The sequence below is a fragment of the Nuphar pumila genome, chromosome 13 (assembly GCF_984573655.1).
Source record: "Nuphar pumila chromosome 13, dmNupPumi1.hap1.1, whole genome shotgun sequence".
Lineage (NCBI taxonomy): Eukaryota > Viridiplantae > Streptophyta > Magnoliopsida > Nymphaeales > Nymphaeaceae > Nuphar > Nuphar pumila.
The window spans coordinates 66,659,191-66,731,279 of record NC_143261.1 but is presented as its reverse complement, the minus strand read 5'-3'; the positions used below and the strand labels follow the sequence as shown (position 1 = coordinate 66,731,279).

The 72,089-nt window shown below is 38.0% G+C and overlaps 1 protein-coding gene across 1 annotated transcript; it reads left to right on the top strand.

Annotated features, from left to right (window-relative positions):
- Positions 1-11,696: 11,696 nt before the first annotated feature.
- On the top strand, positions 11,697-56,759 carry LOC149818568 (uncharacterized). The gene is made up of 15 exons (XM_089984021.1): positions 11,697-11,877; positions 12,017-12,114; positions 12,214-12,314; positions 12,466-12,544; positions 12,731-12,791; positions 13,006-13,052; positions 13,765-13,857; positions 13,953-14,043; positions 31,227-31,263; positions 54,847-54,963; positions 55,058-55,205; positions 55,289-55,381; positions 55,467-55,535; positions 56,321-56,363; positions 56,477-56,759. The coding sequence occupies exons 1-15, from the start codon at positions 11,820-11,822 to the stop codon at positions 56,575-56,577; spliced, it is 1,236 nt and encodes a 411-aa protein (XP_089840147.1). The 5' UTR covers positions 11,697-11,819; the 3' UTR covers positions 56,578-56,759.
- The last annotated feature ends 15,330 nt before the right edge of the window (positions 56,760-72,089 follow it).

Sequence of the window (72,089 nt, the reverse complement as noted above, 5' to 3'; positions counted from 1 at the left end):
CGAGTATGGTTTTTCTTATAATGGACCGATTAGACCCAGGTTTGGACCTGATACCATACCCGAAAACTGGGTCCAAGTCTGGTACCACCTAGGTCCGAACCAAACCTGACCCATTGACGGCCCTACATGTAGTTAATGTTGTCAATGGGTTGGGTATCAGACCCCATCCAAACTTGCCCAAAATAGCACGTAGTGGTTGTTAGGTTTTGGGTTTGGGTTATGTCAGTTTATAGAAGATGGTTATATGCGGGCAGTTGGTGCACTCCTCAAGTGGGATAGCTTAAAATTAATGTTTACAGCATCTCTCTCTCTCTCTCTCTCTCTCTCTCTCTATATATATATATATATATATATGTATATATATATATATATATATATATATATATATATATATATATATATATATATATATATATATATATATATATATATATATATATATATATATATACACTGGAGAGTGGGATTCTACTATACGGGATCAGTTGGGCCACTAGATTGCTTTGGGTAGCTTGGATGGACAATTGAAGATCATTCCCTACATTGCTGAATCATCATGAAGGGATATTTGTTGGAGCAACATATAGAATGCTTGAAGGTAGGGGAGTTCCAAGGAGGATGCATAGAGAAGTGGCTGACACGCTATTCAATTTTCAAGGATTTTATTGTCATCTAGTGGGCAAGGACTGTAACTTGGCAGTGCACTGGGTCGGGTTTGGTTCAGACCCAGGTGGAACCAGACCTGGCCCTGATTTTTGGGTATGGTTTCAGGTTTAGACCCACCATAAGAGAAACCATACCTGGACCCGATAAGACTACATGAACCAAGACCCGGGCTATACCCGGTCAAATAATATTTTTTTATCATTTTTACATTGAAAATTTGCAGGTCTTAATCGGAACTCAGGCAACTCTTGGATCATCCGATTCGGATACACAGGTAGATTTTTATAAGGTTTAAAAAAGTAATGGTCTAAAAATTTTCTAAATATTCAAGGCTGAAAATTTTTATTTTTTTTATTGAAAAAACATGATTTAAGTGTTGTTTTCTAATAAATTAACCATGCTTTAACACTGTATGGTCAAATTTAAGTAATAAATGAAGAAACCCCTTTGTAAGCCCGATTAGCAAGGCAGTTAGAAAAGTGGTTAGCAGCTACGGCTCTCTCTCTCTCTCTCCCTATATATATATATATATATATATATATATATATGAGAAGGGGATTGTTCGCCCACCTGTACTCTCCTTCAAATTATGTACTTAGATATGTTTTTTGGCAAATCTGACAATATGGACATTAATTATCTCTATAGTAGAAAACATGGGTCTGGTATAAAATTTCACAAACTATACGTACCCAGCTCTATGTATTAATTTGACCTTCAGGTGTGGACCCTGGTCTTAATCGAGTCTTCTTATTTATCACCATCCTCGGACCCTATAGGGTTTGGTATGGGTTGGGTTGAGGTAAACCGGACCCGTTACTGATGTAACTGGTAGGGCTCTGCCTAATCCTAGCTTGCCTATCCCAAAAAAACAAAACAATGAAAGCTCAAAAAAAAACCCACATAACTCAAAGAAAATTTAGAATATATATTTTTTAGTTCAAATAGGCACAAAATACTCAGGTTAGATTGAATTGATATCCCACAGAATTATAGCTCAAACTCAATACATATATTACTTGCATCAAGTTCTGGTCAACAACCGATGGGGTCTCGGCTCGTCAGATAGGAGCAGTTTGTGCATGTCACCATGTGATGTAACATTGCAAGTTCAAAAACCATTGGAAGGTTTTCTCCTTGTAAAAGGAGAGCCTTAATTCCCTCAATTTTGTTACAAAAAAAATAGTTTCTATCAAATGGAATAATATTTGAGCTGGCATTTTTATACCCATATCTTAATATTTGATTCTGGGTCCAGTTAAATACAAACCCGACCCATTGACAGCCCTACGAGTTGTTGTTATAGCAAGCCAACGGCGATGATGGCACCTTACTTTTTTATGTATTGGCCAAAATTGGTTTTACCAAATTCAAAAGAAAATGAAATTTCTAGTTTGAAAATATTTAAACTTGTGGTACTGTATATTCCCTTCATCTGCTAATGAAAACAAGTCAAATAAATTGTTCACATGCATAAAAAAAAATCACCCACAAAATTGCAATATCTGGTTTAGCAGTCCCCTTTTATATAGATATTAGGAGAGAACCATCAGCCATTTTTAGGTATGACCTGCTTACAACTGCTTGGATTTAGGAAGTGCAACCCTACTGAATGAAGTCTCATTGACTAGTGGGTAGAGAGAGAGAGATTAAATATTTTAAATGTAGACTTGACTTTGCTTGTAAAGATTGCCTGTATCAGTTGGGTAGCTTGGTGCACATGGAATGCATTGGGGTCTTAAAATGGCACATTTTTCAAGTTTAATGGAAAACAAAAGCTTAAGAGTGATAGTGCCTTGATTATAAAAAAGGGGGGTTATTTTATACCATTTTGTTAATGTAAAGTCACACTTTACTTGAGAAGTGATTCTTTGGGGTCTTTAGGTGGTTTTTTTTGCCAAACCAACAAGCAAAGATTAGGTCTTGGAGAAGTCACCACTTGTTACTATGGTTGTGAACAGAATCCCATGTAGACAGTGGATATCCAAGCTAGGACTGTTTCATGGGTTGGACTAGGTTATCCATATCCAATCTGGCCTTGAACGACACTTATCTGGATCTGGATCTGCATTCAACTGGAATAGGTTTAGTAGGATAACATTGATTTGATTAGGTATCAATATGCCAGGTTTGTCCATATCCCGTCTTTATTCCCAATTCTACATATATTGATGAGGTTGGACCCGGGCCAGATCCATATTTTGGTATGGGACCCCCAAACCAGTTCCTGGTGCAAGCTGTTTCTATCCTCCTGGATCAGGCTCGATCCAGGACCCAATTGAGTTTGTAATAGCTAGGCCAGCTGGTCAAATTGAAATATACAGGTATGGTCATGAATGTCAATTTTGGGCAAATCCAACATTTTTTGTTTTTTTTTTTTGAAAGGCAAGCTGGGGTTAGGCAGACCCCTACCACATATCTCTTAAGCCCCATGTGGCAGAGGGATTCGAACTTGGGCCTTCAGCTTGGCACAGGACCCCACTTACCACATGGGATACCGCCTCGGTGGGCAAATCCATCCAACATGAACTTATCTGACACTAATCACACTAAACTGAACCAAGAGCATATTAGGTCATTGTCAGAGGTGCCTTGGATGCCGTTCATCCATGAACTGTAACCCAAATGCTATTATTTTCCTTGCTTTTCAGTAGTTCATTTTTTGTGCTTTAGATGTCATTCATCTACAAGATGAATGTGTGAAAATCTTTGAGACCTAAGAGATAAACTATCCAAATATGGTGTTGGGTTGCCATTCATCACATGGATGAACGCCCTCCAATGAACGTCTGATGGCATCTCTTAAAAAAAATCACTGAATAGACCATGAAAATTTTCAGTTTTTTAATAATCGCTTTGTTGTTCACTGCCTGACAATTTTGTGATTCTTTGAGAAAATCGCTTGAAAAATCATCAAATTTTAAAAGTAAATCACTATATATATTGCATTCAAGCTCAACTACAGTATAATAATCTCCTTAATTTTTCTTTTAGCAATATTTATTATGTATATGCAAAATCACTAAACTCGCAAGTGGATTTTGTTAAAGATGCCGTTAAGTGGTCGAGTACTTTGCAAGGTATTGAAGAGAAATAACTCGTTTATTGAGGCATTTGTGTGCAATGGAAATAGCCTCACTTCGTGGAAACAGGAACTGAATCTAAATCCATACCCAATAAGTTCTTGTATGACAATGAAGTTTATCTTATTGAGATAGCGACGATGTGGATGATGACCTTGATACGGAGCTGCCAACTATGCCGAATGTGCTAACTATGTGTACATTGCTGAACAGTAGCGTAGCTAGGATTCATGTGAGGGGAGGAGGCAACAGGGGTGTAGGAAAAAAAATGGTTTGGTAGTCGGTGGTTCGGGGGCAGCGCCCCCGAAAATTTTTTTTTTGAGATAAAATAAAAAATGGCTATAATTATTAATAAAAATCTATTTCATATGGACAAATCAAACTATTTGCTGCAGTCAGGGGTGGGCTGGGTTAGGACTGGGCTAAAAAAATGGATAAAAATCTATTTCATATGGAATCAGGACTGGGCTTTTAAATTTTTTTTTGTTTAACCGTTACGGGAGCAGCCCAGTCCTGCACCCCCCCCCCCCCCCCCCCAGCTCTGCCTATGTTGCTGGATAAGATTTGATTTGACATTACCTTGACCCATTGACAGTCCTACATTCTAATCATCTAGTTAAGAAGAAAAGACCATGGTGGCTCTTCATTACCCTACAGATGGTGTAGCTTTAGAACTTGAGATCTAGGGATCTCTTAACCGATTCCTTATGTGCTCCAGCCAATCACATGACAGCATTTTGAGTGGAACCTGCATTCTATTGTTGTGGGCAGCCGTGGAGCCACATTGAGGATGGGGTGAGCACCTGCTCACCCTCTCTAAATGGGGTTCAGGTCATGGGTGGCCAGTACCCACCTTGACCCAATGAAAGAAGGATAAGAGTGGTACTGAACTGAACTTTTATGTGCTCTCTCTCTCTCAACTCACAAATCCCCTCAATGGAAGGGTTTGCTAGGGCTGGTAAACGAGCCAAGCTTGGACTGTTCAAGCTTGGCTCGTTAAGGTTACACTTTTGCTCTTTGCGAGCAAATCACAAGCTGGCTCGTCTTCTAAAACAATTATTTTTTAAGTGTTTTTTAAAGCTTGATAATATATAAAATGTGTATAATACATATAATATATGTTTAATTCATGTACAAAACATATATAATATGTATTTTATGTATATAATATATATATATATATAATATGTATAAATATATAATATAAAAGTATATATAAATATATAATATATAAAATAAACTATACGAGTCAAGCCAACCGAGCTTTTCCATGTTCATGCTCGACTCATTTACATAAATGAGCTAGTGTTTGGCTTCCTGAGCTCAATTTCTGAGTCGAGCCTAGCCAGATGGTAAGCTGTTCATCTCGTTTCCCAGCCCTCGAGTTTGTGCCCACCCTAGTTCAGATTCTTAGCTCCGCTCCTGGGGCTGTCCACTGATTGTCTGGAGCCCTGTGAAGCACTTCAACTATAAAAAATAGTAGCGATTACGAGATATTGTATTGTTAAGTGCTAACTAATCACCTACCTTCCATTTGTTGCAACGTGAACATTCTTCAACAGGATTTCTTAAAATCCCAATCTACTTGGTTTCTTATATTTCACTAGGTGACCTATCACTTGTTAGAGTCCAATCTAAGCTTGTACAACAATCTTCCCACTAAGAAATAATTTGCATCCATCCAATGCTAATAAATAAGTACAACAATCTTCCCACTAAGAAATAAATTGCATCCATCCAATGCTAATAAATAAGATCTACGTTCTATCAAAAGAAAATCAAGCTTATTTAATGGCATTACTTTCCCTGTAGTTGCATGGAACAGAAAGGCGATGCATTAAATAGCTCACCAATCCACACACACATGCGGCACGCACACATATATACATATTGATTTGTATTTGGTACTAATGAGGGTATATCATAGGTTCAAGCTGTACCAATTCAATTTAATCCCATAGATATGTTTCTACATGTTTTTTTTTTTTTCAAAGATTGGGGTTTTATGTTAAAATATGTTTTTTGAGTCATGAAATTTTGGTACATTGTAGGATATCATTTTTTGAAGCACTTAAAAAACTGATTACATGTAGTAATCATGCCATTCAAGACTTATTTCCTGCTAAACAAACCTTGTAGATCACATCTATAGAGTTTGATCTATAAAAGACATTTAAAAAGTATGAGAAAAAGGTGGTTTCTATTCAATAGTTTTGACTATATATATATATATATATATATATATATATATATATATATATATATATATATATATAGGAAAACTGAAATATGTTTATCAAGCAAATATGTTTGCCGGTATGAATCGAGATTTTCATACATTTTTTTTGCAAATCTAACCTTGCAAACACATTTGGCGTGGTCCATTTGCTAGGAATCAACTGTTGGATCATCATAATCGAATCAATAAATGATTTTTTTTATGCTTGAATATTTATGAAAATTCTAAGTCATTGATTTTGAACCCTTAAAAGATCCTTCTTATACATCCTAATTGGATGACCCAAAAGTCTGTTTCTATAAAACCAAGTGTCTAGATCACATCCATATGGTGAAATTTTAGAAAAAAAAAATGTAAAAACCTATAAAAATCTTGCTTGATACCAGAAAACATATTTGGTTGGTAAACATATTTTAGTTACCCTATATATATATATATAGATATATATATATATATATATATATATAGAGAGAGAGAGAGAGAGAGAGAGATGTAGCTGCGTACCACTTTATGTGCCTGACGCAAATGAACGTGCACTGAGAGTAAGGGTTGGCCCTGTCAATGGCCCAGTTCTTAACGAGCTCAAGTTTGAAGAGAAGCTCATGACCCAGCCCATTGGCCCAACGGGCCAATGTGAAGCAGGACGGGTCAAGCCTGGCTCGAGCCTGACCCAATCTTAAAATACATAAATGCTTGACTGAAATTATGGTTTAATGAGAGAATAGCAAGTTTCATGCAACTAATTCCTAATTAGGTAAATAGTAATAGTTCCCATGCAACTAATTAGGTAAATAATAATAGTTATCCAAGTGATTATGTAGTAGTTAATTTTAAAAAAAAAGTATATTATTAAAAAATTAAACAATAACTCAAGCTCATTGGGCCGCCCGAGCCTGACCCACATATATAACGGACCGGGTTTTGTTCGGGTACCTAACAGGCTCGGGCCTAAAATTATGGCCCAAACCCAGCCCATGGCGGGCCAGGTGGGCTTGGCCTATCGAGCTGCTGAGCAGGTTGCCCACCCCCAACTGAGAGTCCATCGAGCTGCTGGGCATGATGAATGCTTAGAGTGTGCTCTGTGTATAAAGAGTACTGGCTCTTCAAAAATCGGTGTGTGGCGCTCACCAAAGTGTTGGTATCCAATGAATAATATTTGGTTGCGCGCTCTTGCATTTAATTTCTAGTAAATATGACCATATATATGGTATATTTACTTTAAAACATACTTTAAACTAATAAATGCAAATGTAAGATATACTTTAGATAATGATAAAAATGAATTTCTCAGATCATATTACTCGATGTTTCACAACTTTCAAACCTCAAACATACCATGCATATCAGGTTCCTGTCATATATCTTAGTGTCATGGAAACTCTCCCCATGTTTCGTCGATTAACTTACAGCATGTGAAGTAAAACAAAATTAACAACCACCGCATATGAGAGAGTCATGACATAAGCCATCACCAGGTTGATCCATTCTTGGGAAAAACCAAAAAAATGCATTGTAAGAAGCACCAATGATCTATGCGATCATAAGCTTTGAAAATATCTGTTTTTAATATCAATGCACATGTTTGGTTGTGGGAGATAGTCCATCATTTCATGGGTCAGAAGGATGTTATCTTGGATAGTTCGTACCTTTAAATAACTTCTTTAATTATGTGATATCCACTATTATCTTCGGCAAGATTATATAAACGAAGTTACACAGGCTAATGGGCAGATTTTGACCGACGTCAGTAGCACCTTGCATGGGTCCAAGGAAATACAAAAACTGAAGTTTAAGGAAAATGGATTTTAAAGGAGCTGCGGATTCCTTCTATTGTTTGGAAGCATAAGTAACAATTACAAGGATTCACTCCCAATTCTTCACCATGTTTGGATGTAGGTGAATGTAGTTTTAAGTAGAGGTGGGCAACGAGTTGGACAACCTAAACCAACCCATCATGAGCCAAGCTTAGGCCTATAAATTAGGTTCAAATTTGACTCAAACTTAGCTTAAACAGATTGGCGTGTGGCTCAACTTGACTCAAACTTAGCTTAAACAAATATATATATAAAGTCCGCTTGACCCGATTAGGCTCACAAACATAATGGGTGGATTGTGGGCTGAGGTTTTCCCAATGGGTCGGCCTGAACCAAGCTGTTGGCACAACCCATCAATTTATGGGTCAGGCTTTGACCGGGCCGATTGGGTCAATGGCCCGGTTCATTAGTGGGTCAGGTCGGGCCATTGCTCACCCCTAGTTGTTAGCCTCTTAACTGCACTATTATTGCAGTTAATAGTGAGGTAAAATAGGTGAATATAAGATTTATTGAGCTAAATGTGTTTGAACGCAAAATTTAATAACCCACTGGAATCCTTGTGATTCAAGGAGATTTAAATATAGGGATAGCAGTGGACCGGGGGAAAGCGGGCCCCGGCCTGCCTCGCACCGTTTGGACCGAGGATGAAGGGTATGAAACAGGGATGGAGGCGGGGACGAAGGTTAAAATCCATCCCCGTCCGGGGGTGGAGGCAGGGATGGACGTGCACTTTTCCCCGCCCCGCCTCATCCCCGTTTGAACCGGGGATGGAGGACATGAAACGGGGATGAAGGCGGGGGTGGAGGATAAAATCCATCCCCGCCGCGGAGGCGGGGCAGGGGTGGAGGATAAAATTTTGAGGCGGGGCGGGGATGGAGAGCTTGTCTCCCACGCCCCGTCCTGCCCCGCCCCACTGCCATCCCTACTTAAATACCTCCTCCTTATTACAAGAGTTGAAATTTAAAAATTTTGGTATTTGAAGTTGGCACATTTACTCTTCTCTCCACTTCCCTCTCCTAAACACACTCCAATAAGTTTAGACCCTGCCATGTCATTTAACCATCTAGGACACCCTCCCAACTCCTATGACACCTTTCTCCCAAATAGAGCCTTAGTGCAATTGACTTGCTTGAGCATCCGATGTTGTTTGAAAAAGTTTTTCACAAGTACCCTCAACTACTTACTAATGATAGTATTTCATTGGCTTCGACCTTGTGGCAAGGGCACACATCAAGTATAGAACTCACAATGTCCTTCAATTTGAATACCTTATGCCAACCCACTTAACCAGATGCTCAAAGCCTTTGTGGTTGTGTAACTTTTATGGACGTGTTTGATTGTGTAGATGGTGGTGTCCACCGTCCGCATAATGCATGGGGCGCACGCACGCCTATGCACCCATGCAAAAGTGAGATGTGTGGATGGACAGAGCACTCACATCTCACTTTTGAAAAAGTGTCCCTCTGTGATGCTTTTTGTGCACGGAGGAGTTCCACCCTCCCCTTAAAACCGAGGAGAACATGACATTCTGGACACTTTTGAAAAAAAAGAAAAGAAAAAAAAGTGGTGTCCACCGTTTTAGTTCATGGTTGTTCAAAGACATAACAGGGCAGGACATGGTGTCCTTGTTCAAGCCTGTTCATGAATCAAACGCCGGAGTTCCTGTTCATAATTTCTAGTTTGGATCCTGATTGCAACAACGGGTGCTCTAGCTGTTTGTTTGGAATAGCTAGTGCACGTCACCTTGTATTGGGACGTTGCAGGATCAAAATCCAATGGTATAGTTGTATAACGGGTTCTGCCCAAACCCCAGCTTGACTTAAAAAAAAAGGGGGGGGGGGTGTTGCTTGATATTCCGATGTGAATAGGGATGGCAGTGGACCAGGGGAAAGCGGGGCCCCGCCCCGTTTGAACCGGGGAGGAAGGGTATGAAACGGGGATGGAGGCAGGGACAAAGGTTAAAATCCATCCCCGTTCGGGGATGGAGGCGGGGATGAACGTACCCTTTTCCCCATCCCGCCCCGTCCCTACCACTTTTCCCTGCCTCATCCCTGCCCTGCCTCATCCCCGTTTGAACCGGGAATGGAGGACATGAAACGGGGATGAAGGCGGGGGTGGAGGTTAAAATCCATCCCCGTCAGGGATGGAGGTTCTAATCTTGAGGTGGGGCGGGGGTGGAGACCTTGTCCCCCGCCCCGCTGCCATCCCTACCTGTGAAAGCCACGTGCTCTGTCCCACGCAATCGAGTGCAAAAATCTAACGTAACGCATTACTGAAAAAGAACAAATGCCAAAATTTGACTTAGAAATCATAGCCCCCACAAGGCAATAATATACGGATAAGATCAATGAGAAATAAATGGCTAGGATGTTTACCTTATCAATGCCAAATGAGAAATATGTTTATTTTATCAATTTTTTTAAAGTAGTTTGCAAAAGATGTTGAAGGGTTAATTTAAGCACCAAGAATATGAAGGAATATTTTATGGCATATTTAAGAAACCTTGTATGTGGGTCCCATCTCGTGTTATGCATAAATATAAAGAGAAGAACATGTGACGTGTTGGCAGCTTGGTTTTCTAATTTGGTGCCCCTAGTTAGTTAAATTTGGTACATATGATACCAAATTGTTATCTAATCAATTAGGGCTCGTCATCCGAGTTTGGCATGTGAGTTTGATTTTTTGGGGATTGTCAACTTAGTTGGTATTGCTTTTCCTAACTTTATTGAGAAACAAACAAGAAGCAATGTTGAGCAAATTGAGATTTATGTCCTTGTTCACGTGCACTTGCTAACATGACAAACACAATGCTGACACTCTTACACAAGCATGCACTTTTGAGATATTACTAATTCATGCCTAGTTAAATAGGCTTGTATAAATATCTCAAAAGTTAGGCAGGTGTTACTAAATAGGCCAAAAATTTGGCATTTTTGTTAATTTTTCTTAAGAAAATTGATTTTTAATATACAAATTATGTTTTTTTGGTTGGGCAAAAGTCAAAAAACCTTGGCCACAAACCGCACATTGATAGGTCGTCGATGAGTAAAACTCTTGAGGTCCTCTCTGCAAACTGGAAAAGTACATCCAGTTTAAACTTTGTTGCAAGGGGTGCTCTCTGCCGACCCGTACACATTTAAAGCTTTAAAAAAATAACACCTAGCTAATCAGCTATTTATAAATAAAGGCCTAGCATTTTAATTATTACATTTAACAGCTTGTTTTTAAAAATAGTAATTCTAAGATACACCTGGTCTTAAATTTAGTGAGTCGACCTTTTTTTTAAGTTTTTAAAATCACTTGCAATATATATAGTTAATGCGTAGGTGCTTGAACATTAGGTACTTGAACATGCTGGCTGTTCATTGCACACTTGATGAATGGCCATCGTCAAAACCGAGTATTTCTGCCAAACGAGCAATAAAAGTAACAAAAATCGTCACTAAAGGTCAATAACAATGACTTTTGCTGTAGTTATTGCTTTTTTGGCAAAAAAAAAACTCATTTTTGATGTTATTTTTTTTATACTATCAAACGCGCCTGCCAGCATGTTAAGTAGTTTAGTGCTTCAGTAAGTCGAGGTCAACTCAGTGAATTTAGGAGTACAGGTGTTTTTGAAATATAGTTTTTAAAACAAGTTAAATATAATAATTGAAACGTTAAGCTCCTATTTGTAAATAGTTGATTAGTTGGACGCTTTTTAAATTTGTTTTTAAAGTAATCACTACAATTTGCGAGAGAGAGATATTGATCATTGGGCACAGTTCCCACGAGTACCAAGGTTAAAACAGACATTCCCCCCTACACATGTATCCCCTCATGGAAATATTTTTTCTTGATTTATTTCTCTCTCCCTTAAATCCCAAATATTCAAATCTTTCTGTTTTCCACAACGCTTGGATAGCATATAAATGAGCCCCCCTTTTCCCACCGAATTCTGCAAAACCATGAGCTGCTTAAGCTTAGCTCTTGAAACCACAAAATCTATATTCTTTCCTTTCCTCTACGTTTCATGAGATGGGTAACTCGGAAGAGGGGGTGGTAGCCGTGATTCTGGTCGGTGGGCCAACGAAGGGTGAGTTTGATTCTTCCTAATCTACTCCAAACTGCAAATCTCGATTGAATTCATCCATTTTTTGGTTCTAAATTTTGTTGGTATTCGTTAATTCGTGGAAATATTGAATCTTTCTGGTTGGTATCTTGGTGAATTTCAGGAACACGTTTCAGACCCTTGTCGTTCAACTTACCAAAGCCTCTATTTCCTCTTGCTGGGCAGCCCATGGTCTATCATCCCATTTCTGCTTGCAGAAAGGTGCATTCTCTCTTCTATTGGTACACTTGTATCTTTATGAATTAATGAGCGATTGTTTATAGTTTCTAAGAAAGATTGGGATTTTGATTGAATTGGCAGATCCCCAACTTGGCACAGATCTATCTTATAGGGTTTTACGAGGAGCGTGAGTTCGCACTCTTCGTCTCCTCGGTCTCTAATGAATTGAAAGTTCCGGTTAGGTAATGTATGGTATTGGATTTGTTCTTGGTGTTGCTTGTTAGTTGCAGAGTTCTGTTGAAGTTGAGCCTAATTGTTGCTCCCTAGATGGGTTTAGTTTTTTCATTGGATATTGGAAAGTGGGATTTTAGTTCGTGGGGACTTTCAATGTAGGTACTTGAGAGAAGATAAACCACATGGATCTGCAGGCGGCCTTTACAACTTTAGAGATTTGATCATTGAAGATAATCCGGTTATCGTCTTTCTTATATATTACTTCCCTGTTTCTTTTTGTTTAAGCATTGGGTTTGATTTTCTGTGGAGATATGCTTTTTGAACTGAGATTGTTAGTTTAGGATTTCCGACCTTCCTCCATGAGCTTGAACAATTGGATTTTATTTTCGTACTGACCTGACTTTTGTTTTGATTTTCTCAACAGTCACACATAGTTTTGTTGAACTGTGACGTGTGCTGTAGTTTCCCATTGTCAGACATGTTGGGTAAGTTTTTATAGCTCAGATAACCATTTTATTTCTCAGAGAGGTCTTTCTTTTGTTGAGAGTTTAAGAATTCTTCTCCTTGATCCATTTATTTTAGGATCAAATGGTTTTCCTGAGTTAAGCTGATCAACCGTTTCTTCTGCCCATATTAAATATAAAGTCTACTCTACTGTATCTTTCCAAGCTTATGCAATTGATTATTGATGGATTGCAGAGGCTCATAAAAGATATGGTGGTATGGGGACAATCTTGGTGATCAAGGTAAGTTAGCTCTTAACACAATAATTTCTTTCTATTTTTGTGTGAATTCCAGATTTTTATTCCTAGACACTAGGGGAATTTCATTGACTGGTATGTTGTAAGTTTCTAACTTTGGTGGCAGATGTGTTTGTGTGCTCGTGTGTGTGTGTGTGTGTGTGTGTGTGTGTGTGTGTGTGTGTGTGTGTGTGTGTGTGTGTGTGTGTGTGTGCATGTGCATGTCTTTCTTAGGGACTTGAAGGCATCTGCCTAGCCATATCTTGAAGGTGGAGAATGAATGGTTGATGAATGTCAAGAACTATGGAGGATTCCATAAATTGAAAGATTAAAGAGCATGTCTTTACTTGGAAAGATGATAGACTTTCGTTGACATTGGCAGAACAAAGAAATGGGAACTAGTGTTACTCTTATCTGGAGCAGATCGGTTAGAGTGTTTTTTTTGTAGTCCATAGCTTGGACTCAATTGAATGGCTTAAGAACCAAGTTGGGTTGTCGGATATGTGGCAGGAAAACATGCATTTTGATTCTTGCGATGTCTTTCTTTGCAATTTTCTTTTTCTTTTTGCGATATTGTGTTACTAATTTCTGCATACAAATAATAAGTTGTGCAGTGCCATGAATACTACTGTCATCTCTGGAGATGTTTTAACTATCTTTTCATTTTTTTGAATTATGTCAGTAAAATTTTCAATATTGTTATGTGTCACTTATGCAGGTATTTAGTGAGTCAGCCAACCAGTTTGGTGAGTTAGTGGCAGATCCAGAGACTAACGAACTATTGCACTACACAGAGAAACCTGAGACCTTTGTATGTACAAACTAGAGACCAAATTATTCAACTTTGTTGAAAAATCTATTCAAGTAATGTGAATTTCTTACAGTAATTTGTTTTTCCTTCTGTAGGTGAGTGATCTGATTAACTGTGGCGTTTATATTTTTACACCTGAAATCTTTACAGCCATCCAAGATGTTTCTACCCTAAGAAGAGACAGAGGTTAGTAAAGTTGCCTTCTTTGAGTTTGGTTTTTTATACGAGTTTCTGCACATGCACAGAGAAACACACATGCTACATACGTAAAATTATTCCACAGGAAACTTTCAGCAAAGGTTTACCTTGGTTGTTGACAATTGTCTTTCTTGCAAAATAGTTGAAAAAGACAGAAAATTTAAATAAAAAAAACAGAGCAGCAAAAAAAATCTAATTCTTATTTGGAATTTTGGGAATATTTAAAGAGAATCTCACGAAATTAGTCATGAGTATCTGGAATAACATGTCATTTCAAATCTCACAATCTGTTCAAATATCAAGAAAAGCTTGCTTCAAGTTTCTTGACAATAAAACTAGACAAGATTCAAAATCTTTGGGAATATTTGTTAGGGTGCTATTTCTCATGATATTTTTGAATTTTTCACAATATACATGCACTGCGTTTCAATAAGAAATGATATTGTTGTATCCTGATCTACTGTAGGCTACTTAATTCAGAAAAAAAAAAACAGGTTTTCTTGGCCAGGGCATCCTAAGCATCGATGCCAACTCTTTGCATATTTTGAAGGAAAAAATGCTTCTTGAATAATCTATACAGTGGAGTGATCCACAATGATAGACAGTAATAAACACTTTCCTGAACAAAAGGCACTTTGTAGGAACATAAGTGATGGGTCATCATTTTCCGTGTCCATGTTGACAATGCTTAAGTATTTTCTTAAAAGAAAGAGATGCATATACCAAGAAGCTATGTAACACAAACACGCCAAATTGGCCGCCGTACCCGTGTCGACACTTGACAACATGAGTATGGGTACCGGACGCAGTGCGGGTATGCCTTGGGTTGGCTCTTGCATTGCTCCAGGTCGGGTCCAACCCAGACCCAACATTTTTTTCTGTCGAAACCCTCCCCCTTCCCACCCTCAGCAGGAGAGAGAGAGAGAGAGAGAGAGAGAGAGAGAGAGAGAGAGAGAGAGAGAGAGAGAGAGAGAGAGAGAGAGAGAGAGAGGCTACGGCATTCTCCTTTTATAATACATGCTTGGCTTCATTGACCAAGTTTGGACAAGTCTAAACCTGGTCAACAAAGCTATAAAAAAGGTCATTTTTCAAAAATTATATTTACAGATTTCTCTCTCTCTCTCTCTCTCTCTTTATATATATATGTATATATATATATATATAGTTGTGTTCCCGTACCCTCACTTTTTGAAATTGTTGTGTCGTACCCTCTTTATTTGTACCCGTACCCATGTGACATATCCATGAAGTGGTTTGGCACCACTACTTGGTTGTTGCCTCCTTACCATGACACGTGTTAATGTTCACAACTTACGACTCTATTTGTATAGAATTTAGACTTATTTGTCTTTGTATTATTTCATCTCTTCCATTTTATTTTTATTTGTTAAGTTTTGTATAAATTTTTATCCTGAGAAAATAGTGAGAAATTGGCTTTTGCTTGTTACGAAATATCACGGAACCCAAGATACGAGAAACTAAAAATAACATAGATGAAATCCAAATGCATTATTAAAAGTGCATTTGGCTAAATACAATAGGCCATACAAATACAAGAGAAGAAACAAGATATGAAATAAAATATTTTATTGATGTGAAATAAACACAAAAATATACAAGAAAAACCTCACTACAAACACACTCATACACATACCCATCACTCTCTTTTACAAAGCACACACTCACCAATATAATACAAGAAGAAGAGGGAGAAAAAAGGGGGGGACTAGCCCAACGGCTAGTTGGGAGAAGTCCAATGGCTAGTTAGTTAGACCTCTTCCAACTAGTCGTTGGGACTAATCCAACAACTAGATTGGTCAACATATTTTGACAAACAACAATAAAAAAATAACAAAAAAACAGTCATTTAAAAAATGACTAAGGAATAAATAAAGTAAAATTCCTATTCTACCCCTAATGGAATATATTAAGCATACTCATTCTATATAATACCGAGGCTAATGATCAAACATTTGATAGGTATATCAAAGATATACCTAGAATACAAATGGAAATTCAAAAGATATACAAAGGGGAAAAGGATATACCAAGTACACCTAGGTATACTCTATGTCACATGGGTGCGGGTGCAGTGCAATTTTAATTTTTTTGGACACGGGGACTTGGCTATATATATATATTTTTAAAAAGTGCAAAGACACAACTTGTGACTGTGCAGTCCACTGTGCAGCGCGCCCCCCCCCAAGAATTTTTTCAAAAATTCTGTAGCCCAGAAAATAAAAAAAAATCCAAAAAATGGACCAATGACCCTGGGTGCATTGACCGCACCCAGGGTCGGGTTGATCGAGTCCGAGCCGCACCCGTGTCCGCACTCGTGTCGGTGCGTGTCGACGCGGGTGCATCAACCTTGGAGCCGAGTCCGTATGACATAGGGTATACTTTGGTATGAAAATATATACCCAACAATATATATATCTTAACACCCTCCTTCAAACTTACGTAACCGAAAGTTTGTAAATACAAAAAAACAAAGCAAAGGATTTAAGTCTTCGAATCTCTTTATTGGTAATCTTCACCAAATGCCTTCATCAGCTATCTTTATCTTCATGATATGATGCATCAAAAAATTAATAAGTTCTTCAAGACTCCAACAATTACTTTCTCAACCCATATCATCTTTAAGAACCTGCAGAGATAACAAAACAAAGGTTTCAACTATACAAAAGAAAATATCCTAACTAAATAGTTTTAAGATAATACAAAAAAGGTTTTTAACACAGTAGAAGTTAAAAGAATAGTTATAGACTATATGTATATTGTTTCAAAACAAATATATTTTTAACAACAATTAAAAAAAGAAACACAAATTTAAAAAATATATATATATATATGGAGAGACAATGGTCAAGCACACCAACAAAACATAAAAGTAGCATATATAGAAAATAAACTAAACAATTTTAAAAACAAGTATCAAGAAAAATAACTTTGAGCAATAATTTTAAAATTTTAGAAAAATTAGCAACAATTTAAGGAAGATACAATAGTCATTAAGATAGACCCAAGGAATATACTTAAAAAACATTTTTTAAGAATTCTAATTTAGACAATCATAACCACAAAATCAGCATATTTTTCAAGAAATCATAAATAATGGTCATAGTAGAATTTTGACCACTAAACTCCAAAAAACAAGCACATATTAAACACAAAATATCAAGAGGAGATAAGCAATCATTCCTAAATTATGTCCCAAAGGCTTAGGTAAGCATTTCAAATAAATGTATGAATCATCAATTATACTAACTACTAAGCAAACATGACAATATGCATATTAAATGTAAGAGCTCAAAGGAGCTCACAACTAAAGAAGAATTAATTAAATTCATACAAAAATGCAAGACAACCAACATAGAACAAATCTAAATGCCCTCAACATATATATCCAACATGCAATTAAAGCATATTTAATGCACATAATAATGCATGAAATTTTTTCAAGGAATAACTATTTTCTATACAAGGAAAAATGGGCATCTGAAAATATTAAAAAATACATAAAGAGATTTTTAAAATCCCACATAAAATAAATTATAACAAGAGAAATGATATTTGCAAATCTCAACAATAGTTTGCTGACATTGACCTCCAACTCAACATCCTCAAAATCCGAGTGTCTTTGCTCATAGGACAAGAGATAAAAAACAAATGTCAGCAATAACCATACCAATAACCATGCACCAGCAATACCGACTATCTACATTGACACTAAACACCGGCTACAACTACAAGAGGTGCATACACCTCACCTCACAAATTATTGTAAAATTGTAAACAACACCATAAGCTACAATGGGTGTGCATAACTCATCACACACATGGTTGTAAATCTGATAAAACAAAATCTCTTATCCAAAGAAAATTCACTCAAATAAGAGGGAAGAGCGAAAAAAACAAGAGGGAAAAGATGTAATGAATACAAACTATTATCAACAAGAGAAAAAATTAAGATTTAAAAAATAATATTCAAATCAAGGCAAAAGCAGTATTATGAGATTTAATTCATAAGAATCAATATAGTCATAAAGATCAATACAATCATCCAACATAATAACAACAAAGCTAATGAGTGATACAACACATTCACAGAACCAAAGATCAAACAACTGTCAGGTAGAGCCAAACAGAGTGCCAACATTACACTCATAAAATGGCAATCTATACTGACAAAATAACAAGGTTCACACAACTCACCCCCAACAATCGAATATCTCTGGATCTAAACGAGAGAGACACAACTCACCTCAAAAAGGCCAAACAAAATAATGGATTCATCAAATAAAAGGTGGTGGATTAAAGTCAAAACCAAAAGGCAATAAGAAAACCTTATAAATCTCTTTTCAAAGGATGAAGCAAATAAAAACCGATTTGACAATAAAGGTTTCAAAACAAAGTCAAATAACAAGAGTTTGAATCCTAAAAAAGGTTTAGTAAATCCATGCAATAAATAGAGATGCAATCATATGACAAGATCATGACAAGTTACAAGTATAATGCTTAAATCCCCATGTGAGGTAACACAATGTAAAAACATGTAAGATGATGTTCACTAAAGAGATATGAGTCCAAGAAATAACATAATCACAATGCACAAAGGCCACTAAGGTCTCCAAAGAGAGCCCTCATAAAACCCTTTTAAAAATAATTTATTAATGATCGCGATATACTAAGCACGTAATCCCGCTAGAGCAAGAATCAAGTGCAATAATTTCACACAAAGCTAGTAAGGTCCTAAACACAAGCCAAAAGAATACAAGCCACTAAGGGAAGGTAAAAAATATATATCAATTTTATTAGTCTCAAAAAATGCACAAAATATTCATTCATAAATCTCATAGAAGAGTGCAACATAAATTCCACAAGGATGATAATTCTCATAAAAAACAAGACATGCATGAAGAAAACATGTTGAAAACCTCATGCACAAATAAACAAAATCATTTATTAATGTGTACGTAAAATATAAGACAATTACAAGTGCACAAAATCATATATCAATAAGGCAAAATCATGTATACAAACTCAAATTTCCAAATATAACAAAATACTCATTATCACAAAGAAACAACCACATATAACCTCAATACTTCTCAAATACACAAATAAAGTATCTAGGTTTCACTTAAAAGCATATCAAAGAAAATTCAAACACAAGTTAAGCAAGTTCTCATAAGATCACATGAGTGAATAACATACAAAACCATTGTACAAAATTAAAATAAATATTTCAAATCATATTAAAATATTTAACAAGATAAAAAAACAATACTAATACAAGTTTAATTAAGTCCAAGGTTCGGGAAAAACACTACATTTTTTAAATCTTAACAAAAACAAAACAAAAAAACATATATAAAGATGATTTCAACAAACTCATATGCACTTATAATCAATTAAGAATCAAAGAATATCATAAAATAGCTGTAAGGGAACAACAAACAAATTTCAATAAATTTCTTAAAAATCCATGAACAAATACTTTCATGTACATAATGCATGACATAAGCAAAATTAAACACAGAGTTTTTAAATATATACCGGATCAAGATTCCTTGAATCCAAGCCATATCTCAATCGAGATTCCTCATGAAGCATGTGTAAGAAAATACAAGTGCCAAAAACAATGTCACAAAGTGATACAAGAAGGCACAATCACATAAGCACAATGTCTCTAATGGACAAGATACATTATACCACAAAGGGCAAACAAAAACATACACAAGAGATAAGAGAACTTGAAATAATATTAGAGCCTTTATTGAAATGCTTGAAAAAGCATTGCGAATAATAAGGGAGAAGTTTCCTTTATATACACCACAAGAGGGACCAAGGAGAGCTCCCAAAAGAGTCGTTGGGAGCTCCCCAACAGTCACAACCGTTGGTATGGGTCCCAACTGTTAAAATATGGTATGCGTATGGATTTGGATTCAGATCCATATGCACGTTATGTTTTAACTTTTAACACATGCTCAATGCCATTTCCTTAATGGCATGTCTGTAATTTTTCCAGCTATTGTATTTTTACCTATTTATAAAGTTTAGGGCTGGGAGGTTGGGTTAACGTGCGCCGCCCCCAGCCATTGTGAATCTCCCTCTTCTCTCTCTCTCTCTTTTCCTAGTTTCTGCAGTGAAGGCTGAACCCCACACAATCTTTTATGGTATCAGAGCTCGGTTGCGGAACCCTACCAGACGTGTGTTCAGCGAGATCTGAAGATTTCTGAAGGAACAATTTTTGATACACCTCTTCGTCCATTCTTCCTCCTTCCTGGTAACTTCTGCCCTCGTTTTTTTTCTTTTCTGATTCTTGTTCATTCCTCTTCTTCATAGTACTGCAATCTTCACCATCTGTCTCTCTTCTTCAGCATCATTAACGTCTGCAGTTTTCACATTTAACGCCCCTCTTCGACATCAACGACTGCAATTTTCCTCTCTTTAACTGCAGTTTCCTCTCTTTGATTGCAGTCTCTTTGATTACAATCCCTTTGATTCGTGTTTTCCCTCTTTGATTGTAGTCTCCTTTTGATTGCAATCAAATCTACTGCAGTTATTGAGTATTTTTTGATTTATTTCCTCTTTGATTACATAAGTTTTCTTTTCTATTACTGTTTAATGTTTTCTGTGCGACGCCTATAGGCAGGTTACAACAATCTATAATCTCGACCCTAAAAAAAAAAGGGTTTACGTCTATTAATATCACGGGTGCATCCCTTATTAAAGTTCTATTGATTGATTAAGTGATCTTCAATTTTCTTCTCTTTCTCTTCATTCGTCTTGTTCGTTTATTCGTTGTCCCATGGATATGGATTACTCTTCGTCATCTACCTTGTCCTCCGGTCCCTCTGCAAATTTCTTGAGTCAGCTTGTTACAGAAAAACTTACTCACTCTAATTTTTTGACCTGGAAGAGACAAATACTTCCTTTTATACGGAGTCAGGGTCTCGATGAACATCTGGATGGTTTGGTTCCTATACCACCACGGTTTATTTTGCAGGAAACCACCAATGAGAAGGGTGACACAATTACTATTTCCTTTAAGAATCCAGAGTATACAGCCTGGAGGAAGCGGGATCAATCTTTGGTTGCCTATATTATGTCAACAGTATCTCAAGAAGTGTTGGTTACTCTTTCAGATGATTGCACTGCGGCGGATCTGTGGAGTAAGTTGTCTCAGACATACTCTCAGATATCAGAAGCTCGAGTTATGTACTTAAAAAATGAGTTTCAAAGTTTGAAGAAAGGCTCCATGCCAGTCATGGAATACATAGGCCGCTTGAAGAGTATTACTGACCAATTGGCGGTTATTGGAAGTGCTATTTCAGATAAAGATAAAGTTCAACAACTCCTCAATGGATTGGGCCCTGATTTTGACATGCTTACCACAGCTTTGTCATGCCTTCCTCACTTGCTTACTTTTGACGATCTTCAAGCGAAACTTCTCCAGCATGAGATGATTATGAAACAAAGAGCAGAAGGAAATGAATCAATTCGTTCTCATTCAGTTTTGGCCATGGACACTTCTGTCGGTTTTGGACGAGGAAATGGAGGGCATCAAGGAGGCAGAGGCCGCGGACGTTTTGGGCAGGGAGGTCGTGGTATCTTGCCTACACCTAATATTCCTGGTGTTTTTAATACAGGGAATCAGAGGAGAGTGCCCACTTGTTTCTTATGTAACAAAAGAGGACATGTGAAAGCTGATTGTTGGTTTAATCTACAAAATAGAGGAAAAATAAACAAAATTGAAAATAAGTCAGCTACTACTGTGGACACGAAAGCGCCATCTACAGATATGCAACAACTTTTGTTATCAGCATTGTCACAGATGACGATCAAGCAAAATGAAAAAGGCGAGTGGTATGTTGATTCCGGCGCTGCCACTCATGTTACGGGTAATGTTGGTAAGTTATCTCACTTATTGCCTTATTCTGAAAAAGGTAGTATAGTTACGGGAGATGAAACTTGTCACTCCATTAGTCATACTGGCAGTGCATATATCCCTATGTCAGAGTCCTCACTTCACTTGTCCAATGTTCTCCTTGCTCCTAATATTAAAAAGAACATTGTTTCTGTAGCTAAACTTGTTGACGATATGAATTCTTCCGTCGAATTTACTCCCTCTTCTGTTTATGTTAAGAATCTACGAACGAAGGAGACGTTCGCTAAGGGGGAGCGACAAGGAAACATGTACGTCTTCAAGGAGATTCCCTCAATGTCTTCACCTTCAACCCCAGTCCTCCAGTTGAAGTTGTCCAAGCATTCTTCAGTGGCTTCGCCTTCAGAGTCTTTGTTTTTCCCTTCGTTGGAAGTTTTTAATTCATCTCATTTTAATAAGCCAGATATTTGGCACAGTCGTTTGGGCCATTGTAGTCGGGGCTTCGTTGAAAGTCTTGTATCTGATGGTCTTCTTCCAGAGTCTAGTTTATGCTCATTTTTAGATAATAATAAATGTTCCTCATGCGAACTCTGCGAAAGTCATGTTCTTCCGTTTCATATTATTAATAAAAGGGCTTCAAAGCCATTTGAGATTATTTGTTCCGATGTTTGGGGACCCACACCTATTCCTTCTCTTTTTGGTAGTCGTTACTATGTTATCTTTATTGATTCTTATTCCCGTTATACTTAGATATATTTTTTGAAACATAAGCATGAAGTTTTTCAAGCATTTCGAGAATTCCATTCGATGGTCAAAACAAAGTTTTCCTGTGATATTGTGCTTTTACAATGTGATGGTGGGGGCGAGTATTCATCAAACGAGTTTATTTCCTTTCTTCGGGATAAAGGAATAAGTCGATAGGTTTCTTACCCTCATACCCCTCAACAAAATGGGGTTGCGGAAAGGAAACACAAGCATATTGTCGAGAGTGCGATGAGCATGTTACATGATAGCAATGTGCCCGTTAGTCTCTGGACAAAAGTTTTTCATACATCTGTTCATGTCATAAATCGTCTTCCTATGGCACTTATGGATCAACACTCTCCATATTATACTTTATTTGGGCAACATCTTTCTTATGATGACTTGCGTGTTTTTGGTTGTGTATGTTATGTACATATTGATTCATCTCTGCGAAATAAGTTTCAGGACAAGGCCGTTAAGTGCAGATTCGTTGGGTATGCGGATGAATACAAAGGCTATCGATGCTATGATCCTACTACAAAACGTATTAGGACCTCTAGGAATGTTGTTTTTGATGAACAAAATTTTCAGGTAAATGACTCTAAAGCGTTGCCATCTCGAGAAGTAGAGGTATATGATCCATGGATGAGCGCAAATCTTTTTGCTAATACAGAAGAAACATGTCAGGCGAATTGTACTTCCTTTGGCTTGAGCAGGGGGTTGGATGACTCACAGATGCGTGTTGAACCATCTCTAGTAAAACCAACCCCAGTAGAACGCTTCTCTGGACAGATATACACTAGACGGGACAAAAATATAAAGCAGAGGAATGCAGAAAGCATCGCTAATGATCCGGCTCAAAGGCCGTCACGCATTAGGCATCCTATTCAACGATGGGTGAGTTATGAGACATTTTCTCTTGATTTCCAATTGTTTATGTCTCAACTCACAAAACAGGATGAACCCACTTGCTTTAATCAAGCTCTTCAATCTCGTCATTGGACTGAAGCTATGAATGAAGAAATGGAAGCACTTCATGAGTGCCAGACTTGGGAAATAGTACCTCGGCTAGAAGGAAAGAATGTAGTTGGCTCAAAATGGGTTTATAAAATAAAGTATAAGCCTGAAGGAAGTATTGACAGATATAAAGCGCGACTTGTTGCTCGGGGATTCACACAACAATATGGTGAAGATTACGATGAAACCTTTAGTCCAGTAGTCAAAATGGGTACAATTCGTGTCATCATATCCCTAGCAGTCGACCGAGGATGGAGGCTTAGCCAGATGGATGTTAAAAATGCATTCTTGCATGGAACTTTAAAGGAAGAAGTGTATATGGAGCAACCTCCTGGTTATGCTGAAAAGGATCCTACTGCCTGGGTGTGCAAATTAAGGAAATCTCTGTATGAGTTGAAACAAGCGTCCTGTTCTTGGTTTGAAAGTTTCTCTATGCAAATTCAAAGCTATGGTTTTAGAAGATGCTCTCTGGACCACTCGCTCTTTATTTACCAAAAGACAGGCATCATTATACTTCTTCTTCTATATGTTGATGACATTGTGATCACTGGGAGCTCAGATAATCATGTGTAAGACGTGAATCAATTTTTAATGAAAACTTTCAAGATGAAAGATTTAGGGGAGTTGAGGTACTTCCTTGGTGTGGAAGTTGACAGGCAACAAGACACATTGACACTCATGCAACAAAAATACACTTTTGATCTTCTAGAAAGAGTTGGGATGACGAATTGCAAACCAGTCAGCACTTCGAGTGTATTACATCAAAGGCTGAGCTCTGAAGATGGCCATCTTTGTGTCAACCCAACAACGTATAGAAGCCTTGTGGGGATGCTGCAGTACTTGACTTTTACCAGACCTAATATAGTTTATGCTGTCAATCAGGTATCCCAGTTTATGCATGCTCCAATGGAAGGTTATATGGAAGCTGTGAAGCGCATTTTACGATATTTAAAAGGAACTATAGGAGATGAACTTGTTTATCGCAAGAACGATAACCTGCATAGAGGGCATGAACTCATCATTTATATAGACGCAGATTGGGCAGGGGATCCAGATGAGAGACGATTTGTCTCTGGATATTGTGTATATATTAGACACAATTTAGTGTCCTGGAGCAGCAGAAAACAAAATGCAGTGACAGGGTCAAGTACAGAGGCTGAATACAGGTCGATCGCTGCAGGCACGACAGACGCTACATGGATTAGACACTTATTGAGTGATCTTGGAGAGACAATTATTCGATCATTTCTTCTATGTGACAATCAAAGCGCAATAAACATTGCATGTAATCCTATTCAGCATAGCAGAACGAAGCACATCGAGATTAATCAACATTTTATACGGCAAAAAGTCGAGATGAAGGAAATAGAACTACGTCATGTTCGAACAAAAGATCAAGTGGAAGACTTGTTTACCAAGGGGTTAACAAGACATCAATTTTGGTATTTGAAGAGCAAGTTGTACATGCTCCAAGACCACGTATAACTTGAGGGAGGGTGTTAAAATATGGTATGCGTATGGATCTGGATCCAGATCCATACGCACGTTATGTTTTAACTTTTAACACATGCTCAATGCCATTTCATTAATGGCATGTCTGTAATTTTTCCAGCTATTGTAATTTTACCTATTTATAAAGTTTAGGGCTGGGAGGTTGGGTTAACGTGCGTCGCCCCCAGCCATTGTGAATCTCCCTCTTCTCTCTCTCTCTCTTTTCTTAGTTTCTGCAGTGAAGGCTGAACCCCACACAGAATCTTTTACCAACAACTCTTAAGGGATCCCCTTTTTACCCCTTTAAAAAACCAAAAAAAAGAAAAAAGAAAAAAGAAAAAATATAAAATATAAAATATAAAAATGTCCCTAATAGACATTAATATTTACAAATTGATGAAAAGACCAAATTGCCCCTAATGGGCATTACAAAAGATATATATGTATAACATCCATATATTTTAACACCCTTTCACAAACTGACGGTGAGATCACCAAGAGTTTGCTTAGGAGAAAGTAGAAACGGGTTGATGGCAAGGCTTTGGTGAAGAAATCTGGTAGTTAAATGGTGCCTTGTAAAAATTCATCTCAAATATAATGACAGTCCATCTCGATGTGCTTTGTTTGCTCATGGAATGTGTGATTGCTAGCAATATAGATGACACTTTTATTATTGCAACACAACTTCGAAGGAATAGAGATAATAACTCCCATATCTTTGAGCAAACTTCTCAACAAAACAAGTTCAATGGTAGTTGTGGTCATCACCCTATACTCGGCTTTCATGGAAGATAGAGACACATTTTATTGTTTCTTACATCTCCAAGAGATTAATGATTCTCTAAGAAAAACATAATAATATGTTGTAAAAATGTGATCATTGGGGTTACCACCTCAATCAGAGTCAGTATAAAATTAGGAGATGAAGAAAAAAATAAGAATAGTCCTTTGGTTATGGATTCCTTCAAATATCAGATAATTCGCATGACGACAACCATGCGAATAGTAATAGGAGCATTTTGAAATTGACTTGCATTGTAAACAACATAAGCAATATATGTCCTGGTAATAGGCAAATATGTTAGTGATCCAATCAATTGACGATAAAGAGTCAGATCTTCTAAAGGAGTTCCATCATCGGCTCTTATCTTAGGGTTGATTACTTCTGGGGTCTTCACTTTTTTTCCGTCAATTAAGCCAGACTTAACAATAATATCTGATGTAAGCTTCATTTGAGACAAAACATATCTTTGAGAAAAATATGCAATTTCGATCCCTAAAAAATACCTTAGAAATCCAAGGTCAGACATATCAAAATTGTTTTTAAGAATATTTTTAATAAACTCAATGCCCTTTTTATCATTCTTAGCGATGATCATGACATCAACATATAATAATAAAATAGTTATGTGATCACCTACATACTTAACAAACAAAGCAATATCAGTATAACAAGAGGTAAAACCATTATCAAGAACAACTTTACTAAAACGATCATACCAAGCTTTTGGAGCTTGTTTAAGACCATAAAGAGCTTTATTGAGTTTAAGAATTTTTCCTTTCTCAATCTCAAGATCCGACGAAGGATCCATGTAGACTTCTTTATAAAGGTTCCAATTTAAAAAGACATTTTTGACATCTAATTGATAGATAGGACGTTGTTTAATAGATGCTAAGGCTATTAAGGGTCTTACATTAGTCTTCTTAGCAACCGGAGCAAAGGTTTTCTCATAATTAATTACATATTCTTTTGCATGCCATTTAGCAACTAACCTAGCTTTGTATCTTTGTAATGTCCCATCACTCTTAGTTTTAACTTTATAAACCCATCTACATCCAATAACCTTTTTCCATTAAAGAGAGACCTACAATTGTCCAAGTGTTAACTTTGTTGAGTACTTCTAATTAGCATCAATCCAATGTGGATGTTGCTTAGCTTCTTTAAAGTTGGAAGGCTTATGATAGAAATGGATCATCATTAAACAAGTTCTATAATTTAAGGAAAATAAATCATATGACATAAATTTTTGAGGTCTACTATTCCTAGAAGATTGCCTAGGTAGGGATTCTTCAACTTGGTCTTCTAAAGAAATGTCTTGAGAATATATGTCGAAAGCATTTTGATCGTTTCCCTCTCGCTGAGTATACACATGTATATCATTGGGATTCTCATTATGAGAATCATCATTTTGTTGAGACAAAGCATCAGTTTGATGAAAATTGTCATAAAAAATATTATCACAAATAGTATCATTAAAATCTTTAGACTTATTTGTAGACAATAAGTTAAAGAGAAAAGAATAATCAACCTCTTAGATTTTTGAAATTTAAATCCATTTTGTTTTTAAAGAAAAGTCACATTTCTTGAAATATAAAGTTTATTATTTTTAATATCATAACACCTATATCCCTTTTGATTTTCACCATAACCAATAAAAGCGCATTCAAGAGCTTTTGGTGAAAGTTTATCTAGTCATTGAAAAAGAAGAAAACATTTACAACAAAAAATTCTTTATCTTTTAAAATCCGAATACATTTTGAACAATTTTTCAAAAGGAGAAACATTTTTTAGTGATGAGGAAGGCATCTGATTTATAAGATAAATTGCGGAAAGAGCGGCTTTGACCTAAAAGTTCTTTGGAACATTTTTAGAGAAAAAAAGTTGTTGTTTCAATAAGATGCCTATATTTTCTTTCGTCAAGACCATTTTGTTAGGGAGTTTTAGGACAAGATCTTTAATGAATAATGTGATTTTGTTTAAGATAGTTTTGAAATTTATTTGACATGTATTCAACTCTGAAATCGGATTTAAAAATGGCTATATTGTTTTGAAATTGATATTGAATAAGGATATGAAATTCTTTAAAAATAAAAAAAAATATCAGATTTATTTTTAATAAAGTAAACTCAAGTGTATCTAGTAAAATCATCAATAAAGACAACATAATATGAATATCCTTCTTTATATATAACGGGTGCCGGTCTCCATACATCCGAATGCACTAATTCAAATGGTCTCTTGGAAATAAAGTTGCTATATAGATAAGGAAGATAATGCATTTTTCCAATGATACAATCATTGCATGTAAATTCTTTTTTATTACAAAATTTTTCTAAAAAAAGAAAATACAATTTAGAAATACTAAGGTGACCAAACCTTTTGCACCAAGTAACAAAATCTTTAGATTGAACATGATTACAAAATGATTTGGATGGCAAAGACAAAAAATCCATGTAATAAAGGTCTTATCTTCTATGACCTTGCCCAATCCGCTTCTTGGATCAGAGATCCTGCACATAGCAATTGGTTGGTAAAAAAGAGACACTACATCCAAAATCGATTATTTGAGAAACGAAAAAAAGACTTCAGTTAAGTTTTGAAATAATCCTAATTGTTGAAATATAAAATTCTTTGCCTTGATTATTTTTTTTTAAGGTTTTCCATCCCTTCAACATCTAATGATGTTCTATCAGCCGTGGAAACGAATGATTTGAAAGAGTTAAGACTTGGTTTGGATAAAAGAGATGCATTTGAAGTCATATGAAGGGAGGCACCCGAATCAAGGATCCAAAAAGACATATCGAGAGTTGATGAGATTGCGACACTAGAGATAGAAGGTGCGGAAGAGTTTATTCTCATGAATTGTTGGAGAGTTTTCATAAGTTGAGCAATGGGGTCCTTTATGTCTCCATGTCTTTTTTATTCTTCACTTGAATTGCTTGGACTATCTTTAATGAAAGCCACCTTCTTTTTAAGCTTAGGACAATCAGGTCTAAGATGGCCCGATTCATTACAATGGTGACAAACAAATTTTCTTCCTTCACCATTGTTATTTTTTCAAAAATGAAGAGGTTTATATGTTCTCATATTATTTTACGGTCTAGATACTGCATGGACATCATCAAAGTCTTTTTTAAGAGTCATTCTTCTTGGCATAAATTGGCTAGGATTTCACTAAGAGGAGTAGAAGCCTTATGAAGAAGGGATCCTTTTAGTTGTTCAAATTTGGGACAAAGCCCATGAATAAATTGAAAAAATCTTTCTTTCTTCATTTGCTCTTGCCTCATGGCAATAGCGCTTCCTTCTCATTGTGGTTCAAGGAGAGCAAGTTCATCCCATACAGGGGATATAGTGCTATAATAGTCTGTAATACTCATATCTCCTTGCTTGGTTCTTATTTTTTCTTGTAAAAAGAAATGTCTAGCAGGGTCCTTTTGAGTGTACATATCTTTCATGAAGAACCATGCTTCATTTGCTTTTTTAAATTTGGCTAGATTAGCACAAATCTTGAGCTCCACATTATTCATAAACTTTGCCAATATTTTGGTATGCTCACTTTTCCAATCTTCAATTTTGGATTGGTATTCTTTAATAGTTTTGGCATTTTCTTCATCACCCAAGGCTTTTTTTTCATTCTCTTTCTTCTTGGTGAGTTTCAATTGTGGTTCCGGAACGGTTCTACATACATATCCCTAAAGTTTCTTACCTTTGTAGCGGCCACCCACATTCTATAGTTGGACCCATTTAATTTGAATGAAAGGTCGATCTCTGTATCTTTGGCGGCCATTGCAAAAGAGTTGAAGAAGAACAAGAGTACCAAGCTTAATAGCACTCAAACATAAGAGAGAGAAGCCCCAAGAGTGCTTCCAACACCTAGTTGCTCGGATGCCATGTAAGTGAATACAAGTGTCAAAAGCAATGTCACAAAGTGACTACAAGAAGGCACAATCACATAATCACAATGTCTCTAATGGACAAGATACAATATCATAAAGGGCAAACAAAAACATAGACAAGAGAGAAGAGAACTTGAAATAATATTGTAGCCTTTATTGAAATGCTTAAAAAAACATTGAAAATAATAGGTGAGAAGTCCCCGTTATATACACCACAAGAGGGGGCAAGGGGATCTCCCAAAAGAGTCCTTGGGAGTTGTGACCGTTGGGGAGTGTCCCAACGACTCTTAAGGGATCCCTTTTTATCCCTTTAAAAAACCAAAAAGAAAATATAAAACATAAAATATAAAATTACAAAAATGTCCCTAATGGACATGAATATTTACAAATTGATGAAATGACCAAATTGCCTCTAGTGGACATTACAATATATATATATATATATATATATATATATATATATATATATATATATATATATATATATATAACATCCATATATTTTAACAGCGTGTACTCGAGCAAAGTGTCTCGAATTCACCGCCAAAAGCCAAATACCAAGATGATTATTCTTGGCTCTGGTATCATGTCATCACGAAACCCGAGATACAAGTAACTAAAAATAACAACATAGATGAAATCCAAATGAATTATAAAAAATACATTTGGCTAAATACAATAGGCCATGCAAATACAAGAGAAGAAACAAGATATACAATAAAATATTTTATTGATGTGAAATAAACACAAAGATATACAAGAAAAACCTCACTATGAACACTCATGCACACACCTAAAACTACCCATCACTTCTCTTTCTTACAAAGCACACACTCACCAATATATACAATAGAGGAAGAGGGAGAAAAAGGAGGGACTATAGCCCAATGGCTAGTTGGACCTCTTCCAACTAGCAGTTGGGACTAGTCCAACAGCTAGATTGGTCAACATAATTTGACTAACAAACAATAAAAAAAAAATAAGGAACAAAAAAAGTCATTTAAAAAATGCCTAAGAAATAAATAAAGTAAAATTCCTATTCTACCTCTAATGGTATACATTAAGTATACTCAATCTATACAATACCTAGGCTAATCACCAAACATTTGATAGGTATATAAAGATGTACCTAGAATACAAAAGGAAATTCAAAATATATACAAAGGAAAAAAGGATATACCAAGTACACTTAGGGATGAAAAATACATACACAACAATACATATATGTTAGCATTGCCATAAATTTCTTTCCCATGCTTATTTTTCTCTTTCATGAACCACTTTCTCATTTATATTAGCCTACACTGGATGTAATTTTTTTATTCATTTTGAATTTATGGTGTAATTTCAGCTACTCTGCGGTTTGAAGCCCTTCAGTCAGCAACTAAGTAAGAGATTGCCTAGTGCTTGATTATTCTGTTCATCTAAATACATAACTAGTTTCAGATGTAGTTCACCAACTTGATCAAGGTGATTGCAACAGCATTCTGTTACTCTTGATAAATACAAGGCATGCTCTTGTCAATGCATTTTTGTTGATGAAAGATGTAAAGTTATAACTGTAACTGAGATCTCCTGCACATAAATCTGTTGCATCTTAGTATGTATTTTGCAATCACTCATAAAAGCCAGGTGCCATCTGCAACAGGGGGGACCTCATGTTATATTTATTGACTTGACCCTAAAATGTTGTCTCTTCACAGTGCCTCTAGTTCTCTGCACTTTTAAAGTGCATGTCATGTGCATGATCACTGTCTATTTGGCATCTTAACTGAAGTGTGTTATGAAATTTTTATAAGTTTCACAGTTTTAATTTGTTTGTGATCTTTCTTCGGTACTTCAGATTGACTGGCATAGATGTACTGGGTGTTTGTATGGCTAGAAGTTGCTAGTTACTTTACAAGCTGAGATTCTGGTTTCTCACTCTTTTATTATATATTACTTGATTCAGTTTTAAGTTTAAGAGATTCATGTTGGTGATCATAAAGGAAAGTGATTGTGTTGGTCGGTATTAAAGGAACTATTTTTAAGGAACGTCTAACCATTTTTAACCTGGAGAATGTTGGTCTTGCATGTTGTGCCTACTGACCTCAATATAAGTGTGTGTTTATCCTTCAGTATCACAGACATGCACAAGTACATGTGCATTATGTTTGTGATGGTTAAGTTTATTTATCATCAGGTTTTCCATGCAAGCACACGCACGCGCGCACACACACACACACACACACACACACACACACACACAAACTGAAGGCTCACAGCTAACTACGACAGAAACTAGGCGATCCCTACAACTATTCACAAGCTAAACCCACTATCCTAGAACTGGATACTGCAGCAGTTATGCAGATTACCATTCTTGGACTCTGTTATCCTTATTGAGACTGTATATGTACTTACGGTTCCTACATACGGGTCCAGATCTGGACCTGTATCTTTGTACTCTTACATGATAGATAATATCGGGTCTGGACTGAAGAATCACAAACCCGATCCAATCTGTATTAAGTATATAACAAGGAATATAGGGCACAATCTCTTTTTGAGAATCGTGCTGCTCATTGCTGCCTCCTTTTCTTCTCTCTCTTTATACAATCTGAACCGGACACATAGGAGCGTGATTTCTGACATGGTATCAGAGCGGGTCGAGGTCTAACAATCAGGTCGAGTTTATCTTCCCTTCTTATTTCCTTCTCAGCGTGATTTTTGTTCTAAATCAGATTTTATCCTTCTCATTTCCTGAAAATCGATTTGATCATATTGGGCAAAATTAGTTTTTCGTCTTTTAGTCATTCTCTCTTCTTAGCGTCAACTTAAATCTGATCGTGTATGATCAGATTTGTTATCCTCTTTATTTCCCTAAAATCTCTTATTTCTCAAAATTGATTCAGGTCACGGTAGCCTAATTTTCCCTTTCTTTCAAAGTGGCAAATCAAATTTGATCACATCAGATTCGATTCGATTCCTTTGAATTCTGATCGCCACTTTTTCTCTTCCCTGACGTCGGATCTGATCATTTCAGATCAGACCTTATCGTTTGAAGGCAGATTGAATTAAATCTGATTACGGCAAATCAAGTTTTCTTTTCTTTTAACGTCAAAATTGAATCTGATAATATCAGATCAGTTTTTGCATTTTTTTAAAATCCTGATCACTCTTCTGCTCTCGTTTTAGATCTGATATTTCCAGCAAGTTTTCAGATCAAATCTGCAATCATTCTAAATCACGCTTTTGCAGAGTATTTCTGACTAACTGAAACAAGACTGTCCGCGTGCACAAAAAAAGGGGTCAGACAAATCTGAGTTGCGGGGTCGTTGAATTGCTGAACAACTGAACAAAGGTTTCTCATCCTTCTCAAGGTTTCTCATCCTTCTCATGGATTCCCCATCACTTCCGTCCAGTTTTCTTGGTCAACTCATATTTGAGAAATTGAATAACTCCAATTACTTGACCTGGAAGAGGCAAATTTTGCCTTTTATTCATAGTTTGGACCTCTTTGGTCACCTCGATGGAACGATTCATGCACTATCGGAGTTCATCCTGCAGGAAGAGCGAGACAATAAGGGGAAAGTTTCTAACAAACTCGTTCGCAATCCAGAGTTTACAACATGAAAAAGAAAAGATTAGGCTATAATTGTGGCTTACATTACCTCTACACTCTCTCAAGAGGTATTAGTGGTCATTCCAAATGAATGTTCTGCTAGAGAACTGTGGCAGATACTAGCGCAAACCTATTCAGAGATCTCAGAGGCTAGGATTCTGCATTTAAAGAGGGAGTTTTAGCTCTTGAAGAAAAAAAATTTATCGGTTACAGAATACATGAACAAAGTCAAGAGCATCACAGACCAACTAGCCATGGTGGGTTGTGTAATTTCTGACAAAGAGAAAGTTCAGCAGGCACTAAATAGTCTTGGATCTGACTATCACATGTTGGTCACCTCTCTTCTATGCCTTCCTTCATTGCCTAACTTTGATGATATGCGTGCGAAACTATTGCAGTATGAAGTTACTATTAAAGGTCAGGAGTTGGCTCTAAATTCCAGCAATCATGAGGTTCTTGTCACAAGCATGGTGGTAGGACGAGGACGTAGAGGCTTTCGAGGTGGGCGTGGACAGGGAAGAGGTAATCAAGGAGATCGTGGATTACTTCCCATGCCTAATGTGTCACCAAACTCATTCCCAGAGAACCAATCTTCTAGACATATAACATGTTTTCAGTACAATAAAAAGGGGCACAGTAAGGCAAATTGTTGGCATAATTTGCAAATCAAAGGCAAATTTAATGGTGCTGGGCCTTCCACTAGAGGACAAGCAAGGAATGAAAAGGAGAATGTGAAGAATCTCTTGATTTCTGCTCTTTCCGAGTTGAGCTTCAAGCAGACTGAGCAGGGGACTTGGTACATTGACTCTGGGGATGCGGCACATGTGACAGGTGATGTTGGTAAGATTTCATAACCCATCCCTTATCGTGGTAAATTTAGTATTAAAACTGTTGATGGTTCCCTTCACCCTATCTCTCATGTTGAAAATATTTCTCTTCTACTCCCCAATTCTTCACTTCGTTTATCTGATGTTTATCACTCACCTAATATTGTTAAGAATATTATTTCTGTTTCTAAACTTGTCGATGATACTAATTCTTTCATCGAATTTACTCCTTTTGTATGTATCAAGGATCTTCTCACGAAGAAGACGCTCGTTGAAGGAGAACGTCAGGAAAATATGTATGTCCTTAAGGAGTCTCCTTCTGTTCGTGCTGCTCTAATAAATCCAGAGCCAATGTCATTCAAAGATTGCTTTAGTCTGTCTCAGTGTAATAAGCTAGAAATCTGGCATCGTCGTTTGGGTCATTTTAATCGTTCATTCATTGAGAGACTTGTGTCTAGTGGACTTTTTCCACAGTCTAGTTTGAGTATTGAGTCTGATATTTCTCTTTGTTCCAATTGTCATGTATGTAAGAGTCATGTTCTTCCATAAATCAAAAAGTTTTTATGCCTTTTGAAATTGTCTATTCTGATGTTTGGGGACCTGCCTCACAATCTTCTTTATTGGGCAACCGCTATTATATCACTTTTATCGATAGTTATTCCAGATATACTTGGATCTATTTTATGAAAAACAAATCTGAAGTGTTCAAGCTTTTTCGCTCATTTTGTGCCTTAGTTTGTAATTAATTCTCATCTCAAATTCAACATTTCCAATGTGACGGTGGGGGAGAGTATCTATCAAAGGAATTTACCGAATTTCTCCAGGATAATGGAAATCAGTTGTTGAATATCTTGTCCACACACACCACAACAAAATGTTGTGGTGGAAAGAAAACATCGGCACATTGTAGAAAGTGCATTAAGCATGATACATGATACTCATGTTCCTTTAAGCTTGTGGACGGAAGCTTTTCATTCTGTTGTGTACATCATAAATCGACTGCCAATGAAATTACTTGCGAATCAATCTCCTTATTTTACACTCTTTGGAACTCACCCTGATTATAATGAATTATGAGTGTTTGGATATATATGTTATGTTCGTATTGACAGTTCTCAATGTGACAAGTTCCAGAACAAGGCATGCAAGTATAAGTTCGTTGGATATGCTGATCAATACAGAGGTTATCGCTGCTACGACTCCACTACTAATCGCATCAGAGTTTCACGAAATGTTGTGTTTGATGAAACTCATACTGAGAGCTCAGGAAGGGTAGAAGAACACAACGTGAATGATGTAGGTTATCAACCATGGCTCACTGTTGAGGTGTTCGATCAAATGGCTACGCACGATGCTTCCTCATGTCATACACTATCGGCTGAACGGAATAAACCCGACGTGCACCCACAAAGGGAAGAGTCACCAAATGCGCAGGATACTATGCCTACCGTTTCAGATATTACAAAGTTTCAAGGGGTTGTCTATATACGGCGAAATAAAGACAATACTCAGCGAACTGATGTGCAACCCAGAAGGCCTGAGAGGATTCGTCATCTTATTGAAAGATGAGTTAGTTATAACAACTTCTTTACAAACTTACAGTTCATCTCCCAGATTGAAAAGCATGATGAACCTATTAGTTTTTCACAAACATCTATGTCACTCAAATGGATTGAAGCCATGAATGAGTTTATGAAAGCCTTACATGAGTGTGGAATTTGAGAGATTGTTCCTAAACCATCAGACAAAAATGTTGTAGGGTCTAAATGGGTCTATAAAAAAAAGTATAAACCTGATGGATCTATTGAACGCTACAAGGTGAGGTTGGTAGCAAAAGGTTTCACTCAAGAATATGGGCAAGATTATGATGAGACCTTTAGTCCTGTGGTCAAGATGGGAACTATTCGATTAATTTTGTCTTTGTCTGTTAAGTATGGATGGACTCTCAGTTAACTTGATGTCAGAAATGCTTTTTTGCATGGTAGTCTGAAAGAAGAGGTGTATATAGAGCAACCCTCTGGTTATGCAGAATATAGCCCCAGCACGCATGTTTGCAAACTACGAAAAGCCTGTAATGAAGCGGATAAAATCCAATACACATGCAAGAACACACTTTCAATCAAGTAGAATACTTGATTGAATCACCGATCCACCCACACAAGGGTCTAAAGAATTGTTATTGCATATATTTACTCATGAAAATGAGTTGAGAAACTACAAGGCCTATTTATAATACAAAGCCACATGGGGAGCAACCCAAAGTAGCTCTTGGGCTTCTCCCAATGGTCATAAATATGACTATTGGGAGCAGCTCCAACAACTACTTTGGAGCTGCTCCCAATACTTCAAAAGCTAAAAACGTAAAAAGTGAAAAAAAGTAAAAAACAGAAAAAAGAAAAATAGATTGTCAACCCCTAATGGGCTGATGCCTATTACAGTGAAAATACCGAAATACCCATCAAGGGTATTTCAGTTTACAGTTAAGTACATATACATATATGTATATGTATATATATACATATATGTATATGTATATCTTAACACCCCCCTCAAACTCATGGTACAACCACCGAGAGTTTGCCAAGTAGGAAGTGGAATCTGGGTGATGGTAATGCTTTGGTGAAGAAATCTGCGAGTTGGTATTCTAATGGAACATAAGGCAATGTGATAGTCTTCCGCAGGAACTCTTCACGAACGTAGTGACAATCCATCTCAATGTGTTTCGTTCTCTCATGAAATGTATGATTGCTTGCAATGTATACAACGCTCTTATTGTCACTAACACAATTTTGAAGGTTATGCAGTACGAACCCCCAAGTCTTCGAGAAGTTGTTTCAGCCAAACTAACTCAGACGTAGTGGTCGCCATGACACGATACTCAACTTCAGTGGAGGAGAGTGACACCTTCTGTTGCTTTTTGCATCGCTATGAAGTTAGAGAGTCACCTACAAATACACATAAACCAGTGGTTGAACGTCTATCATTGACATCCCCTCTCCAATCAGAATCAGAATATGCAATGACTTCTAGTGAGGAAAAAAATGATAAAAACAAGCCAAGATTAATAGATTTTTTAATATATCTAACAATTTTCATTACAACGCTCATATGCACTGAAGTGGGAGCATGCTGAAATTGACTAGCAGAATGAATAACATGGGATATATCAGGATGGGTAATAGAAAGATAATATAAAGCTCCAATCATCTGTCTGTAGGGTGTTGGATCTTGCAAGGGCTCTCCATCATCTTTTTTCATTTTGACATTTATGACTTTCAGAGTGTCGACCAATTTTTCATCCGAGAGTCCTAATCTTTCAATGATCTCTGCTGCATATTTAGTCTGTGACAAAAAATAACCACGATGTGAGTAAACAACTTTTATTCCAAGAAATTATCTTAAAAAACCAAGATCTGTCATATCAAAGTTGGCTTTAAGCATATCTTTGATATGATTAACTCCCTGCTTATCATCTCTTGTGATTATCATATCATCTACATACAGTAGTAAAATCACCATCCCTGTATTACAGGACTTAACAATGCAATATCAGTAAAACAGGATTTAAAATGAAGTTGTGTCATCACATCACTGAACCTATCATACCAAGCCTTTGGAGCTTTGTTTTAGGCCATATAAGGCTTTACGCAATCGGAGAGTCTCCTCATGTGCTAAAGTCAAGCCAGGTGGAGGATCCATGTACACTTTTTTTATCTACATTACCATTTAAAAATGCATTTTTGACGTCCATTTGAAATATAGGTCATTTCTTAATTGATGCTATAACAATGAGAGTTCTAACAGTAGTCATGCGAGCAACTGGGGCAAATGTCTCATCATAGTCAATCCCATATTCTTGACTATATTCTTTTGTCACTAACCTAGCCTTATATCTTTCTAATGTTTCATCATACTTAGTTTTAACCTTGTAAACCTATCTGCATCCTATAGTTTTTCTTCCTTTAGGTAATGTTTGAATCTCCCAAGTTTTTGCTCTTTCTAAGGCTTGCATTTCATCATTCATGGCTTTAATCCATTCATGATGATGCTTAGCTTCATGATATGATTGAGCTTCAACGTACGAGTGAATAGCCATTAGGCAAGATCTATACCTTGGTTCAAAGGAATCGTATGAAACAAATCTACTAGGAGCTTTTGAAATTCTTATGGATTTTCTAAGGCTAGAAGGGTCTTCTTCTTGGCTTTGAGAGTATCTTTCTAAAGCACATGGTGGATGACCTTCGGTACGTCGAGTATAGGTTTGTAAATTATCGTGAGATAGGTCTATATTGTCAAGACTTCTACTCACATTCTCTTTTGCCTCATATATGACTTGGCTTTCATGAATATTTTCACATTTATCGTTGACTAGATCAAAAAGTAACGAATAGTTACAATTCTCTTGGATATTATCCTTGAAAAATCCTTTTTCATTTTTGAGAAACATAACATTTCAAGAAACATACAATTTGTTTCTTTCAATGTCATAAAATCTATATCATTTTTGGTTTTCGGCATAACCCAAAAACACACAAGGAATTGCTTTAGGAGAGAGTTTATCATTCTTGTTGGTAAGAACAAAACATTTGCACCCGAATAACCTCAACCTTTTGTAATCGGGAGACGTTTTATAAAGCTTTTCAATAGGAGAAACATTTTCAATATTTTTTTAGGGCATTCTATTTATTAAATAGACAGCCGTAAGAGCGACTTCGGCCCAAAAAACTTTGTGAACATTTCTAGATACTAGAAGTGTTCTATTGGTTTCAATAATGTGTCTATGTTTTATTTCGGCAAGACCATTTTGTTGAGGGGTATATGGACACGATTTTTGATTTATAATCCCATTTAAGTCAAGATAATTTTCAAATTTTTTTGACATAAATTCTTATCCGGAATCCGTTCTAAAGATTTGAATATTGGTTTTAAATTGATTTTGTATATGACTATGAATTTTTTTAAAACAATCAAATACTTCTGATTTGTGTTTTAAAAAGAATATCCAAGTATGTGTACTATAATCGTCCACAAACACAACATAATAAAAAATGCCTCATTTGGATACGACCGGTGCGGGTCCCCATACATCCGAATGCACTAATTCAAATGGATTCTTAGTTATAAGATGTCTTGTTCCAAAAGGTAAAGATTTCATTTTGTCAAGAATACAATCTTCACAGACAAAAATTTTCCTTTTACAATTTGAAAGAAATGAAAACAATTGTAATTTGGCCACACTAGGATGTCCTTGTCTTTTGTGCCAAATTTCTATATCTTTCTTTTTCACAAAATTACAAAAAAGTTGTTTTGACAATTCAAGATTGCCCATAACATAGAGGTCTCCTCTTCTATGGCCTTGTCCAATCGACTTTCCGGACTAGAGATCCTATATTAGACAATCATTAGATGAAAAAACTATTTTGTAACAATAGTCCGTAATTTGAGAAACGGATAAGAGGTTTAAGTTCAATTTTGGTACTACTCTAATATTTGGTATGTGAAAGATAGGTGTTTTTTAATAAATACAAAAACTTTTGATTTTCAAAGATGTGTTATAGGCCGTAGAAACACAAGAATCATTTGAGTTAAACTTGTATTCGGTCAATATAGACTCATTAGGGGTCATATGAAATGAAGCACCGAAGTCTAGGATCAAAGGGGTCTTACCATGGTTGTCACTTGTCGATATGGTCGCTCCCGAATAAGTAGATTGAGATTTAAGTATAGGTTGCAACGTCTCCATTAATTGAGCTAAGGAGAGCGAACCAATGCATTTTGAGTCGTCAACTTCACTCCTTTCAACCGAAGTCACTCTTTTGTCTTCTTTATAATCCTCTTTTCTTTTGGGACAAAAAGGTTTGATATGTCCTGATTCATAGCAATGATGGCAAATAATTTATTCACTTTTTTTTGAATTATGATTACCCCTCTTTTCATAGTTGTTGGGGTTTCTACCATTCTCATTTCTTACAAAATGAGGTGGTTTATAACTCTTCGTATGATTTTCGGGCTTTGACATAGCAAGTACGGATTCTTCATTTCTTAGAAGTGGACGGTCTTTTCAATCTATTTTCTTTCATAGTTAATTCTTCAAGTGTCTCAACTATGAAAGGAACCCCTCCTCTATGAAGAAGAGCTAATTTAGTTCCTTCAAATTCAAGCCTAAGCCCATTTATAAATTGATAAAAATGCTTTGCTTTGCTTTGATTTTCGTGGAGCTCAACATCTTGTGGGCAATGCCACTTTGGCTCAAGAAGAGTCAATTCATCCCAAAGGAGAGAGAGTGCATTGTACTACTCTCTTATGCTCATGTCCCCTTGAGTCATTGTCCTCACTTTATTTTGGACATTACAAATATACGCAATATCTTTAAGACTATACATGTCTTTAAGGTATTTTTGTAACGACCCCAACTCATACCCCTTGAAAATACATATTTTTTTTTAAATCATTGCAGAAACATTCCCAGTCCCAGTTCCACTCTCAATTGGATAAAACAACCACCACAATAGAGCTTACACTTGTCATCTCAACCCATAGCAACTCATTATTTATTAATCATGAAAGAAAGAGTGTCTAAGAATAATTGCAAAAGACATATCAGAGTTATTTTAAATACATAAAAGTAAATAAAGAAAAAGACCAAGCCACGTTGTCCCTCTGTGAACTGTTCAGCAAAAGTGTGACACTCGTAGCTCTACCAAAAGCTAGTCGCTTCACTGGTCTCCTGCGGTTGCGAAAAACCACAAATAGATGATGTCAGAAATTCGAAGAATTCTGCGTACGAATACCTCTAATGAAATAAATGAGCATAAAGAATACAAATAAGATTCCATACAATAATTTAGAGGAATGCAATTATGATAATTACATAATTCAATTAAGCATTCATGCAACAGAGAACATTTATTAAGCATGAATGAATATATAAGCAATAACAAGAATCACTATTTAAGCAACACAACCATATGACATGTATTAGGGAACAATAATATGCATTCATCAATATTTAACAATTAAGAGAACAAGTAAAATATGCATGTTCTAATGCATAACATGATTATGCATGATTTATGTGCAATGTATGAATACTTTATTATCTTTCATTAAAGTTTTTCTTTCCATATGCATACCGTATTAAATGCACACAATTTAAGTTTCTCTTTTTAATTACCATTGCCCGCGGATACACCAAACATGTAACATTTCTCGAGGTCAAGTTAGGATTACAGGGTAGCTTAGCACACAAGTTGTATTTTATTTACTAGGTTTCAAACTTAGCGCTCGACCGAATTACCTTCGGAACATTAGACCTCCACATTTAATGTCGGGACACTAAGGACCTTTTACGCCCACAAGTGCCACTTTCTTGGTATACCAAAACAACAGTTGTGTCGAACACACCACCTCTAGGTCAAGTGACGAACTCTCCCTAAAACCGTGACCAGGAGAAAAAACCTTAATATCAGGTTCAGGGGTCAAAGTAAAGCACACAGAGTTTTTTTATCCTCGTGGTCCCCCAAAACCAAATCTCTAAGATTCTCATTTTTCCGATGGGAGATCCTAGAACGTATATTACACTATTCTTATTCATTATCTTTTTATTAAAAGCTAATTATTGAGTTTTGCAATTCAGCATGCAAAAGCAAAGTCAAAAGCTCGCATCTACACCTGCGAGAACTATCATGGGACTCTCGCCTGTGGAAACACATAGAACAGTGCATTATAGTGCAATAAAAATAAATGTGATTTGCGATGCATTTAAAATACATGAAGGAAGCGCAAACCAAAGCTCGAGGCCCACAAGGCCTATGATGATTCATTTCGAACATTGATGCATCGTATGCAAAAATCATAACAATATACAATGATACCAACATGATTCCAAATGCACATCCATTCATACCAATTTAACAATGTGCATGAGCTACCACAATCATATGCTTGTATTCACCTTCATGTAATTACTTAACACACATGCATTTATTCATGATTCATAAGTACATGAGAACATTTATGCAGGATTGTACATGCTAAACACACATCGATTTCGTGTATGCACATGCACTTGAAACCAATCCATACATACACGATAAATAAACATGTCCCATAAATGTAGACACATAAAACTTTTCATTCATAACATGTATTAACATCCACACACATGAACATAACCCGGTTTACACATTCATATCATGTATGTACCTGTACCAAAACAAACTTTGCAATAACATGTTAAGATGCATGCATTCATATCAAACATGCTAAAATCAAACTAAAACCTGTCACAGGGATTCGACTAGCAGGGTGCCGCACCCATGTCAACGCAACGCGGGTGCGAGTGTGGGTGTGGCACCGGGTGCAGTCAACCTGACCCTAGGTACGGTCAACGCACTCAGGGTCATTTTGGTCCAATTTTTGGACTTAAAGAAAAAAGTTGCCAAGAAAATTTTTTTGTCCTATATGTCACAGGGATTCTCCAACTAGATGCCGCACCCGTGTTGCACCCGCACCCACACCCGATGCGGTCAACCTGACCCTGGGTGCAGTCAATGCACCTAGGGTCATTTATGTCCAACTTTTGGACTTTATATATATATATATAATTTTTTATATTTTTGCCGCACCCCCACACCTAGGTTTTTTGAAAGTGCCGCACCCCCGCCCCCGCACCCGCACCCGCACCCGCACCCATGTGACATAGACTAAAACATAAGAACTCCATCCATCAGATTAAGTCCACCATACTTATGTCACACGCAAGTTTACATTCATGGATCTCTTTAAACATATGCCCCCTTGTGCAACATAAATCTAAACTTTCAGATTTTACGCATTCTCACAAAATTCTCATGTAGTTGACATTACATTTGACATTGGTCACACATAAATAGTTAATCGCAGGCATGTGAAAAATCTGTTCTAGCATGCACATTGTTGAAGCCTTTACAATGGCAAAAATCTAGAGATATGCAAAGGCAGCACAAAATACAAGATTTGTTTTTGTAAGCAACACAAAGATTCAGCACCCTCAATATATATATTTTAAAGAGATTTGCACCCAGGCGACCCAGTCGGCTGGGGCTCCAAATCAGGCCCAGCTGACCTTAGTTAGCTGGGTCAGGTTTGGTCAGCCTCGGGCCGGAGTGCCTGCCAGGCCAGGCTAGCCAAGTCAGCCCAGCCGACCCTGTTGGCTGGGCCTGACAGCCCATACACAGGTTCCTCTTTTATATATATATATATATATATATATATATATATATATATATATATATATATATATACTGCCCAGGTCTCACTCAGTGATACTACTTTGGTTGCTTGTCCAACAGGTGCTGAACATGTGGATCAAGGTCAAAGCTCCATGATGGAGTTGCACAATAATTACCTCTTCAGTTGATAGAAAAGCACCCAGACAGTCCAAGGCTTTTTGTTCTTCACAATAAGCCAATTTAGGATCCATTGCACAGGGTCAACATGAACAAGTAGGGGCCAAATTTCCTGATAGTGAAAGGAGCACCTGTCTAAGAAAATGATAAAGACTAAAGACCCTAACAATAAATTTTTTTTCTATGATACGCCCTCTATATCTTCAGCTATGAAGATATCTATATAAAAAATATAGTTGCAAATCCATAGCCATATTTTCAGCTATGAAGTTTACAATCTCTGGCAATTCATAGCCAGGCTCATGATAATCACTGCTGAAGAATAACATAGCATATTATCTGCTTATCAGAGGTAATTAAGAAGGGAGGCATTCTGAAATTTGGCTTCCTAAAAACAAAATCAACACCCGAGCAAGATAGTGATCAAAAGGCAAAAAGAACCATAAAAGATTGTCACACTACAACCTACATAACTATCCCACAAGTTATGTCACACAGACACTCTATTATTCTATTTTGACTATCCTTCCATATCCCTTCATATACAAGTATTGGAAATTTCATAGAAATTGTTGTACCCCGTATCCGCAGCCATATCCATGTGACAACCAACAAGCCAATCTTTTTATATTCGGCATAAAAATTACAAATGTAGTCCATGGCCAAAATTTGTATAACATATTTGAAAGCACTATGTCAACATTTGAAGCTATATCTTAATTTGTTTTAGCTGCTAACTATAGGTATTTGACCATACTACATACTTCATACATGTGTTATGCCATACTCCAGGATGGAGATGCTTTGTTCTTGGGCCATCTTGTCTGTGCCAAAAGGTCTACCATGTATAACAAACCAAAATAACTTTTTTAAAACAATATTCAAAGATTAGCATAGCACTAGAACTACATTACTGGGGAAATCTTGAAGCTCTTGAAGAATATTCTGTCAAGCAAAAGATACCAAGAAGTTGAAGTCGCAAAGGAACACTATTTTCAAATTTTATACAATTTTCAATCTTTTCCACCTAGTTTGTCTCATTTCCTTAAAATGCATTATATGACTGAAATGAATGTATCCCAGTGATGACTTGTTAATTGGATCCATTAGCTAATCTACCAGTTTTGGTGATGATGTTTTATCTCTTACATTGGATCCATTAACTATTGCATGAGAAACACATCTGTGCTCCTTTTCTCACTCGAGATCAAAAGGGAAACCCGTACCTCAAAATCGACGCGGGGGCGAGCGTAAGTGAGGTCGGGCTAAGGTGGCAAGGCACGAGCGTGCTCCGTTGCGAAATCTGTGAAGGTACAACATGTCAGTACGAAAAAATGAAAAAAGAAGAAGGGACAACGGTGCAACCTCTGCCCACTGTCCGACCTGCAAAAGAAACAGGGGTAGGGGACCAGAAACTTAAAGGCAGCAGGTGTTAGATTTTCACCTGTACCTGTATTGAGAGGGAGAGAGAGAGAGAGAGAGAAGGGAATCCAAAGAGATGACTGTGGCTGTCACGATTTCTGAATAGAAATCGTGACCTAAAACTGTGCATTTATAATTTTACATTACAAAGGTGTGGATTCGGGTCTGGTGTATCCAGACCCGATTAAAAAGGAAGGTTACATGGCTCGGGTCCTAATGTATCCAGACTGTACATAATCTTTACATGGATCGGGTCGGATCCTAGTGACACTTTTGCACCTTTTTCACCCCCCCTCAAGTTGATCATGGTTTTGGACCATGAATAACTTGCCTTTAAGCATCCAAAAACGATTCTTTGTTAACCCTTTGGTAAATATGTCTGCAACTTGTTTTTTAGTACTGACGAACTCAGGCTCAATCTCTTTTTCTTCAACCTTCTGTCTCACAAAGTGTTGGTCGATCTCAATGTGCTTAGTACGACTGTGATATACTGGATTGAATGACATGTTGATAGCACTTTGGTTGTCACATAGCAAGGTAGTGTGGGAGATCTTTTCTCCTACTTTAGTTAGTAGATGCCTGATCCATGTGGCTTCGGCAGTAGCAGCAACCATGGATCTATACTCAGCCTCAGTGCTTGATCTAGCGATAGCCTTTTGTTTTCTACTGCTCCAAGAGACTAAATTTCTTCCAATGAAGACACAATATCCTGATGTAGATCATCGTTTATCAGGATCTCCTGCCCAGTCTGCATCACAATATACAGTAAGTTCGTGCTCATTTTTGCCATATGACTGTGGTGAATATATCAATCCATCCCCAATAGTCCCTTTCAGATATCTAAGGATCCTCTTGACCGCTTTCATATGTCCAGTACATGGCGCATGCATAAATTGAGACACTTGATTGACTGAATAAACAATATCAGGTCTAGTGAATGTGAGGTATTGTAACATTCCTATTATGCTTCGATACTTGGTGGGGTCATCACACAAATCTCCGTCATGAGCGCTAAGTTTTTGATGAAGCACAATCTGAGTTCCTAAAGGTTTGCAGTCTTTCATGCCTGCCTTGTTGAGAACATCTACGGTGTACTTGTGTTGAGTGAGTGTCAAGCCATGAGCCTAGTTATCAACTTCTACACCAAGAAAATAACGTAGAACTCCAAGATCTTTCATTTTGAACCTCTGACCTAGTAAGTCTTTTACTTCTTGGATGTGGGCCGCAGAGTTTTCTGTGATGATAATATAATCGACATAAATTAATAATAGAGTGGTCACAATCTGACTTTTTAAAATAAATAATGAGTGGTCCAGCATGGAACGTGAAAATCATTGTTTCTGAATCTCTAGCGAGAAGCTATCAAACCAAGAGCGAGATGCTTGCTTCATACCATAGATAGCTCTTTTTAACCTGCACACATGGGTTTTACAATTTTGTTCTTGATATCCAGGGGGTTGCTCCATGTATACTTCCTCTTTCAAATCCCCATGCAAGAATGCATTTTTCACATCAAGCTAACTCAACTTCCATCCATGTTCAACAGCCAGAGAAATAATAATTCGAATTGTTCCCATTCTTACAACCGGACTAAAGGTCTCATCATAATCTTGCCCTGCTTCTTGAGTGAATCCTTTTGCCACAAGCCTTGCCTTATATCGTTCAATGGTTCCATCTGGCTTGTACTTTATTTTGTAGACCCATTTACATCCGACAACATTTTTGTCAGGTGGTTTGGGAACAACTTTCCAGGTTCCACATTCATGCAAGGCTTGCATTTCATCATTCATGGCTTCTACCCATTTGGTAGAAGTGGCTGCCTGATAGTACATAATGTGCTTATCTTCCTTATTGAGGGCAGTTAAAAAGAGTTGAAGGTCCAAGGAGAAGTTGTTATAGCTAACCCACCTGTCAATGGGATGTCGTATGCGGTTTGATTTTCTGACTTCAAGAGTATGAGGAGTAGGATTGGTGACTGAGACATGATTTGAATGGCTTGATGTTGTCGGTCTCCGTCTAGAATAGACAATGCCTTTGTATATTCTCGGTACTTCCTCTGCATTCTGTGATCTCGACGTTCCAATGTTCTCAAACATCTCTTCTCGCTGCACGCAATCTGAGGAACATGCTTCATTGGAGCCAGCAAAAAGTTCTGAACTCAGTTAAGGATAGTAAACTTCAGTTGACATATTCGTTGCGTCAGCTCCGTGATCAAAATTTTGTTCATCAAAGACAACATTTCTTGAGATTCTGATGCGTTTGTTGGTGAGATCATAACACCTATATCCTTTGTAGTCATCTGCATATCCCACAAATCTACACTTTTGGGCCTTGTCCTGAAACTTGTTCCTCAGGGACTGATCAATATGCACATAACACATCTAAAAACACGCAGATCATGATAACTAGGATGAGCTCCAAAAAGACAATGATAAGGAGACTTATTTTTCAGAACAACCATAGGCAGTCTATTTATCACATGTACGGCAGAATGGAAAGCTTCTATCCATAGGTTGACGGGAAGATTATTGTCATGAAGCATACTCATGGCACTTTCAACAATATGCCTATGTTTTCGTTCAGCAATCCCATTTTGTTGAGGAGTGTGAGGGCAAGACACCCTTCTTCCTATTCCGTTATTTCGGAGAAAAGAAATAAATTCACGGGATGAGAATTCCCCACCTCCATCACATTGAAAAAATTGAATGGACTCAAAAAATTGATTTTTGACCAAGGAAAGAAAATTTTGAAACAAAGAGAAGACTTTCGATTTATGTTTTATGAAATATATCCAAGTGTATCGAGAATAGTTATCAACAAAGATTAAATAGTATCTGCTCTCAGATCCAGAGGCAATCGGGGTGGGTCCCCATACATCAGAACAAATTATCTCAAAAGGTTTTGAAGATCTCTTAGAACACTTATGACTGCTCTCATCCCAATTGAGACTTTCTTTTGGAATGAGATTATTAGAGACAAGTTTTTCAATAAAATGACTCCCACAATGTCCTAATCGACTATGCCATAAGAATGACTTATTACATTCAGAAATACTAAAAACATTAGCAAAAGAGGATGAACATGACTCTAATGAAGGCTTCAAATTTAGATGAACAGGGCGGACAACATGACATGGAGCTTCTTCAAAGACATACATATTGCCTCGTCTCTTTCCTTCAACGAATGTTTCCCTCGTGCGTAGGTCCTTGACCTGCATAGAGAAGAGAGTGAATTCAATTGAAGCATTATTATCATCAATAAGTTTGGAAACATAAACAATATTTTTCTTGATGTCAGGAGCATGAAAAACGTCAGAAAGAGTAAGAGTGGAATATGACATGGGAATGACAATTTTTCCAACATGAGAAACAGGATGGTGGGATCCATCTCCAGTGATAATCTTACTTTTTCCAAAATAAGGAATAGGGTTAAAAATTTTACCTGCATTACCTGTCACATGAGTTGCTGCCTTTGAGTCGACAAACCAAGTATCTTCATCACTCTGCTTTAATTTCAACTCTGACAAGGCAGATATCAGCAAATCTTTAATCTCTTCATTGTTTATGGTATTTGTGAACTTTCTTTTGGTTTCTGTGTGTGGACCCTTTCCTTTATTCTCTGGATTATGCCAACAATTCGCCTTGATATGCTCCTTTTTGTTACAAAGGAAGCAAGTAGGGATGGATCTTGGTCCCTGCGCATGAGCTAACGTGTTTGGAGTGGGAAGCAGACCACGCCCTCCATGTTCATTTCGCCCTTGTCTTTCTCGTCCCCGTTCTCTACCATAAGTCACTCCTGTGGCAAAAACTTAAGAATTTGAGTGATTGTGAGTTTCTTCAGAGAATCCCTTTAGAGTCATTTCATACTGGATCAATTTGGCTCGTAGCTCATCAAAGGTAGGAAGAACAGGAAGGCACAAAAGTGAAGTGACTATCATATTGTAGTCAGACCTCAATCCACTCAGAGTTTGTTGCACCATGTCATTGTCACTAACGACACATCCTATAACTGCAAGTTGATCTGTGATGATCTTTATCTTGTTCAAATATTCCATGATGTCATGAAATCTTTTCTTAGCAACTAAAATTCTTTTTTTAGAAAAACCACCCTTTCTTGAGAAATCTGCGAATACGTTTGAACCAGTCGCTCCTAGAGTTGTAGTGTTGTACAATTGTCAGGAATGGCAACAAGGACCTCTTGAGACAGGGTTGAGGTGATGTAGGCAACAACTGATTGATCTTTTCTTTCCCAATCGAGGAATTCAACATTTTTCACATACACGATCAAACTCGCCCCTTGATCATCTTTCTCTTCTCTCGGGACAAATTTTGGTGAGACTGGAGTGGTTTCATCCAGGTGACCTAAGAGACCTTGACTCCTTATAAAAGGAATAATTTATCTCTTCCAAATCAAGAAATTTGAGGTATTCAACTTTTCAGAAACGAGCTGGTTGAGAAAACTTGAAGAAAGATTTGATTGAGAGTGATAAGAATCCATTCAGACTGAGAATCAACAAGAGTATCTACGAAATGTTCAACCCTCTTCCTTTTTTTTTTGAGAAACAGAGGGTCACAGGCTGTCAGATTCAAAGAATAAAGAGACTGAAGCTTTTTCTATATACCCCAAAAACTGAGTCTGACATGATGAAAAATACCTTCACACGTTAAATATACCTCCCCTTTTTTTTGACAAGTATAGAAATGGATAATCATGAAGTGAATTGCACAGCATAACATGAAGGAATCATGAGAAACACTGTAGTATTCGAATATGTAGATTTGGAGAAGATAGGGCAAAGGAAGATCAAGCAATTAATATATATAAAAAAAAAATTGGTGTTTCACGTGAATCGATTCACGTGAAATACTGTCACCTTTTATCCATGATCTGGGTTCACGTGAATAGGGTTCACATGAATCACAGATTCACAAAAAAAGTAAAACCCACGGGAGGTGTGAGTACACAAGAGATTTCAAAAAGAGGAGACAAAAGGGAACGAGTAAAGAAGGAAAGAAATGAAGAAGAACAGAAGGGAGCAAAGGGAGGAACGAAAAATGTCAAATTTTTTATTGTTGCCCCTGCCAGAATCTTTTTTTGGCCTTTAGATTGTTCTCTACTTTGATACCATGTTAGATTTTCACCTGTACCTGTATTGAGAGAGAGAGAGAGAGAGAGAGAGAGACGAAGAAGGGAATCCAAAGAGATGACTCCGGCTGAATAGAAATCGTGACCTAAAACTGTGCATTTATAATTTTACATTACAAATGTGTGGATCCGGGTTCGGTGTATCCAGACCCGATTAAAAAGGAAGGTTACATGGCTCGGGTCCTAATGTATCCAGACTGTACATAATCTTTACATGGATTGGCATGGATCGGGTCGGATCCTAGTGACACGTTTGCACCTTTTTCAACAGGGGCCTCGCCCGTGCCTGAGCAACTACGAGGAGGCAGGGGCAAAACCCTTGCCTGACACATCTGAAAAAGGGGGAAAAAGGGCAGAGACAAGGGGCGAACCCCTGTCTGCCGAGGGAAAAGAGGGGGTAGGGGCATCACCCTTGTGGGCAAAGCCAAAGGCAGCAGGAGCCTTGCCCTTTCCAGACGGAAAAGACACAAAGGGCAGGGGCATTGCCCTTGCCTGGCTGCCGGAAAAACGAGCGGCAAGGGCCGAAGCCCCTGCCTGACAGAGTGAGGGTAGGCAAGGCTTCGACCTGCCTGCCTATCGTAGGGGGAAAAAGGCAGGGGGCAAAATCCCCTGCCGACAAGGGACATATGGCAGGGGTGACCCTGCCGAAAAGAGACAGGCGGCAGTGGGGAATCGCCCCTGCCGAACTGCCGAAGAACGAAGAGGGAGAAGATGAGAGGTAGGGGTTACTTGTGAGAGAAGTAGGAGGGTCATCGTCGCCAAAACTTGCAAGGGAAGGGCTGCGGTGGAGGAGGGAAAACACCGAGGGGAGCGAGCGACAGAAAGGGTGTTTGTGTGGTCGTCGATGTCGAGTGCCGAAACACGAGCAGCAGAGAGGGAGCGGCACTGGGGTTGCGGTCGCATGCAGGGAGTTGGTCTTGTCATCGACCGACGTCCCACGTGTTGAGGGCGGAGCCGAGAGGGAGGCGAGAGAGGAGGAGCGCAGGGAGAGGGGAGGCCTTTCGTTAAGAGAGGCCTCTCCCCTGTGTTCTCTTAAAAACATGGGGAAGGGCATGAATCGGGAAACCCCAAAGGGGTTTTCCTTTTTTTTTCAGAAGAAGGAAAACAGGGGATCGTGGCTGCGGGGTGGGGAAAGGGTTTTAAGAGAAAAGAAAAACCTCGCCTCGCCCTCTGTTTATAACCCTAGCAGGTTAACGGCATGGTTGCCAGTCGAGGAAGCGGGAGCGAGAAGCGATACGGGAAGTGAGAGCGGGAAGCGAGGCACTTTCAAAAATTTAGGAAGCGGGAAGCGTGAGACTACTTAGAAGCGAGTCAAGAACCGTCTCGAAAGTGAACTGGAAGTGACCTAGGAAGCGAACCGGAAGCGACCTAGGAAGCGAGGGGGAAGCGAAAAAAGGAAAAAAAATAAAATGGAAAAAGAGGGAAGCGAGGGGGAAGCGTGCTTCCCATAAATGAGAAGTGCGTTCTTCCTTTTTTGGGAAGCGCATTTTCCTTTTATAGGAAATGCGCTTCCCTTTTATGGGAAACACACTTCCCAAAAAGGGGGACACTTCCCCACGCATTTCGGAAGCGCGACGTTTCACACTTCCGAAGCGCATATCGGGGAAGTGAGCTTCCCTTACTATAGAGGCGCTTCTGGTAACTCTGGTTAACGGGTCCGTGTCAGATCCGACCCGGATTCGATTTTTTTTCTTGAAAAACGAGGCTTTTATAATTTTCATGTATCACTAGCGAAGTCAAACTTTGCCAAATTAGAACATTTGTGAATGTCCACACTATTGATGAGCCATCAGATAATTTTAGAATGACCTATCCTCCATTCCTTCCATCTTTTCTCGTATTCGGAAACGACTTTAGCTATTTCCTCTCCTTGAAGTGCAACTTCTTTTTCATTCTCCAATTTTGTAAGGATAAGTTTAGGCTCCTTTTTGGTGCCGTCAACCAACCCCCAAAGCCTATTTTTTCATATTTTATGTTTTATTATGGATGCCCACATCATATAGTTGGTGTCATTTAGGCGTATGAGAATGAAGACTATCACTTCTCTCTCATTCTCCATTTGCAACAAGAGAAAGCGAAATAGAAGAAAAAGAGAAGGAGAGAAAGAGAGAAAATGAATGCAATACAAGACTTTTTGGAGATGGTCCGCTTCCAATGCAACAATCAAAATTTTGATGTATTTTGTCAAGTCCACGATCCTCCTCTTGATCACGATCTTTCTTCTAACAAACGCCCTTTGGAACACCAAAGCTTTGATACCATGTAATGAAGCGAATAAAATCCAATACACATGCAAGAACACACTTTCAACCAAGTAGAATACTTGATTGAATCATCGATCCACCCACACAAGGGTCTAAAGACTTGTTATTGCATATATTTACTCATGAAAATGAGTTGAGAAACTACAAGGCCTTGAAGGCCTATTTATAATACAAAGCCACATGGGGAGCAACCCAAAGTAGTTGTTGGGAACGGTCATAAATATAACTGTTGGGAGCAGCTCCAACAGCTACTTTGGAGCTGCTCCCAATACTTCAAAAGTTAAAAAAGTAAAAAGTGAAAAACAGAAAAAAGAAAAATAGATTGTCAGCCCCTAATGGGTTGACGCCTATTACAGTGAAAATACCGAAATACCCTTGATGGGTATTTCGGTTTACATGTAAGTACATATGTATATATATATATATATATATATATATATTAATAGAGCCATCTATGGGTTAAAGCAGGCTTCTCGTTCATGGTTTGATAGCTTTTCCCTTGAAGTTCAGCGATATGGTTTCATTCGTTCTCATCTTGATCATTCATTGTTTATTTTTTGCGATTATCAGGTACGTACCTTGATTCTTATATATGTGGATGATATTATTAGTACTAGAAACTCCGATGAACACATAGAAGCTACCAAGGCCTTACTGAGTCAACAATTTAAGATGAAAGATTTGGGAGTCTTGCGTTATTTCTTGGGAGTTGAAGTGGATAGACATAATGGATCTCTTTCATTAACTCAACACAAATATACCTTGGATTTATTGGATAAGGCAGGCATGATAGATTGTAAACCACTATCCACTCCTAGTGTATTAAATCATAAGCTCAGTGCTCAGGGTGGAGAATCATACAAAGACTCCGGGCAATATCGTAGTCTCGTGGGTATGTTTCAATACCTCACCTTCACCAGACCAAACATTGTGTATGCAGTGAATCAAGTGTCACAATTCATGCATGACCCACAAACATAGCATATGAATGTTGTTAAGAGAATCCTTCGATATTTAAAAGAAACTCTTGGAGACGGTCTAGTTTATCATCGGTCCAAGTCCAAAGGGGAGCGACATCGATTGGATGTATACACAGATGCAGATTGGGCTGGCGATCGGTTTCTGGATATTGTGTTTTTCTTGACGGAAACTTGATAGCAGAAAACAACGTGCAGTTGCACGATTCAATATAGAAGTTGAGTACCGATCTATGGAGGCTGCTACAACAGAGGCTATATGGCTGAGACATCTTTTGACTGAGATCGGAGAATCTATTATGCCCACCAGTCTCTTTTGTGATAATCAGAGTGCCATACAAATTGCCTTCAACTCCATTCATCAAAGTCGTACCAAGCATATAGAGATTGATCAACACTTCATTCGGCAAAAGATCGAAGATAGAGAAGTTGAACCAGCCTATGTTCCCACGGCTGATCAAGTAGCAGATTTGTTTACTAAGGGCCTTACCAGCATTCACTTTTGGTTTTTGAAGAACAAGTTGTCCATGGTACAAAACCATGCACAACTTGAGGGAGACTATTGAGACTATATGTACATATCGGTCCAGATCTGGACCCGTATCTTTGTACTCTTACACGATAGATAATATCGGGTCTGGACTGAAGAATCACAGACCCGATCCAATCTGTATTAAGTATATAACAAGGAATATAGGGCATGATCTCTTATTGAGAATCGTGCTGTTCATTGCTTCTTCTCTCCCTTTCTGCAATCTGAACCGGACACACAGGAGCGTGATTTCTGACAATCCTCCAACACTTAATTTTACTACACAACTCAAATGACAGTGAGGTCATGCTGGACTGCTTCTGTGATGACACATTATGCTTTCTGTTGGATCTGATCAAAAGGGATGGGTATAAAGCTGCCCTCTTCCATAGTAGTTTCCTGGGGAAAAGAATTGTTGGAATTCAACTCCAAAGAGCCTTAACCATTTTAAATGTCCACTTCCCATTAAATGATTTCCAAAAGCAGAGTGGTTGTTTACCTTCATAGACAAATACTGTATGATATTCAAGTGTCTAGTCGAACAAAAAATTTAGCTGTAATTTAGCTAATTATTATCCTAATCACTTGTTTGCTTGATATCATTGGGCTTATTCCTAACATTTGTACATGTACATGCCACCATTATCTCATATTATCTGAATGCATGGGATCATTCAAGCAGATTCTGTGCGTATTTAGCATTTTGTCTGTGCCTTAGTTATTCTGCAAAATAAGATGAATATATTCTGTTGACTGAATTTCCCCGAAACCAAGGGACAATTGGAATACTCATCTTTGGGATTTTATGTAGGACAATTCCAACATATTTTGTGAGGTTGGATCAGGATATCCTGTCACCGTTAGCTGGAAAGAAGCAGCTGTACACGTATGAGACGTTGGACTTTTGGGAGCAGATCAAGACTCCAGGGTATGAGGATTATGCATTTCCATTATGTGTCATGTTTGTGGCATCACCTGGTTGACTGCATAATCAAAATAGTTACTCTAATGTCTTTTTGTAGGATGTCCCTTAAATGTTCGGGTTTGTACCTTTCCCAGTTCAGGCACACTTGGCCCAACCTTTTGGCAAGTGGTGATGGTGCTAGAAGTGCTACTATAATTGGTAATGTTTATATTCATCCTTCTGCAAAAGTTCATCCTACTGCAAAGGTGATCAGCTTCACATTGTATGTCTTCACATTATCACTCGCATTTTCTTTAAGTATTGACTTCCTTGACTTCTTCATGAACAGATTGGTCCAAATGTGTCAATATCTGCAAATGCTCGTATTGGAGCTGGTGTAAGACTTAGCAGTTGTATCATTCTAGATGATGTTGAAGTCCAGGTTGGCTTTGATGCTGTAACAGAGAGTGCATTAATTATCTATTTGTACAAATTCATAATGTGGTAAATGCTTGTTATATCAACAGGAACATGCATTGGTTATTCATGCCATCGTAGGTTGGAAGTCATCTATAGGAAGATGGTCACGAGTTCAGGTAAATTTTTAGCTTCCCTTGTCCTCTGATCGATAATACCAACTTATGCAACTTTTCTCCCTTCTCTTTTTCCTTTTTTGTGTCTCCCAGACATCTAAACTGCCTTAACTTCTGGTAATGTTACAGAAAATATTCCATAGTTATTAAATGACTCATGTTAGTTAAAGACCACCTAATTGACCATGTCATATGATCTTGAAGTAGGAATTTCTAGATGTTTGCTGTAAAAATTCGATTAGTTAATTCAGTAAGGTCATTGAATAGAGTGGAAGAGGCAGGGCCGCAGGGATCTGGTCTGTACGCAACCTGCTGTGTCGTATTTGGGTTTATCATCTTGTCATGTCGGACACGATGCTTCAGCTAAGTGCTTTATGAAGCTAAGACATGTCCAGATTGCCATGATTCATGGCATGCAGTCAGTGTACTGCTGAAAACTGTGATGGTTTAATTCAGAGTGGCTGGCTAGCTATTGCTCTTTTTTATTTGTTTTGGTTAATCATTTTCTTCTGAGTAACCATTGTTTAATCTTTGGAATACAATATACATGTTCCTTTAATCTCTGTGTCTACCAAGCCACTGTAGCCACTGTAATCATTGCAACTCGTACAACTAGTTCTTAGCTGATTATATGTGATCGTTACGTTAATTTTTTTGGGCCTTTGGATTGCTAAACCAGTTGCTTTCTCAATGATCTGTAGTGTTCTCTGCTGATTTTCATGTTAAAAGATATATTGCAGTACATGAAATTGCTTGAATTAAATCTTGACCTTGGTTAATATTCTCAGGGAGAAGAAGATTACAATGAAAAACTTGGAATAACAATCTTAGGTACAAACTGATCTCGTCTTATGCAATGGTGATTAGTTGTTTGTTTATTTGCACAAGATAATAAATCAGCTTGGCAGTGAGGCTGACAGTCTGAATCATTGTCTCCAATGTAGGGGAGTCCGTGACTGTGGAGGATGAAGTGGTGGTTGGCAACTGTATCGTGCTGCCTCATAAGACCCTAAATATGAGTGTACTGGAGGAAATTATTTTATAGGAAATAAACGCCCGTACAGGGTGTTAACCAGTTTTCCTCCACCTTTTCATGAACAGATTCAAATAGTATCACAAGTTCAGCTTCAGCCCTTCACCCATTCTTATTTCCCCATCGTATTTCCATCATATGAACTGAATAAATTTCACCATTTTGAAATCATATAAGGATCGAGCTTGATACAACATTGCCGAAGTTCGTGTGTGTGTGTGTGTGTGTGTGTGTGTGTGTGTGTGTGTGTGTGAGAGAGAGAGAGAGAGAGAGAGAGAGAGAGAGAGAGAGAGAGAGAGAGAGAGAGAGCACCAAAAATATATTTTCCCTATTTTAAAAGAGCAAGATCAGCACCCCCAAAAGTCTAAACTTTAAATATTCCAAAATGATGGTAAATTGAGAAATCAAAACCAACTAAAATTTAATTATAATCAAGAAGATTTGATGGACTAAATGCCTAAAATGTTTTTTAACCGAAGCAGCAGTATTTTACAGAGCTGAAAAACACAAGTGAAACATCCTGTTATGGGCTTTCCACATTAAACTACACTGAACTATCACCCGTGAATGCTGGATATTAGTATGAGTCATGAAAATTTGCAGTACGTCCGACAGATTGAACTTTGAAGAACCTGCTAAAACGCTAAACTGATGCCACTCACGGAACCCATTCACAGATCTCAGTTAATCACGGTATTGCACAGTCCACCAATTTTTTGCTTATAAAGGAGCAGGTTGAATAACAAACCGGCATCAATTGACAAGCTTCCAATGGTGACTGCCATGATTGAATTACTCTCAGTATGAACCACAAAAGCATTTTAAGCCCACTGTTTTGGCCTTATTTCCAATTTGTATGCCTGCAGCTCCATTGGATACATCACTTGTCCCTCATTAGTTATGTCTCGCAGTTGCTTTCTGTGTGCTTCCTCAATGTTCCCTACCTTGTCAGTGTCATCATTCAATAGATTGAGAGAAGTTCCTCTTGCTTCCAAGATGGCAAGATCTTAAAATATTGAGAAGAGATCAAACAACCCATCTGCTAATGTCGAACATCCAAAGCCTTCCCTTTTGCAATAAGATGCATCCCAGCCTCTCTTCTGCAGAATAAGTAAGAATCTTGGATCTTCGGTTGATGCATGGAACTTCAATGGACGAGGAACCTTGAAATTAACAATACGGACATCACATGGCAAGGAAGATGATAGTGGAGAGAAAGATTTTGAAGATGAATGCACCGATATCTCCTGTTTTCTTGCTCGCAAATGCATGCATTGGATAGTTCAAGTGAGCACCAACGCGATGAGAGAGCAGGGATGGAATCAAGGGAGCCAGACCTGTCAAGTTATTTGTCAGAGTAGAAACATTGGCTTCTATTAGAAGGTGAAACAGCACGTTCATTGGACGGTTATCCATCACGCCTTGACCAAGGCCCCCTATCATCGTCACGTGTTAATCGTCTGTCCAGCATGATCTCAAGCCAGCCGCTTCAAAGGAGTAATTTAGCACTTTTTTGTGCAATCATATTGCACCCGATCCCGACTTGTCAGATGGAAATGTGAATTGGCATTTGCCTTGTCCAGAAACAAAGATGCCTTTGTAGGGATGTAAATGGTACGGGCTTGGATTGGATATCCGACTGTCCAAAACTTGTTTAGTCGGGTTAAAACAAGTTAGATCTGATTGAGTAATCGGGTCAGATTCAGTTATAAAAAAAAAAAAAATTCCATCAGATTCAGATTTGGACTAGGATTTATTATAAAACCCAACCCGATCCTTAAAACCATGGTATGACTTATGCGAAGCTTAAAAAGTTAACAAAAGAAGTAAATACAACCTGGCCCACTTTTTGAATTTATAACCTGAAGACCTGATCGCGCTGGCTCAACCTACGGTCATCATGCCAGCAATGTAATAAAACTCTGAGGCTAGATCCCCTGCCCCCAAGGGCCTATACTAGGCATTGGCTTAGGCAGAGAGGTGACGCCCATGAGAATCCAACCTTGACTGCCATCCACCAGCCAAGACCCCACCCACTACGCCAATCCCCCTTGGGCCAATCTGGCCCACTTAAAACAGGTTTTCTTTAGAAACAGTAAAAAGTATAAAAGCTGCATTTATGGCAGCAACCGAGCATTGCACCTTTTTAAATTAAAGAGAAAAAAAAAAACTAATATAGGGCATATCATTCATGGTTTTGAAACGGGTGTATCTCATAGATACTGGGTCCTATAAATAATTGAAAAAAATATAAAGTTTTTTGACATATTGCCCTTTTACTAGATTTTTCAGTTTCGGTTTTGGATTTTTTTTACCGAAATGGACCCGGATTTGGTTAGAGGGTTGGCATGTTTGACTCCGAATCCATTTAAAGCATATCTGACAAAGATTTGTTATTACTTCGATCTAAACCGAATCCAACCCATTTACATCCCTAGGTGTCAATACATATCATGTTTACATGTTTACTCCTACAGGCTCGCCTGATCTAGCTCGTGTAAAACCACCTTTTGTGCATATATATTATTTGAGAAATTAGAATTCTTAAACAAATGTGTCTCTACCATAGTAACAAAAGTTGAAAACGGCAAAATCTCGGGAGTAAAAAACTTGGGAGATTTTGAAAATTTTCATAAATCTTGTGTTTTTTTGGCAAAATCTCAGGCAATAAAAAATAAATTAAAAAATAAAAAATTTTATAAGAAAACAAAAATAAAAACATTTAAAAATAAAAATCGTGCAATAAATACCTGATAAAATGTTAAATATCGTGATATTTGTCACATTTTGAAAATTTCGTGAGAAATTGTCGTTTTAAACTTTCAGGCAATTTATCACGATATTATCGTGAGATTTTTATAAATCTCCCGATATTTGTTACAGAGGTCTCTACTCCTGCCATGCTTGCTCTCTGCAGCTTTTTATTTGTTGCAACTTGCAACCATGAAACAAGTTTTTTTTTTCTTGGATAGCCCAAGGGAAAACCAATCTACATTGGAAAGTCTCCAGCTGATGAAATCTTTGAGGTTCTCCTGATCAACCGGGAAAGTACACCTAATTTTGACCTTGTGGCAAAGGACACCCCTCATGAGTTTCAACTCTTGACATCCCATCAACTTGGTGACATTCACAAGTTGCCCCTACCAAATGAATGGAGCCCTTGTGGGAACCATGAAAAAGTTAGGTTATAGAGGTTCTGGTTCTAACCATGTCTAGATTCGATGCCATTATTGATAAAACTTGGTGCTTTCAAAATATGGGACATCATATACCAATATTGGTTATGAACCATAGGACCAGATTTGATATGTGCTATGTGATGGTCCAAGACAGGCCAAATCCAAAATAATCCTTACTTCGCATACTGTAAATGCAAGCAAGATGGTTTTAATGACAATCCTCTTCCAAACCATGAAAATCTATGGAGGGGCTTCAAGCCATTCCAGTACCACCTGTAGTGCTTGTGTCAGAGACTAACAGCAGAATGCTAGCAATTACAGTAGCTTATACCCAAAACAATTTTCATATTCCTGCTAGTATGGTTCCAAGAATCACACTTGTATTAGCATTACGAGTATAATTTGGACCCGATGCTTTGCTCCTTGTTAACATCAAAGCTCTCACTGGTGCATGATGGCTTACCAATGGTCAACTGCAAAAACTCGCTTATGTTGCCGGAATTGCTGTCTGAAATGAAGCTAATATGATCTCAATGTTAGGTGTAAGAAGGGAGGGGAGAGAGAATTCAAAAGAAAAAACGTGGGCTGTTTTAGAGAGTTTGGTTTTGATGATGTGGAATAGTCCCATATTGATGGTGTTTGAGTTTGTTGTGGGCTTTATAACCCACATGTAAACTCTTACACTTGTTCCTAAGAACAAGGGGTTGGGATGACTACTACTCACGCGCGCTATCTTTTTGCTCAAAGTTTCTGTGGATATTTGGATTCTTTAACGGGTTATGAGAAATGATAACGGGTCACGACTCCTCATAGTCCATGCCCGTTATAGCTCTTCGGATTCCGTTAACGGATCTCGACTCTTCGATTTCTGTTAACGGGTTACGTCTCCTCGGATTCCGTAACGGGTCCCTTCCACGCTTTGTAACCGTTCGTGGATTATAAAAGCGTAGTTAGGGCTGAGGTTACGTAGATCCTAGATGCACTGATTTCTGAAGAAGAGCTCTGCAGTTTTCTCTTTCCCTGTTGCTCTGTCTCTCTTGAGTTATCCCGAAAGGAGTTTGTCTGCAACATCGGTTTGTAGAGGTTGTTTTTGAAGGACGATCCGTCGGAGTGCACCGTCCTGATCGTCGAGGCTATTGTATCCTGGGGAAAGAACGCCAAACCCTGTTTGCATTGTATGTGGGGGCAAATCTTCTCTAAGGAAAGTACTTTCGTACGCCTTAACCTTTTACACAGTATTAACATGTTTTTTTTTTGTTTTTATTGTGTTCTGTGTATCTGTTTGTGTATATGCTGTTGTCTGGATTTTGGTTTTATGCGAAAACCGTCATGCTTGCTCCCTACTCTTGTTTCGATCGACTGTCAATCATGATTTCAATACTGCTGTATTTCCTACTTTATTTCATGATGTTGATTGTGAAACTGCGTGATCCTAAAAGTGATCCAACACTCAAATCCCCTTCATCATTACTTGCTAAAGCTAGAAACATGTCATAATTTGCTCTACTGTTTATAAGTTTCAGTAAAGGCCATGATGGTTAAATCATACAAATTTTTAGTGAAGGCCATGATGGATGAAGAAGTCATAATTTCACCATCATTTCAACTTACCATGTTCGTTTATCCCTTAAAAGATGTGGAACTTAATCAGTATTTATCTCAATAAGAATGTCATTGATGTCCTCTTCTTAGATTGCTGAAATTGTCAACAATTTAAATACTATAACTTGGTCATTTTTAGCATGGCACATGTGGCAGTTCTCTCTCTGTCGTATGTACATACATTAGAGTTTAGGTGACAGCATTGCACTGATACATGACATGCACGGACATGCACAATCTTGCATCAGGTGGTGTATGAGCTACAATTCACCAATCAGCTTGCAGACATTTTGTCTAGACGATTGTGTCCGTCAATCTCAAGAGGAATGGTCAGTCAAGCTCTTCTGTGTGAGTAGCACTGCAAATAAAGAAACCTTCTTGCTGTATCATTTTTTTGAAAACTCTTATTCTTAGAATTGTTTTTCTGGCCATCTATGTCGGAACATCTGTAATGGTCATTCACTGCATAAAGTCCCTCTTAATCATATAGGCATCATTTAATATGGAGCACAAGGAATGCTTCTTTTGCATTTAGATTACAAGAAGTTAATTGTCTGCCTTTTCTCTTTAAGCTGAAAGCAAAAGTGAACTTACAACTCATTGCCACTAATTTTGTCATGCATGTAAACTCCTGCATGATGAACAAAGAGCCAATATTTTCTCTTTTCATCTTCTTGGTAAGAGAGGTGAAAGTTCGAGAGGAACCTGTGAAGCATCCAAAAATGATCTTTTGTCAAACCCTTTGTAAATATGTCTGCAACTTGTCTTTCAGTATTGACGAACTCAGGCTTGATTTCTTTTTCTTCAGCCTTTTGTCTCACAAAATGTTGGTCGATCTCAATATGCTTAGCACGACTATGATGTACAGGATTGAATGACATGTTGAGAGCGCTTTGATTGTCATACAGCAAGGTAGAGTGAGATATCTTTTCTCCTACTTCAGTTAGTATGCCTGATCCATGTGGCTTCGGCAGTAGCGGCAACCATGGATCTATACTCAGCCTCAGTGCTTGATCTAGCGACAACTTTTTGTTTTCTACTACTCCAAGAGACTAAATTTCTACTAATGAAGATATAATATCTTGATGTAGATCTTCGTTCATCAGGGTCTTCTGCCCAGTCTGCATCACAATATACAGTAAGTTCATGCTCATCCTTTCTGCCAGATGACTGTGGTGAATATATCAATCTATCTTCAATGGTTCCTTTCAGATATTGAAGGATTCTCTTAATCGCTTTCATATGTCTAGTATGTAGTGCATGCATAAACTGAGACACTTGATTGACTGAATAAACAATATCAGGACGAGTGAATGTGAGATACTGTAACATCCTTATTAGACTGCGATATCTGGTGGGGTCCTCATACAGGTCTCCATCATGAATGCTAAGTTTTTGGTGAAGCACACTTGGAGTTCCTAGAGGCTTGCAGTCTTTCATACCTGCCTTACTGAGAACATCTACTGTATACTTGTGTTGAGTGAGAGTCAAACCATGAGCCTGGCTGTCAACTTCTACACTAAGAAAGTAACACAAGACACCAAGATCTTTCATTTTGAACCTCTGGCCTAACAAGTTTTTTACTTCTTTGATATGAGCTTCAGAGTTTCCTGTGATGGCAATATCATCAACATAGATTAACAGTAGGGTGGTCACATTCTGACTTCTAAAAATGAATAATGAGTGGTCCAGTAGAGAACGTGAAAATCCATACTTTTGAATCTCAAGCTAGAAGTTGTCAAACTAAGAACGAGATGCTTGTTTTAGACCATAAATAACTCTATTTAGCCTGCACACATGGGTTTTACAGTTTTGTTCTTGATATCTAGGAGGTTGTTCCATATAGACTTCCTCCTTCAAATCCCCATGCAGAAACACATTTTTTACATCAAGCTGACTCAGCTTCCATCCATGTTCAACAACCAGGGAAAGAATGATTCGAATCGTTCTCATTCTCACCACCAAGCTAAAGGTCTCATCATAATCTTGCCCTGCTTTTTGGGTGAACCCTTTTGCCACCAGTCTTGCCTTGTATCGTTCAATGATTCCATCTGGTTTATACTTTATTTTGTAGACCTATTTGCATCCGACAACATTTTTGTCAGGTGGTCTGAGAACAATTTCCCAGGTTCCACATTCATGTAATGATTGCATTTCATCATTCATGGCTTCTACCCATTTGATAGAAGTAGCTGCCTGACAGTACATAATAGGTCCATCTTCCTTATTGAGGGTTGTTAAAAACAACTGAAAATACAAGGAAAAGTTGTTGTAGCTTACCCACCTATCAATAGGATGTCGTATGCGATTTGATCTCCTAACTTCAAGGGTATGAGAGTGAGTAGGGTCGGTTGTTGAGATGAGATTTAGATGACTTGATGTTCTCGTTCTCTATCTAGAATAGGAAATGCCCTTGTATCTGCCCGGTACGGATGATGGTACTTTTTCTTCATTCTGTGATCTCGATGTCCTGGTGGTTTCAAACATTTCTTCTTCTTGTTGCACACAATCTGGAGGACAAACTTCATTGGAACTAGTAAAAAGTTCTGAATTCAGCCAAGGATAATAAACTTCAGTTGTGTTAGGGGACATGTCCGTTGTGTCAACTCTGTGATCAAAATTTTGCTCATCAAAGACAACATTCCTTGAGATTCTGATGCGCTTTTTGGTTGAATCATAACACCTATATCCTTTGTAGTCGTCTGCGTATCCCACAAATCTACACTTTTGAGCCTTGTCCTGAAATTTATTTCTCAAGGACCGATCAATGTGCACATAACAAACATATCCGAAGGCACGCAAATCATGATAATTAGGATGGGCTCCAAAAAGATAGTAATAAGGGAACTTATTTTCCAGAACAACCATAGACAGTCTATTTATCACATGTACAACATAATGAAAAGCTTCTATCCACAAATTAATGGGAAGATTACTGTCATGAAGCATACTCATGGCACTTTCAACGATATGCCTATATTTTCGCTCAGCAATCCCATTTTGTTGAGGGGTGTGTGGACAGGACACCCTTCTTCCTATCTCATTATTTTGAAGAAAAGAAATAAAGTCATTATAGCTGAACTCCCCACCTCCATTACATTGGAAAAATTGGATAGACTCAAAGAATTGAGTTTTTACTAAGGAAAGAAAATTTCGAAACAAAAAGAAAACTTCTGACTTATTTTTTATGAAATATATCTAGGTGTATCTAGAATAACTATCAACAAAGATTAGGTAGTATCTGCTTCCAGATCCAGAGGCAACTGGAGCGGGTCCCTATACATCAGAACAAATTATCTCAAAAGGTTTTGAAGCTCTCTTATTAATGGAATGAAAAGACAATACATGACTTTTGCATAAAAGTCAACTGGAACACTTCTGACTGTTCTCATCCCCATTGAGACTTTCTTTTGGGATGAGATTATTCGAGACAAGTTTCTCAATAAAAGGACTCCCACAATGTCCTAATCAACTATGCCATAAGAAAGGCTTATTACATTCAGAAATACTAAAAACATTTGCAAAAGAGGAAGAACACGACTCTAATGAAGACTTCAAATCTAGATGAGCAGGGGGGACAAAATGACATGGAGCTTCTTCAAAGACATACATATTGCCTCGTCTCTTTCCTTTAGCGAATGTTTCCCTCATGCGAAGGTCCTTGACCTACACAGAGAAGGGAGTGAATTCAACTAAAGCATGATTATCATCAATAAGTTTGAAAACAAAGAATATTTTTCTTGGTGTTGGGAGCATGAAGAACATCAGAAAGTTCAAGGGTGGAATGTGACATGAGAATGACAGTTTTTCCAACATGAGAAACAGGATGGTGGGATCCATCGCCAGTGACAATTTTACTTTTGCCAAAATAAGGAATAGGGTTGGAGAGTTTACCTGCATCACCAGTCACGTGAGTTGATGCCCCTGAGTCAACAAACCAAGCACCTTGATCATTTTGCTTCAATTTTAATTCTGACAAGGCAGATATCAACAAATCTTGAATCTCTCCACTGTCTTTGATATTGGTGAAATTTCCTTTGGGTTCTGTCTGTAAAGCCTTTCCTTTATTTTCTGGATTGTGCCAATAATTTGCCTTGATATGCCCCCTTTTGTTACAAAGGAAGCAAGTGGGGATGGATCTTTGTCCCTGTGCATGAGTCATCATGTTCGGAGTGGGAAGCAAACCACGTCCTTTGTGTCCACTTCGCCCTTGCCCCCCTCGTCCTCTTCCTCGACCGTAAGTCACCCCTGTGGCAAGAATTTCTTGGGAATTTGTATGAACATGAGTTTCTTCAGAAAAACCCTTCAAAGTCATTTCGTACTGAATTAATTTAGCTCGTAACTCATCAAAGGTAGGAAGGGAAAGTTGACACAATAGTGAAGTAACAATCATATGGTAGTCAGATCCCAATCCACTCAGAGTTTGTTGCACCATATCACTGTCACTTGCCGTACATCCTATAACTGCAAGGTGGTCTATGATAGTCTTCATCTTGTTCAGATATTTCATGATGGTCATGAAATCTTTTTTTAGCAACTGAAATTCTCTCTTGAGAAAAATCATCCTCGCCAGTGAAACCTGTGAATACGTCTGAACCAATCTTTCCCAGAGTTGCAGGGTTGTACAATTGTCGAGAATGACAACAAGAACCTCTTGGGACAGGGTAAAAGTGATATATGCAACTAATGACTGATCTTTCCTTTCCCAGTTGAGATACTCCACATTTTTAATATACACAATTGAACTTACCCCTTTGTCATCTTTCTCTTCTCTTGTAACAAACTCTAGTGGTACTGGAGTGGGTCCATCCAGGTGGCCTAAGAGTCCTTGGCTCCTTATAAAAGGGATGATTTGTCTCTTCCAGATCAAGAAGTTTGAGGTGTTTAGCTTTTCAGAGACAAGCTGATTTAGAAAACTCGAAGAAATGCTCGATTGAGAGGAATGAGAATTCATGAAGAGAAAGGAGGGAGGAGAAAATTAATAATAATAATCACGAAGTGAAATGCTCAATTTGTTGCCGAGAAGAGTACTGGTCACCTTTTTTTTTTTTTGCTCGTCTGTCACTTTTCAAGAGATTGACGATCTGAGTCTATTAGATCCAAAAAAAAAAAAATTCTTTCCTCCTTTTATAAGGCTTATGTTTGAAGTAATAAAAAAAATGAACAAATAGCCGACTGTTTTCTGAATACCAAATGAAACAGCGAGAATAGAAAGATAAAATGGAGATAGAGAAGCTGGTTAGGAATGAAAAATGCCTCAGATCTGCTATAAAGATGCGATCAGATTTGGATATATCAGACGAAAAAGGAGTAGAACTGAATATTTGAGATATTTCCAAGTACAAACGATCAGACCAAACCAGATCGACTTTAGGGACTCACGTGAAATGTGAGTCCACCAGAAAATCAGGGAGAGAAACGAGGGATGAGGGAACTGATTCTTTTGGATATTTCAAAGTTTCATGTTACCGTGATTAAATTAGGGATTTCACGTGAAACGTGAATCCACAGAGAGGAGGTAAAGGAGAGAAACACGATTCGCGTTACCGTGATGAAATTAGGGATTTCATGTGAAGCGTGAATCCACAGAGAGGAGAAAAACACGAGAAATGAAGAACACGAGAGAGATAAAACCTCAAACCTCTAGTTCTGGTTGAACCCTTCTTTGAAGCCCCTTCGATCTTCGATCCTGAATTTCGGCTCTGGTACCATGAAAGTTCGAGAGGAACCTGTGAAATGAGAAAAGAGGAAAAAATAGAAGAACAGAGTGTGCAACTGTCACGATTTCAATCAATGAAATCGTGACCTAAACATTGTATTAATAAGTGTAAATGAACAATATGGGTCCGGGTCTAGTGTAATGTCCAGACCCAAAAGACCCAAAAGAAATAAAACATACAGAATCGGGTCCTAATATTCAGACTGTACATACAATGGACCCGAGTCTTAATATCCATAATACACTTCCAGAATACACTTTTCAAGAGGCACAACAGACACTCAAACACCATTCAAGGCATCAAACCTCTAAATATTCAATGTTTGCAACAGAAAGCAGTGTTGTCAACACACTCCTTGCGAAATTGTCTCTCTAGCTGCGGCCTTTTGTGCACCAAGGCTTCAAAGGGACCTTTCTTTTTAAGTATAAGAAAGTCATGAATACCTGCACAATCTTTCAAGACAAAAACAAATGCCATATCTGTCATGGCAATTGGAATCTAGAAATGAACTAAAGACTAATAAAGGGGTATATTTGGATAATCAGTACGTCATGGATAATTTAATTTGTCTTCCAACTTCATGATGACCAATCAAAATCTACAGACTACACCATCATAAGATGTTCTGATTCAATTGCTTTGTACAACTCACATTTTCTCAGTTCTAGTCCATCATTTCATTTGATTCAAATCCAATCTAGTCCAAGTTCACTAATGCAGATGCATATCACCACAATGTTACGATACATAGAGTTTGTTATTGTCTGCAGTACAAAGGGTTTCTGTACAAAATTTGAGTCCATGAGAGTGTATTTTGGGAGATACGAGTCTGAAAAGTTGGTGACAGAAAATAAGTATAGTTTCCTGCATTAAAGGCTTGTAATTTTTAGTGTTTGATGTAATGCAATTGGGGTCAAAATGGAGTTATAACAAGCTGAAATTAGCTTGATTGGGTTGTAAGGTGTTTGTATGACTGGGATTTAACCCCATTTATTGTTGTTAAAGAATAGAAAGGGCCAAGTTCGAAGGAAAAACCATGTGAGGCAATTTGGGCTAGAGGCTACTTACTTGGAGACTAGCCAGCTTGCGCACGCTTATGAAGGTCAATTAGAGACTTCCTTGGGCGATCCTACTGGCCCCCTACCATTTGGTGAATGTAGAATTGCGAGAAACAAATTGGAAGTCGTTTAAACTCAGTTTGGGAGTTGGAAGTCAAAGGAAAATGCATATTTGAAAGGTGGAAACCGTGGAATCTATCAATGTTGGTGTTTCCTGCATCAACATACACAAAAAGCGTACCTTAAAATGCCATAGTACGCGAGCGGGTGTTCGACGTTCTCCTCATCCGATCGACGCTCACGATGAGCCCAGACCTTAGGTCGATGGTGAGCATGACCCTATACCATGTCATCTGCATGTGAAATTTGGGTAGGCTATTGCCATGAATCTCCCATCATCTTCGTAGCAACCAACTCCCTTATATAATGGGGAAAGAGGTAGTTACGTACGTAACTCCCACCCACTATCTCCCCATTATGTGACCCACTAATGTGGCCCACTGATGGTGTCAATCTGGGTCACCTGAATGAGTTGGATTCAGATCCATTATATCCAACATTCTCCCAATTGACCCATTGACACCAAAAGTGCACTAAATTGAGGTTTAAACAATTATCTCGATTTAATTCTTCATGTGGGTTCACATGCTACTCTTTATCAAAAGGATGAATCATATGAGTCATGGAGATGAACACTCCTTTATGAAATGTCATATTCCCATGTATTATACTATAATTCACCTTCAGTACTTAAGCATGTTGAAATTACCTTTATGAATAGATTGGTCTCTTACCTATTCTATTAGTCCTTTAAATATTGTTATTCTGTTATTCTCTATAACCCATATGAGAGATTCTTTATGCAAAATCAACAATACACAAAACCATAGAGAATCAAATTCATATACATAAATGTGATCACATAATGTATTGTCATACACAAGAAGAAATAAAAAAGACTCATCCCCTTTACATGTTGGGAATACAATCCCGGTGCTAGCTCTTTAGTAAAGGGATCCAGAGTCATTTCATTCGTCTCAAATTGTATCAATACATACCAGATGATTTTCAGTCATTTCTTTAACAACAAAATATTTTAACTCTATGTGTCGACACAAGATTGAGCTCTTGTTGTTATTTGAAAAGGACACGACTGCTTCATTATCACAAAAGATCTTTAGTGGTCTCTCAATAAAATCCAAAATCCCAAGATCCATAATGAAGCTTCTTATCTAAATGACCTAAGATAAAATCTCGTATAAAATCAATAATTTTTGTCCCAATGAATTTCAAAAATTCTTTCACTGTCCTGCAGTGAGAGATAACACTTCAATATTCTGAGCCACTCACGATTGCAAAAGGCAACATGCTAAAAATATTTGAATACTCCCACTTCTCATGCACAACATTTTAAGCGCTCCCACTTCTCATAGGCAACCTTCAAAACGGCTGTTCTATTCTCTGTATGAGTGGAAGATAAATCGCTCTATACGAGATTTATATTGAAAAGGTAAATATGAGACCCCTTATTATTTACTTTTTCTGAAACAAGCATAGTTGAGCCACTATCGTTCCACTTTAGTGGAAACGACAATACTCATAGTTGCTCAGTCTCTTCAATTCTTAAGGAATTGACTTTAGTTGGTGAAACTAGCAAATCATGTAACCATAGGCAATTCAGCAATGTACCTTTGGGTACAAACATGCTTCATGGGTTGAAATACACATCTACTATAACACCTTGTGTGAATTTGGAACACAACAACCTACCTTTGGGTAAAATTATTGTTTCATAAACTCACACACAATCATAATAACGAATCTTAATACGGTTCAAAGAATCCTTAATCAACTTGACTCAGATCACTTTGATGATAACATAAATCGGTCAATCAAGATCTTTTACCAAAAATATATTCGTATTATAGAGCATGCCCATGCACACATTAAAATGCTTGTATATTCATGACAAGATACACTTTATATCAAAAAATACAAGTTCATACTTCCACTTATATGCATAAACTAATTTTGATGATAAAATGTTATGAATTTAGTCATAATTCATGTTTAATGCTTAAAACCATCATGCATGACTTAACCAACATGGAACACATAAATTAATATGCATAAGTCATGCTTTCTATACAATAAACACTTTATAAAGCATAAAAAATAACAAAAATAAGCTCATATGGGTAAAACTCAAGGTCCTCAAGCAGAAACTAGTCTGAAAACACCTTGAACCGGTCAGAAATGACCCTGAACCGATCATCAAAGGGTCTGAACCGGTTCTGAACTTTATGAACCGGTACCAAATATGAGCAAAAGTTCATAAAAACCCTATGACCGAATACCAAAATCCTCATATCTTCATATATTTATGAAAAGAGGGTCTTAGCTTCTCGGAACCAGTGAAAAACTGGAAGGAATTGGTCAAAAATGGAAAAGGCCGAATCAATCACAGATCCGGTTCAATTTCAAACAGTGCCAAGATCCTGATCCGGTTCATATTAGATCCGGGTCTGACTCGGTATAAGCTGGATCCGGGTTTGACCCGGTACAAACTGGATCCGGGTTCTGACTCAGTATAAACCGAATCTGAGTATGACCCGGTGTAAACCGGATCCGGGTCTGACCCAGAATCAAATGGGTTCGAACAATAATCTGATCCAAAACTGAATCTGGGTCTTCCGAATTAGACTCAGACCCGAATACCTGATGGGTCTGGATCACAACCCGATCCAAAATATTTTGGTTCTTGACCCGGTTAAACTGGATCAGACCAGACCCAAAACCAAACGAGTCCGGCTCTGATCCAACCGGGTTGAATCCGATCACCGACCTGGACCCCAAATGGATCTGGGTCCCTCTAGGAGATAGGATCCTAAGCTCGATCCAAATGCTAGTTCTAACCCAGACTCAGACCCGATACTAAATGGGTCTGGGTCCATAGGATCAGACCCAAACTCGATTGCCTTATGGGTCCGAGTCTGAGTGAATCTGAATCCTACAGATGGATCCGGGCCCAAAATGGATCAGACCCAGACCTGAATACCAAATGGGTCCAGGTCCGATCCTAGGATCTGTTATCCAAGTAGTTCCGGACAGGCCCGATCCACCCAAAATGGGTCGGATCGGGTCTCCACCGTGTCGGAAAACCCAGGTCACCCCCTTAACTTAAATGAGCACATTCGGTTTCTCAGAAACCGAATGCTTTCGGTTTCTCAGAAACTGATCAGCACGGCGCCTGTCCAAACGGTGACCCACGTCGCCCGAGGAAGGTGCACGTTGCCCCATGGCAATGTGCTAATGCAGGCACTGGTGCTCCGACTGGTTGGTCGCCGACGATGGCGACCTCACATTCCCCCTCAAACTCCGAAGATGGCAAACTCCACTGCAACCCGACGACTAAAGAAAAATAGGGTTTTCAATTGCCGCATGTTGCCGGCAATCCGGCAAAACACCCCCCCCGGCGACAATGCACCCCGACATCGACAGCATCACCGTCCGACGATGACCCTGACGAAAACCCCCTTCCAACGAAGGGGTTCCATCAGCGGCCAGTCTATCCAGATGCTGGTCAACCAAACGACATGGAGGTCCGGTGATATCGGCTCTCCGACGAAGGATTTTTGCTGCCAGTGATGCCGACGATCATTGCCCCTCAACGCCCAATGGCAGAGGTAAAAAGGAAAAGAGAGAAAAAGGGGCTTTTCAACCCTGCTTGCTATCGCTGGCGATCGGCGAAACACACACACCCCAGGGACGATTTGCGATGACCCTGACACCGACATATCCCCTGCAGCCTGACGACCACATGTAAAACCCTCGATCTATTTTTTTTAACGAGGGTCACAGGGGCTGCAACCGCCACCGACGTACGACTGCTGGGAAAAGGCAGTTGCCCCACAACAACTGTCACCATCGTTCAGTGACAACGTCACCCCACGATGACATGCGGT

Excerpts from the sequence above, each read along its gene's own strand:
- LOC149818568 (XM_089984021.1), top strand. The coding sequence starts at position 11,820 with ATGGGTAACTCGGAAGAGGGGGTGGTAGCCGTGATTCTGGTCGGTGGG. Across the intron at positions 54,964-55,057 it reads GAGCAGATCAAGACTCCAGG|GATGTCCCTTAAATGTTCGG; the intron begins GTATGAGGATTA and ends GTCTTTTTGTAG. Across the intron at positions 56,364-56,476 it reads ACTTGGAATAACAATCTTAG|GGGAGTCCGTGACTGTGGAG; the intron begins GTACAAACTGAT and ends TCTCCAATGTAG.